The 72,089-nt window shown below is 45.1% G+C and overlaps 1 pseudogene; it reads right to left on the bottom strand.

Moving 5' to 3' along the window:
- Positions 1-15,447: 15,447 nt before the first annotated feature.
- LOC147965596 (meiotic drive suppressor JIEYAO-like) lies at positions 15,448-58,229 on the bottom strand (annotated as a pseudogene).
- Between the last annotated feature and the right edge of the window lie 13,860 nt (positions 58,230-72,089).

Here is a 72,089-nt window from a genome sequence, read left to right as displayed (position 1 = left end):
TCAAAATGCCCGGTCCACGCGGTGTCATTACAGTAAATGGAAACACAGAACTTTCCCTCCGTACAGAGGAGCATACCGCGGCCCTAGCAGCAGAAGTACAGAGTGGCCTTCTCAAGTGGCACCATAATCCGGCCGCCGAGCCCCTGGACATCGTTAAGAAGGTCCGGACTACACTACAACAGGGTAGCTCGGTTCGTCAAGAGCTGAATTAGTAAATTCGGCCTCTGTCCCAGCCCCGATGAGGAAATGGCATCCGTACCGCGCGTACATAACTACGCACTCAGAACCCCATGGGTACTGATGGAGGCATAACTCGCTCGCGATCCGCAGTGCGTCTTGACCGACCCTGGGATGCGCACGCCTTTATTTTCTCTTTTTATTACGGGTTTTTTCTCTTTTCGAGGTCTATGCGGACGACCCGTTTGCAGAACACACCAAGGAGGCAAGGAGCTCTGGTATACAAGGGAATCCCAAGGTGGTCTCTATTAAACGATTGCCATATTTGTTTTACATACCCGCACGCATCTCGCCCTTGGTTGAGGCATGCTAAATAGCTTTACTTGCTTATCGCATTACTTGCACAAAGTATGCCTCAACGTACTAATTACATCACAATGGTGAATAAATGGTGGCGTCAGCTTATTACTTAATTTTCCTGTTTCCTCACCTTTGTATATATTACTTATTGCACACGTACACCATGGTACGTATTACTGCGCCAGGGGCTTCATTACACCCCACATTACGGCAATAAAAGTCCAAACACTTTTCCAGTATAGTTCGGCATCCCGAACTTATAGCATTATATGCATCGGCTCCGAATCATGTCTTTGATCAATAGTTGGGTTGCCCGGCTCCTGTGATTAGTACCTTACGCTCCGCTATATCGGCTAGGGTAGTAAAGGGAGAACTACTGCGATTGTGTCCCGGTTCTTCCGGACAAGCACCTTAGTAGAGAAAGCCGAAAACTGACTGTCATGATGCGGCGAGAGCTGGTCAGCTGTTCGAGAGGTTCCAAATCGTTAGAGATTTTTTTCCGCTTCTTGCGAAGAATCGGTTCCTCCGATTAGGCGTGTACAATGCCCCTAGTTCGGCCTTCCGAATACTAGGGACTTCGCCAATTTTCTTAATTGTCAAACTCCTATGGCTAAGTGAGGGCGGTAAAGGCTGCATACTCCGATTGCCTTGTTCGTTGCGCTAAACACCTCCTTTAAGGACTAGAATGTGGAGTAAAGAGTGTTTAGATTTATCTGGAACACCCCCGTACTATCTACGTGGGGCCAGAAGCCGACGACTGGTCAACCCTCAGATTTCATAAATGGCCGCACAGGAGGTAAAATGTAAATCGCAAGCATTATAATACATAACATCATTGTTCCATATTGCAGGACAGGATAATACAAATGTTCTCATGGGAATATGACATCCTTCGAACATTGCTCCGCCACAAGGAGGGACCCCTCCAGGACGCCATCAAAATAGAGCTCGGGTCGACGATGCTCCTTGCCCTCCGGCGGCCCCTCGGTCATCAGCTTCTTGGCATCCAGCTTTGCCCAATGCGTCTTGACGTGGGCAAATGCCATACGCGCACCTTCAACACAGATCGACCGCTTCAGGGCTTCGAGCCGCGGACATGCACTTACAAGCCGCTTAACAAGCCCGAAGTAGCTGCTAGGTGTAGGCTCGGTAGGCCACAACCGAACTATCAGGTCCTTCATGGCTAGCTCTGCCAACCTGTGCAGCTCGACCAACTGCTTTAGCTGGTCGCTGAAGGGCAACGGATGTTCGGGTCCAAGATATTGGGACCAGAATAGCTTCTCCATAGACATCCGTTCTTTGGCTCTATAATACTCGACAGCATCTGATATACTGCGCGGCAGATCCGTAAACGCCCCTGGAAAACCCAAATTCAGATAAGTACAAGGAACGTTTCTTCTACATACTTGCTTTGCATGGTGAAAGAATTACCCGCCGCAATCTCCTTGGCCGCCTGAATATCCTGGAGGGTGTTCTGGGCTTCGGCTCATGCATCATGTGCGCTCTGGCGGGCCTTCGCCAGTTCGGACTCATGCGCCTTACAATCGCGCTCCAAGGACTCAAATCTCTCGATCGCGCCCTGGAGTTGTTGTTGCGCCTCACCAACCTGGGCCTCGTGCTTCTCGCACGCGGCGTGTTCCTTGGCCGCTTTGTCCTCGGCCTCGACTAACGCCTTCTTGAGGGCTGCCACCTCGATCGTGGCCCCTAATAAAGTTTATGACACCTCAGTCCGGACGGACAATTCATTTTTTCTTAAAACATACCCACAGGTTACTGCATACCTTGGCTATCCTCCAGCTGCTTCTTCACGAGGCCGAGCTCTTCCTTGGCCCGCTCTAGTTTCCGCTTCAGTCCGGAGACCTCCGCAGCATGAGCGGTGGCAGCCTGCAGCAATACCTGCTTATTCACACAGACAACTTATGTTAGACTCCTGCGATATTCCTTCTCGATCCTCTGTTCGGCTATTTCTTTCCGAACACCAAACAGAGCATCAGGGGCTACTGTCTATACTGTGATATTCTTCCTACAAACGCATTACTTACCTAAAAGCCCGATAGAAGGCTAGTGCAGGCTTCAGCCAGTCCGCTTTTTATGAACTGGACCTTCTCTATTACCGTGCCCATAAGGGCACGGTGTTCATCCACAATAGAGGCGCTTCGTAGCGCCTCCAGCAGATTATCCGGTGCCTCTTGTTGGATAGAGGTCACCGGCGGAACATGTACATTCCCTCCTCTTGGGGAATGCCGTTCGCTGGACTCTAGAGCCGCATAGATCTTCGGAATGGTATTCGGCTCAGGTACGAAGGGAACTAGGCCCCCATCACCAGTCCCCATAGGGGCTTTTTCCCCCATGTGTCCGGCGACTGAGGAATCGTCCTGGGGCGCCACCCCGACGATCTCCGGAAGCCCCCCGGTCGTGGAAGGTCTTTTGCGACACCACCTCGTCGTCACCCTTGGGAGAGACGGAATGAGCAGGTGGCGGAGACAGGCTAGCCATCTCCTTTGAGTCTAGCAACCCCTCTGTCGAGGATCGCGGGGAGCCATCGCGTGCTGGACTGCAATAACAAGGTTTAAGGTATATCAATATTACAAACCGGGAAGGCCAGACGTTTTCAGATTCTGGTACTTACGAGGCGGCCCGAGGCTTGGTCCGGCGAGGTCGCTCCGGACTGCTATCAACATCCCACATGGAGTTATCCGCAAGGGAGCCTCTAACCCTCTTAGGCGCTTTCGCCTTCGGATTTGTGGGGGCCGCTCTCTTCTTCCTCCCCACTTCAGGTGGGGAGTCGCTTTCTTCTTCCTCTCCGTCTTCATCGTCAGCGGACGAAGAGGAAGTCTCATCTTCGGACATCACTTCTGGAGCGCCTTTTTGGCGAGGGCCCTTCTTGGCCCCTTTGGCCGCTTTCTTGGCCGTCTTCTCTGGCACCTCATAAGGTGCTGGGAAAAGCATTTTAATCAGTAATGGGAATTCTTGGTCTTCGAGCAGCGGAGCCGGGCAGTTAATCCCCTTAGCTATCTTGATCCAGGCCTGAAAACACGGGTAGGAAAGCTTAGGCTTTTTCTCAAAATATGCTAGTAAAGGTACGGCTTGAAAACATTAAAAGAACTTACCGGGTTAGCCTGGAATTTTAAGCTAAGCCCGCGATATTCGGTCGTGGGCGGTGGCATCTCGCGGCCTAGAAGAGCACTTTCTAGATTTCTTCGTGCATCGTGCCGAAGAGCTCTAGTAGCGTCTGGTGCTTGGCTGGATTGTACTCCCACAGATAACAAGTCCGGCGTTGGCACGGAAGGACCCGACGAATGAGCATGACCTGGACCATGTTGACAAGCTTGATCTTCCTATCTATCATGTTCTGGATGCATGTCTGGAGCCCAGTCAGCTCGTCCGAGGGACCCCGGGTTAGGCCCCTCTCTTGCCAGGAGGTGAGCCGCATCGGGATTCCGGATCGGAATTCGGGGGCCGCCACCAAGTTGGCGTCACGCGGCTTGATGACCCACAAGTATAGGGGATCTATCGTAGTCCTTTCGATAAGTAAGAGTGTCGAACCCAACAAGGAGCAGAAGGAAATGATAAGAGGTTTTCAGCAAGGTATTCTCTGCAAGCACTGAAATTATAGGTGACAGATAGTTTTGTGATAAGATAATTTGTAACGAGCAACAAGTAACAAAAGTAAATAAAGTGCAGCAAGGTGGACCAATCCTTTTTGTAGCAAAGGACAAGCCTGGACAAATTCTTATATAGATAAAAGCGCTCCCGAGGACACATGAGAATTATCGTCATGCTAGTTTTCATCACGTTCATATGATTCGCGTTCGGTACTTTGATAATTTGGTATGTGGGTGGACCGGTGCTTGGGTACTGCCCTTACTTGGACAAGCATCCCACTTATGATTAACCTTTATTGCAAGCATCCGCAACTACAACAAAAGTATTAAGGTAAACCTAACCATAGCATGAAACATATGGATCCAAATTAGCCCCTTACGAAGCAATGCATAAACTAGGGTTTAAGCTTCTGTCACTCTAGCAACCCATCATCTACTTATTACTTCCCACTGCCTTCCTCTAGGCCCAAATAATGGTGAAGTGTCATGTAGTCGACGTTCACATAACACCACTAGAGGAGAGACAACATACATCTCATCAAAATATCGAACGAATACCAAATTCACATGACTACTAATAGCAAGACTTCTCCCATGTCCTCAAGAACAAACGTAACTACTCACAAAGCATATTCATGTTCATAATCAGAGGGGTATTAATGTGCATATAGGATCTGAACATATGATCTTCCACCAAATAAACCAACTAGCACCAACTACAAGGAGTAATTAACACAACTAGCAACCCACAGATACCAATCCCAGACTTGGAGACAAGAATTGGATACAAGAGATGAACTAGGGTTTTAGAGGAGATGGTGCTGGTGAAGATGTTGATGGAGAATGACCCCCTCCCGATGAGAGGATCATTGGTGATGACGATGGCGATGATTTCCCCCTCCCGGAGGGAAGTTTCCCCGGCAGAACAGCTCCGCCAGAGCCCTAGATTGGTTCCGCCAAGGTTCCGCCTCGTGGCGGCGGAGTCTCGTCCCGAAAGCTGGTTTATGATTTGTTTTTCCTCATCGAAAGACTCCATATAGCAGAAGATGGGCATCGAAGGGCCACCAGGGGACCCACGAGGCAGGGGGCGCGCCCAGGGGGTAGGGCGTGCCCCCACCCTCATGGGCAGGGTGTGGCCCCCCTCTAGAACCTCTTGCGCTCATTTTTTTATATATTCTGAAAATGACTTCCGTGAAGTTTCAGGACTTTTGGAGCTATGCAGAATAGGTCTCTAATATTTCCTCCTTTTCTAGCCCAGAATCCCAGCTACCGGCATTCTCCCTCTTTATGTAAACCTTCTAAAATAAGAAAGAATAGGCATAAGTATTGTGACATAATGTGTAATAACAGCCCATAATGCAATAAATATCGATATAAAAGCATGATGGAAAATGGAGGTATCACGGCTCGGTGATATAGAACCACCCCGATCGCCACCCTTTCATCGTCTCTGCCAATGAGCCTTCGGGCCAGGTAACGTTGGGCATCTTGCCCACCATGGCGCCTTGCTACCTCTTGAGCACTGCGTTGGATTCCCCGAAGAGGAGAGGATGATGCAGCAAAGTAGCGTAAGTATTTCCCTCAGTTTTTGAGAACCAAGGTATCAATCCAGTAGGAGGCTACGCGTGAGTCCCTCGTACCTACACAAAAACAATAGCTCAATGCAACCAACGCGCTTAGGGGTTGTCAATCCCTTCATGGTCACTTATGAAAGTGAGATCAGACAGAGATGATAAATAATATTTTTGGTATTTTTGGTATAGAGATGCAAAGTGAAAAGTAAAAGGCAAAGTAAAAAAGCAAAGTAATAATAAAGTGATGGAGATTGATATGATGAGAAAGAGACCCGGGGGCCATAAGTTTCACTAGTGGCTTCTCTCAAGAGCATAAGTATTCTATGGTGGGTGAACAAATTACTGTTGAGCAATTGACAGAATTGAGCATAGTTATGAGAATATCTAGGTATGATCATGTATATAGGCATCACGTCCGAGACAAGTAGACCGACTCCTGCCTGCATCTACTACTATTACTCCACTCATCGACCGCTATCCAGCATGCATCTAGAGTATTAAGTTAAAAACAGAGTAATGCCTTAAGCAAGATGACATGATGTAGAGGGATAGTTTCATGCAATATGATAAAAAACCCATCTTGTTATCCTCGATGGCAACAATACAATACGTGCCTTGCTGCCCCTTTTGTCACTGGGAAAGGACACCGCAAGATCGAACCCAAAGCTAAGCACTTCTCCCATGGCAAGAAAAACCAATCTAGTAGGCCAAACCAAACTGATAATTCGAAGAGACTTGCAAAGATAACCAATCATACATAAAATAATTCAGAGAAGATTCAAATATTATTCATAGATAGACTGGATCATAAACCCACAATTCATCGGTCTCAACAAACACACCGCAAAAGGATGATTACATCGAATAGATCTCCACGAGAGAGGGGGAGAACATTGTATTGAGATCCAAAAAGAGAGAAGAAGTCATCTAGCTACTAACTATGGACCCGTAGGTCTGAAGTAAACTACTCACACTTCATCGGAGGGGCTTGGATGATGATGTAGAAGCCCTCCGTGATCGATGCCCCCTCCGGTGGAGCTCTGGAACAGGCCCCAAGATGGGATCTCATGGATACAGAAAGTTGTGGCGGTGGAATTAGGTTTTTGGCTCCGTCCCCGATCGTTTGGGGGTACGTAGGTATATATAGGAGGAAGGAGTACGTCGGTGGAGCTTCGAGGGGCCCACGAGGCAGGGGCGCGCCCTAGGGGGGGACGCGCCCTCCACCCTCGTGACCGCCTCGTGGCTTTCTTGACGGAGGGTCCAAGTCTCCTGGGTCTTATCTGATGAGAAAATCATGTTCCCGAAGGTTTCATTCCGTTTGGACTCCGTTTGATATTTTGTTTCTCTGAAACACTGAAATAGGCAAAAAACAGCAATTCTGGGCTGGGCCTCCGGTTAATTGGTTAGTCCCAAAAATAATATAAAAGTGGAAAATAAAGCCCAATATGGTCCAAAACAGTAGATAATATAGCATGGAGCAATCAAAAATTATAGATACGTTGGAGACGTATCAAGCATCCCCAAGCTTAATTCCTGCTCGTCCTCGAGTAGGTAAATGATAAAAACAGAATTTTTTGATGTGGAGTGCTACTTGGCATAATTTTAATGTAATTCTTCTTAATTGTGGTATGAATATTCAGATCCGAAAGATTCAAGAAAAAAGTTCATATTGACATAAAAATGATAATATTTCAAGCATACTAACTAAGAAATTATGTCTTCTCAAAATAACATGGCCAAAGAAAGTTCATCCCTACAAGATCATATAGTTTAGTCATGCTTCATTTTCGTCACACAAGAATGCTCTCATCATGCACAACCCCGATGACAAGCCAAGCAATTGTTTCATACTTTAGTAATCTCAAACCTATAAACTTTCACGCAATATATGAGCGCGAGCCATGGACATAGCACTATAGGTGGAATAGAATATAATGAGGGGATTACGTGGAGAAGACAAAAAAGGAGGAAGTCTCACATCAACGAGCTAATCAATGGGCTATGGAGATGCCCACTGATTGATGTTAATGCAAGGAGTAGATTGTCATGCAACGGATGCACTAGAGCTATAAATGTATGAAAGCTCAAGAAAAGAAACTAGTGGGTGTGCATCCAACTTGCTTGCTCATGAAGACCTAGGGCACTTGAGGAGGCCCATTGTTGGAATATACAAGGAAAGTTCTATAATGAAAAATTCCCACTAGTATATGAAAGTGATAACATGAGAGACTCTCTACTATGAAGATCATGGTGCTACTTTGAAGCACAAGTGTGGTAAAAGTATAGTAACATTGTCCCTTCTCTCTTTTTCTCTCATTTTTTTGGGCCTTCTCTTTTTTATGGCCTTTCTCTTTTTTTGAGCCTTCTCTATTTTTTTATGGCCTTTCTCTTTTTTTATTCCTCACTTGGGACAATGCTCTAATAATGATGATCATCGCACTTCTATTTATTTACAACTCAATGATTACAACTCGATACTAGAACAAAGATGACTCTATATGAATGCCTCTGGTGGTGTACCGAGATATGCAATGAATCAAGAGTGACATGTATGAAAGAATTATGAACGGTGGCTTTGCCACAAATAGTATGTCAACTATATGATCATGCTAAGCAATATGACAATGATGAATGTGTCATGATGAACGGAATGATGGAAAGTTGCATGGCAATATATCTCGGAATGGCTATAGAAATGCCATAATAGGTAGGTATGGTGGCTGTTTTAAGGAAGATATAAGGAGGTTTATGTGTGAAAGAGCGTATCATATCACGGGGTTTGGATGCACCGGCGAAGTTTGCGCCAACTCTCAATGTGAGAAAGGGCAATGCACGGTACTGAAGAGGCTAGCAAGGATGGAAGGGTGAGAGTGTGTATAATCCATGGACTCAACATTAGTCATAAAGAACTCACATACTTATTGCAAAATCCACAAGTCATCAAAAACCTCGGTACTACGCGCATGCTCCTAGGGGGATAGATTGGTAGGAAAAGACCATCGCTCGTCCCCGACCGCCGCTCATAAGGAAGACAATCAAATAACACCTCATGTTTCAAATTTGTTGCATAACGTTTACCATACGTGAATGCTAAGGGACTTGCAAACTTCAAAACAAGTATTTCTCAATTTCACAACTACTCAACTAGCACGACTTTGATATTATTACCTCCATGTCTCAAAACAATCATCAAGCATCAAACTTCTCTTAGTATTCAACACACTCATAAGAAAGTTTTATTATTAATCTTGCATACCAAGACTATTAGGATTTTAAGCAAATTACCATGCTATTAAGACTCTCAAAATAATCTAAGTCAAGCATGAGAGATCAATAGTTTCTATAAAACAAATCCACCACCGTGCTCTAAAAGATATAAGTGAAGCACTAGAGCAAAACTATAAAGCTCAAAAGATATAAGTGAAGCACATAGAGTATTCTATCAAATTCCAAATTATGTATGGCTCTCTCAAAAGGTGTGTACAGCAAGGATGATTGTGGTTGACTAACAAGCAAAGACTCAAATCATAAAAGATGCTCCAAGCAAAACACATATCATGTGGTGAATAGAAATATAGCTCCAAGTAAAGTTACCGATAGAAGTAGACGAAAGAGGGGATGCCTTCCGGGGCATCCCCAAGATTTGGCTTTTAGGTGTCCTTAGATTATCTTGGGGGTGCCATGGGCATCCCCAAGCTTAGGCTCTTGCCACTCCTTGTTCCATAATCCATCAAATCTTTACCCAAAACTTGAAAACTTCACAACACAAAACTTAAAGTAGAAAATCTCGTGAGCTCCGTTAGCGAAAGAAAACAAAATACCACTTCAAGGTACTGTAATGAACTCATTCTTTATTTATATGGGTGCTATACCTACTGTATTCCAACTTCTCTATGGTTCATAAACTATTTTACTAGCCATAAATTCATCAAAATAAGCAAACAACACACGAAAAACAGAATCTGTCAAAAACAGAACAGTCTGTAGTAATCTGTAGCTAGCACAAGATCTGGAACCCCAAAAATTCTAAAATAAACTTATGGACGTGAGGAATTTATCTATTAATCATCTTCAAAAAGAACTAACTAAATATCACTTTCCAAATAAAAATGACAGCAGTTCTCGTGAGCGCTAAAGTTTCTGTTTTTTACAGCAAGTTCAACAAGACTTCCCCCAAGTCCTCCCAACGGTTCTACTTGGCACAAACACTAATTAAACACAAAAAACACAAAAAAAACAGAGGCTAAATAATTTATTTATTACTAATCAGGAACAAAAAGCAAGGAATAAAAATAAAATTGGGTTGCCTCTCAACAAGCGCTATCGTTTAACGCCCCTAGCTAGGCATAACAAGATCTAGGTATTGCCATTTTTGGTAGGCAATCCATAAGTGGCTCTCATGATAGATTCATATGGTAATTTTATTTTATTTATAGGGAAGTGTTCCATGCCCTTTTTAATGGAAATTGAAATCTAATATTCCCTTCATTCATATCAATAATTGCACCAACCGTTCTAAGGAAAGGTCTACCGAGAATAATAGGGCAAGAAGGATTGCAATCTATATCAAGAACGATAAAATCTACGGGCACATAATTCCTATTTGCAACAATAAGAACATCATTAATTCTTCCCATAGGTTTCTTAATAGTGGAATCCGCAAGATGCAAGTTTAGAGAGCAATCATCAAAATCACGGAAATCTAGCAAATCACACAAAGTTTTGGGAATAGTAGGGACACTAGCACCCAAATCACACAAAGCATAAAACTCATAATCTTTAATTTTAATTTTAGTAGTAGGTTCCCACTCATCATAAAGTTTTCTAGGGATAGAAATTTTCAACTCAAGTTTTTCTTCATAAGATTGCATCAAGGCATCAACGATATGTTCGGTAACGGCTTTATTTTGACTATAAGCATGAGGAGAATTTAGCACGTATTGCAACAAGGAAATACAATCAATCAAAGAGCAATTTTCATAATTAAATTCCTTCAAATCCAATATAGTGGGTTTAGCATCATCTAGGGTTTTATTTATTTTAATCCCACTTTTATCAATTTCACCATCAAGATCTAAATACTCTGAATTTTTAGAACGCCTTCTAGGTAAAAGTGGATCATATTCAGTCCCATCATTATCAAGATTAATATTGCAAAACAAAGATTTAATAGGGGACACATCAATAACTTTTAGATCTTCATCTTTATTTTCATAGGAATCCGGTTTAGCGGCCATCTTATTGACTAATGTAGATTGCATATCCGAAATTTCAGTAGTTAATTTTTCAAGACGAGCAATTTGGGATCTTATACCATCAAATTCTTTAGACATAACATCGAGCTCTTTATTCATATAACTCATAAAACCTTTTTGTTCCTTAAGCTCATTTCTAAAGAAATTATTATGCTCAAATTGCAAAATCATAAACTTCCTGACGTTGTTTTCGATCTCCTCTAACCTTTTAAGGTGAAGATCACCGATTCTAGGTAGAGCCATCACGACAAACAAGCAATCCAACACACGAGCAAACAAAAGGCAAATGGGCAAAAAGAGGCAAATAGAGAAAGAGTGGGAGGATAGAGAGAGAGAGGGCGAATAAAACGGCAACGGTGAAGTGGGGGAGAGAAAACGAGAGGCAAATGGCAAATAATGTAATGCGGGAGATAGGGATTGTGATGGGTACTTGGTATGTTGACTTTTGCGTAGACCTCCCCGGCAACGGCGCCAGAAATTCTTCTTGCTACCTCTTGAGCACTGCGTTGGATTTCCCCGAAGAGGAGAGGATGATGCAGCAAAGTAGCGTAAGTATTTCCCTAAGTTTTTGAGAACCAAGGTATCAATCCAGTAGGAGGCTACGCGTGAGTCCCTCGTACCTACACAAAAACAATAGCTCAACGCAACCAACGCGCTTAGGGGTTGTCAATCCCTTCACGGTCACTTATGAAAGTGAGATCTGATAGAGATGATAAATAATATTTTTGGTATTTTTTGTATAGAGATGCAAAGTGAAAAGTAAAAGGCAAAGTAAAAAAGGAAAGCAATAATAAAGTGATGGAGATTGATATGATGAGAAAGAGACCCGGGGCCATAGGTTTCACTAGTGGCTTCTCTCAAGAGCATAAGTATTCTACAGTGGGTGAACAAATTACTCTTGAGCAATTGACAGAATTGAGCATAGTTATGAGAATATCTAGGTATGATCATGTATATAGGCATCACGTCCGAGACAAGTAGACCGACTCCTGTCTGCATGTACTACTATTACTCCACTCATCGACCGCTATCCAGCATGCATCTAGAGTATTAAGTTAAAAACAGAGTAACGCCTTAAGCAAGATGACATGATGTAGAGGGATAGTTTCATGCAATATGATAAAAAAAACCATCTTGTTATCCTCGATGGCAACAATACAATACGTGCCTTGCTGCCCCTTCTGTCACTGGGAAAGGACACCGCAAGATCGAACCCAAAGCTAAGCACTTCTCCCATGGCAAGAAAAACCAATCTAGTAGGCCAAACCAAACTGATAATTCGAAGAGACTTGCAAAGATAACCAATCATACATAAAAGAATTCAGAGAAGATTCAAATATTATTCATAGATAGACTGGATCATAAACCCGCAATTCATCGGTCTCAACAAACACACCGCAAAAAGATGATTACATCGAATAGATCTCCACGAGAGATGGGGAGAACATTGTATTGAGATCCAAAAAGAGAGAAGAAGGCATCTAGCTACTAACTATGGACCCGTAGGTCTGAAGTAAACTACTCACACTTCATTGGAGGGGCTTGGATGATGATGTAGAAGCCCTCCGTGATCGATGCCCCCTCCGGCGGAGCTCCGAAATAGGCCCCAAGATGGGATCTCATGGATACAGAAAGTTGCGGTGGTGGAATTAGGTTTTTGGCTCCGTCCCCGATCGTTTGGAGGTACGTATGTATATATAGGAGGAAGGAGTACGTCGGTGGAGTTTCGAGGGACCCACGAGGTAGGGGGCGCGCCCTCCACCCTCATGACCGCCTCGTGGCTTTCTTGACGGAGGGTCCAAGTCTCCTGGGTCTTATCTGATGAGAAAATCACGTTTCCAAAGGTTTCATTCCGTTTGGACTCCGTTTGATATTCTGTTCTCCGAAACACTGAAATAGGCAAAAAAACATCAATTCTGGACTGGGCCTCCGGTTAATAGGTTAGTCCCAAAAATAATATAAAAGTGGAAAATAAAGCCCAATATGGTCCAAAACAGTAGATAATATAGCATGGAGCAATCAAAAATTATAGATACGTTGGAGACGTATCACGCCTCCGCACTCTGCTTGTTGGCCGCTCACCACCTTAGGCTTGACATTGAAGGTCTTCAGCCATATGCCGAAATGAGGCGGGATGCGGAGAAAGGCCTCGCACACGACAATGAATGTCGTGATGTTGAGGATGAAGTTGGGGGCTAGGCCATGGAAGTCAAGCCCATAGTAAAACATCAGTCCACGGACAAAGCGGTGAAGAGGGAAGCCCAGCCTGTGGACGAAATGTGTGAGAAACACAACCCTCTCGTGGGGCTCTGGAGTAGAGATGATCTGTCCCTTGGCTGGGAGTCAGTGAGCGATCTCCTTGGCCAGATATCCGGCCTCCCAGAGCTCCTTGATATCCTTCTTCATGATGGAGGAGGCCATCCACTTACCCCCAGCTCCGGATCCGGGCATCTTTGGAGTGCTTTCTTGGACGAGGGAAAAGCTAAAAGCTTGGGCGCTGGAGCTCAGGGACGGAAGGACTGAGGAGGAGCCGAGGCGTGGGTGAATAAAGGGAATCCTTATCCCCTTATAAAGGCCATGAATATCAAGCGTCTCCCCACTCGCCTTAAACTCGCCTATTCCCAAGGGCCGTGTAAACGGCACAGTTGGGTCACCCACGTCCGTATTGATGAGAATACCGTAATAAGGGGACACGATCTCTGCTTTGACAAGATGTGCCAATGGCAACCGCGTCTCGAAACATGGAGCGGCAGACGAAAAACAGTTCGAAATTATGACCGGACAGACGTGATGTCATATTGTAAAAAGTTGTCAGCAGATTAGACTCGTGTAAAAATATATTCTCTCTGCGGTTATGTATGGTGTGTGTGACAGGTCCGGATACTATCATCGCATCCGAAGACTATCTTGAAGTTCGGATAGAAGGGAACCCGCCTTGCAATGCCGAAGACAATCTGCGCGCGGGACTCCTCGTCATTGAAGCCAGGTTCATGGGCTACTGAGGGAATCCTGGACTAAGGGGTCCTCGGGCGTCCGGCCTGTTATCCGTGGTTCGGAGTGATGGGCTGTGAAGACATGAAGGCCGAAGAATGTACCTGTGTCCGGATTGGACTCTCCTTGGGGTGGAAGGCAAGCTTGGCGACCGACTATGAAGACTCCTTCTTATGTAACCGACTCTATGTAACCCTAGATCCCCCCAACCCCCGGTGTCCATATAAACCGGAGGGGCTATTCCGAAAAGGATATACTCATTACCATAGTCATACAGGCTAGGCTTCTAGGGTTTAGCCATCGCGATCTCATGGTAGATCAACTCTTGTAATACTCATATTCATCAAGATCAATCAAGCAGGAAGTAGGGTATTACCTCCATAGAGAGGGCCCGAACCTGGGTAAGCATCGTGTCCCCCGTCTCCTGTTACCATCGATTCTAGACGCACAGTTCAGGACCCCCTACCCAAAATCCGCCGGTTTTGACACCGACACTGCCTACTTAACTTATCTTTTCTACACGCCATTTCAAACACACAACAAATCTATGGCAATTGCGGCACGGTGGACATAGCTTTTGCATAAATGCACAATGTCACAGAGGCCACAGTACATGTTGGGATATAGAAGCTAGAGCACGACTGTTGCTTAAGCTTGTGTTTGACAGCATCTTATTCAGATATCGATGAAGTCATCGAGTTGTTCGATGGTGCTATTGCTGCCGAGAAACCTGAGGTGAAGAGGTATGTGGTTGATGTGTCATCGGGTACTAAGCTGGGTGTGACACTGAAGCTCAGTCCGACTGGTGGCTCTTCACGTCCCCTTGTTACTCGTCGATTTTGTGTCTTCGATGTTAGAAATCATGGAGGCAGGATCATCAGGGTAGAGTTTGGTTTCGCGACTGTAGATGTAAAGGTGATGTGATCAACTTTGGACATCAACGAGAGGCTTCTAAGACCAAATTGCTACAAGTCTAGGGCAGTCGCGGTCAATAGGATTAAGCGTAATTATTAGTTTTTGGATTTGTTGTATCTAATATCAGATTTTTCTTCTACGTCGGGCGCACATGCCTGAGTGTTTCGAAATGTACTCACGTGTATGTGGAATAACACTTGGTGTACTAGTAGTTGCATTCTCGGCTTGGTTTTCTATTGTGCAATGATCTATGTGATTCTGCCAGTGATGATTGATTCTCACTAAAAGAAAATATTTGTCATTACATTGCAGGCATGTTGAGGCTGCTGACGTAAATGCATACATTATGAAGAGCTCAAGGGATGCAGTTCTACCACACAAAACAATAGTAATTCGCCTCCCTGTAGATCTGAAAAACAGCAATTCCTGTCATTCACCAACAGAACAGTGAGCTTCCTCTGAATGCATGTTAGTGACCCCCTATCACTATGTAACCGAGAGACATATATCCATTTTGAGAACAAGCTTGCCCCGGAGCTACTAGTAGAGAGTCATTGCATACCTTTCTACTCATGCACTCTTCAACACTTTCAAGAGCGCCAACGCCGCTGTACCAAACAGCCTTCCGGGTATAGGATTATTAGCTGTTGGCTACGGAACTCTGCCCATCGGTGGACCAAAATTAGATCCTATATTGGTTGATATGCTCCAACCTCTGTCATGATTGGTCTCTTCATGAGTGTGCATCGCTCTCACGTAGAACACCTTCGGAAAAGGCTTGTATTCCAACACTGATCTTCCGCACAGCAAGAAACTTCTTGCGTACTTGAGCTCCCATCCTCCAGTGATTTTCTTTATTGGACCCTAGCACATAGGAAGGTCAATAAAGAACTGGATGTTAGAAACCCGAAACCTCCGATATTTCAGCTCACATGAGTTCAAAATGTTATTTGTACTATTATGGAAAATGTGATGTCACTGAAGCTAGAATAACATTCTGATGTGAAATACTTCAGTCTTTAGAATTCTAGACAGATAAGAATGATAGTTGATTTTGTGGGCGACCCGAAGCTCGCTGTAAAGCAAGTACAAAATAAGATTCGTCGATTCATAAAATCCTTCTATTCCTCATTATTAATTATTATGATGCAAAATTACTGACAAACATTACTATTATCATTGCTGGAAAAGTTGCATCCATATTTCAGCTAGCTATCAATAAGACATGACATACTTCGAGTATATGTAATCTGTCTTAGAGTTCTCTCTTCACTTTTGTTGCATGGCGTTCAAGCTTACTATTCTACCGCTCCAGTTTTTCACAGCTACACAGTATGATATGTTGTACAAAATGTCAGAACTCCATCAAAGGAGTAATTCTAGAACTTCAAATCAATTCATATTGGAAAATACAAATGACATGTACACTACTAAACAAAATCAGAACAATCCAATAAAACATCATATGCACAACCCAAATTATCGCATGATGTAAAAAATATGAAAAATAAAATGTAACCTAATTAGAGTTGACTATCTTTACCTTCTTTTCCTTTGCACCATGACAACCCACTTCTGTAGCTGATTTGGTTCCAACCATTTCCCCCGTTTTCCATCACGAAATAATTAGGGTTTATTTATTTTCTCAAAGTTTTAAGGAAATATTTCAATCGACAGACACACATACCAAATTCAGAAGCTAGCTCTTTATCTAACAACTCGTTTTCATACTGGCAGCTTCAAGAACAAGTAGAAGAAAAATTAAAGCAACATCGGATCGCTTATGTTTTGTATGCGAATTATAATAACTGATGAAACGGAAAAGGCATGCCAGAAAGTACAGGTTTCCAATGTCTATACGTTCTCCGGTAGGACAAAAACCATGTTCCTTCAGAATTAGTGAAACACGTTCAACGACTTCCAAGTGGGGCACCTGCATGACATAGGGCACCTGCATGCCAATTTCAATTATATATGTGAATTTCGTCTAAAATATCTGCTTGAGAGAGATAACTATTGCACATAACCAACTGAATAGAACCATTTCATGTATCAAGATTAATATACAATAATTTATCGCCCATTACATCTGCCAAGCATCAAGACAGTACATCAGGTGTAATGACATGAAAAATTGTTCTCAAAAAAAGGTGATGCTGAAATTGGTGAAATCATTGCGATACTTGGTAACCGCTTCTTTTCTATTTCATTGTGAATTACTGGTGTTGTTCCAGTTCTATTATTTTATCCTGTTTCACCCCATCTGCTTTCATCCTTCACAATATTTGGGTATAACACCCCCCTCAAAATAAAATAAGATTGGTTGTAACATTAGAACTGACCAAAAGTCTCTCAGATAATCAAATCAGAAGTTAAATGTTACTGTCAAGCCCACATGCTCAAGCTAAGATTCATCCTAGCATGTTAGAATGGCTATTGTAGTCCCAAAGAAATACTGGTTGTTTGATATTCCTCTTAATTTATGAAACAATTTTTTTTAAATCGATAGAAGGGGGCATGCGGCCCCCATTTCCATTACGAAAATGGAGTCTTTTTTTACAGGGGCAACTAAGAAACCATTACATCACTGATATATAACCACACCAGGATGCTCCAAATCTAACCAATTCTAACCAGCTAAGCAAAAGGAAGTACATCCAGCCAAACCAGCTATCAGGAGCAGCAACTACTCAACACCTACAAAGTATCAACAGTTCGACGGACATGACACCAAATATGGAACAACTTATAGATCTTGAGGGGAAAATATAGTTGAAATCATATAAAATGTAATTACCTTGCATACTTGAAACTGTCCAAGTTTTAGCACAAACTTTAGCACAATCAGATCTAACAATAATGGCCATTATCTTGATGGAAAATCAATTACTCCTATTCGGTGTACTAAATATGTCCGAACTCCTATTCGGTGTTTTAACCAAATATCCATAGCAACAGTTTTGTTGCTGACTTGGAACACGGATCATAGATGTGTGGATATCCGGCATTTTAGGCCGATCATCGTAATTAATGTGCTGGAGAGGATCTTTGCGAAGGTGTGCGCTACTCGCCTGGCCCCGGTGGCGGAGCGGATTGCCCATCACCTTCAAACTACATTCCTGAAGGGGCGGAGGATCCATGATGGAATACTGGCCCTTCATGAAATTGTTCACGAGGTGGAATCACGGGGCCATAAGGGTGTATTCCTCAAGCTGGACTTCCAAAAGGTATATGATCGCTTGGACTGGTCCTTCTTGCGGTTAGTGACGCAGAGACGCGGATTCAATGAGCGGTGGTGCTCATCGATCATGTAGCTGGTGAGGTCCGGAAACACCGCCATCAACATCAACGGCGAAATTGGACCTTACTTTAGATCTTCTAGAGGGGTGAAGCAAGGGGACCCGATCTCCCCTTTGCTCTTTAACCTTGCCGTCGATGCCCTTGCTGGCATCCTTGACAAGGCTAGGCTGGCGGGCCACCTAAAGGGGGTGGTTAGCCATTTGATCCCCGGATCAGGGGTCACCCACCTACAATACGCGGATGACACCATGACTATGGTGGAGGGATCGGATCTTGATATTGTTAATCTTAAGTTCCTTCTAGTTTTCTTCAAGGACATGTTGGGCTTAAGATTAACTTTGACAAGAGCGAGGTCGTTGTTCTAGGCTACTCTGCGGCCGAGCAACAGAGGATTGCAGATAACCTCAACTGCAAGCTTGCCTCATTCCTGATCTCTTACCTGGGTATGCGTATGTCGGATTCTAGAGTCTTGGTGGGCACCTACGATCCGCTAGTGGGACGAGTCATGGTGCAGACGGTTTACTTCCAAAGGAAGCAAAATTGACAGATAAGAATCTTAAGCCATCAAACATGGTCTTCCATGGTGTCGTGCCGGGTAAGTCAGCTTACCCAGTGGGGAAGATATCGTTAGAAGTTGCCTTTGGAGATGAGCATGATTCCAGGTCTGAGATGTTAACCTTCGAAGTGGTCAAGATCAAGAGCCCTTATCATGCTCTGTTTGGGCGGCCGGCTTATGCTAAGTTCATGGCAAGGCCTTGTTATGTTTACTTGCAGCTTAAAATGCCGGGTTATAAGGACACCATCACAGTACATGGGATTCGCAAGGTGGCCTTGGAATGTGAGGAAGGTGATGCGGCTTATGCTGAGTCAGTTTGTGCAATGGAGGAGCTGAAGTTTTACAAGGACAATGTTGACCCAGTAGACATGACGTCCTTGAAAAAGCCAACTACGGAGCATGATCCTTCGTTAAAGTTTAAATCGGCAGATGATACTAAATTGGTTGACTTCGTCCCTGGCGACTCATCTATGTAGTTCAGCATCAGCGTTAATCTGGATCCGAAATAGGAAAGTGCGCTCATAGAGTTCATCCGTGAGAACCGGGACATCTTTGCATGGAAGCCTTCAGACATGTCGGGTGTACCGAGGGAACTTGTTGAGCACACTCTTAATATTGATCCGAAATTTAAGCCGGTCAAGCAATTTCTTCGCAGATTTAATGAGGAGAGGCGAAAGGCCATCGGTGAGGAAGTGGCCCGGCTCTTGGCGGCCGAGTTTATCGTTAAAGTTTTTCAACCTGAGTGGTTGGCTAACCTGGTGCTAGTACTCGAGAAGAATGGCACTTGGCGAATGTGTGTGGATTACACGGACTTGAACAAGGCCTGTCCGGCTGATCCGTTTTCTCTCCCTCATATTGATTAGATCATTGATGCTACGGCGGGTTCTGAGCGTTTGAGTTTTTTGGATGCTTATTCTGGTTATCATCAGATCAAAATGGCAGTTAAGGGCCAGGAGAAGACATCTTTCCTTACTCCGTTTGGAGCCTTCTACTATGTGTCTATGCCTTTTGGGCTCAAGAGTGCCCAGGCGACTTATCAGCGGTATGTGCAAAATTGCCTTCACAATTAGATTGGGCACAATGTTCATGCTTATGTAGACGACATTGTGGTGAAATCAAGAGAGAAGGAGACCCTGATTGATGATTTGAGAGAGACGTTTGACAATCTCCGGCTCTACAAGATGATGCTCAACCCGGCTAAGTGTGTCTTTGGTGTGCCAGCAAGCAAGCTCTTGGGTTTCCTGGTTTCTAACAGAGGCATTGAAGCTAACCTGAAGAAGATGAAAGCCATTATTTCATTAGCTAAGCCGGCGTGTGTTAATGATGTTCAGCGTCTGTCGGGTTGTATTGCGGCTCTTAGCCAGTTCATAAGCCGGTTGGGTGAGAAGGCTATTCCTCTTTATCAGATGATGAAGAAGACAGATCACTTTGTTTGGAGTGATGCTGCTAATCAAGCGTTTGAGGATCTGGAGAAACAATTGGCTGAGCCGCCCGTGCTTGCTGCCCCTATTGATAAAGAGCCTTTGTTGTTATATGTGGCTGCTAGTAGCCGGGCTGTCAGTGTAGCTATCGTGGTGGAAAGAAAGGAGGCAGGCAAGGAGTACCCGGTCCAACGGCCGGTTTATTACATCAGTGAGGTGCTTATCGAGTCCAAACAGAGATACCCACACTCGCAGAAGCTTTTGTATGGGGTTTTCATGGCAAGCCGGAAGCTTAAGCAATATTTTCAGGGTCATCCTATCACTACGGTTAGTTCTGCTCCTTTAGGAGATATCATCCAAAACAGGGAAGCCACATGCCGAGTTGCTAAATGGGCTATTGATCTTGGTCCTCGCGGTTTAAAGTATGTACCACATACAACCATCAAGCCTCAAGCACTTGTGGATTTCATCAATGATTGGACAGAATTACTGGCACCTGAGGAAAAGTCGGATAACACATATTGGACTATTCATTTTGATGGGTCCAGACAGTTAGAGGGCTCGGGAGTTGGAGTTGTCTTGACTTCCCCGTGAGGTGATAAATTTTCTTATGTTCTCCGGCTGATGTTCCCTTGTACTAACAATGCGGCTGAGTATGAGGCCTTGCTCCATGGTCTTCAGATGGCTAAAGAGATGAATCTAAGCCGAGTGAGGTGTTTTGGTGATTCAGATCTGGTAGCTCAGCAAGTTTCTGGTACTTCGGATTCTAAGGATCCGCTCATGGAGGCTTATCGACGCGAGGTTGATGCCATTGCAGGTCACTTCAAGGGTTATCAAGTTGAGCATATTGACTGAAGGAAGAATGAGGCGGCTGACAACTTAAGCCGTCTAGGGTCACAGCGTAAGCGAGTGCCACATAACACGTTCTTGGATGTTTTACTCCACCCTTTGGTCAAATTGCCTACGGAGGAGGATCTCGCTGTTCCTGACCCGGATGCACAATTGGTGGTGGCTCTCCATGCTATTTGTGATTGGACGGTTCCGTATTTGGCTTACATGACCCGGGGTGAGTTGCCAGAGGATGAGGTCTTGGCTAGACAGATAACCCGGTGGTCTAAGTTAATGACGATTAGCAATAGGGAGTTGCACCATCGCAGTGTCACAGGGGCATTTCAACATTGCGTCTCTCCTGAAGAAGGTTGTGAGATTTTATGAGAGATCCACGAAGGAGATTGTGGTCATCATGTCGGATCTAAATCTCTTGTAACCAAGGCTTTCCGCCATGGGTTCTATTGGTTGACGGCTCACGCTCATGCTGAGGATTTGGTAAGCAGATGTGATGACTGTCAGAAATTTTCGCGACGAGCTCATGTGCCGGCTCAAGAATTGAGGATGATTCCAATTGCTTGGCCATTTGCAACATGGGGGCTTGATATGGTTGGGCCTTTTAAAAGGTCTGAGGATTATAAGACCCACCTCTTGGTGGTAGTTGATAAGTTTACTAAATGGGTTGAAGCAGAGCCGGTTAGTAAATGTGATGCCGCAACGGCGGTTCAATTCATGAAAAAGGTGGTCTTCGTTTTGGCTTTCCACACAGCATCATAACAGATAATGGCACTAATCTTTCTAAAGGCACGATGGAAGAATTTTGTCAACGGGAGCACATCCGGCTTGATGTCTCCTCTGTGGCTCACCCTCAATCCAATGGGCAGGCAGAACGAGCAAATCAGGAGATTCTGTGAGGTATAAAGCCCCGGCTTATGGTTCCTTTGGAGAGAACGCCGGGTTGTTGGGTGGAGGAGTTACCCTCAGTGCTATGGAGCATCAACACGACCCCAACAGATCTACGGATTACACACCTTTCTTCATGGTTTATGGGGCAGAAGCGGTTCTTCCTAGTGACATCCGTCACTACTCACCTCGGGTGGCGGCTTATGTTGAAGCTGACAATGAAAAGGTGCGTCAAGACGCACTTGACCTATTGGATGAAGAGTGTGATCTTGCGGCGGCTTGTTCGGCGATTTATCAGCAAGACCTACGGCGTTATCACAGCCGCCGGGTTAAAACCAGAACCTTTCAAGAAGGCGACTTAGTGCTCCGGCTAATCCAAGATCAGACAAATATGCATAAGTTATCACCACCCTGGGAAGGACCTTTTGTGGTTAGCAAGAATTTGCATAATGGGTCATACTACCTTATCGATGTTCGAGACAACAAGGACTCACGCACATCGGAGGAGGAGACCCATCGGTTGTGGAACATTGTTCATCTTCGGTCGTACTATACTTGAGCCTCCGGCTCTCATGATGTACATAGTTATCTGATGTATATATTATGAACAGTGTAATAAAGCCGGCATCCCTGACAATTCAGGGCCTCTATCGTTTCACTTCTTCGAAGCTGAGTCTTTATCATCATTTAAGAGGTTCAACGCCCACAACCTCAGGGACCAAAGAGAGTTGGATGCACAACACAGCTCAAACATAGGTCCCTGATGATCATTTGGGGGCTTCCTGCTCATTGAGCATAGCTATCGGTACCCTCTTGATCGGCGCAATGCCAAAACTTATATGATCATTTGGGGGCATCCTGCTCATCGAGCATAGCTGTCGGTACCCTCTTGATCGGCGCAAGGCCAAAAACTTATATGGTCACTTGGGGGCTTCCTGTTCAAACATAGGTGTATTCACCAAAGAGAACATAGCTATCGGTACCCTCTTGATCAGCTTGACGCCACACTTGTAAGTATGTCACTTGGGGGCTTCCTGTTCAAACATAGGCGTATTCGACCAAAGAGAACATAGCGTTACTACCCTCTTGACCAGGTTTGTTCAAACATAGGCGTATTCGACCAAAGAGAACAAACTCTAACCGGGTCATCCTACCTGTACACCAGCTGCTTCAACTCCATCAGGTCATCCTGATTGACCCGCCGAACTCTTAACGATCAGTCTTTACGGCGTATTCAACCAAGATTTGAGCTCGATTAAGGTTCAAACAGCGGCTTGTCATGCGAGAGCATGGTCTACAGATAGTCAGGATGCATCCAGGCTTCATAAGCCGCCTTCCTTGGAACTTGGATAAATCGGCCCGTGAGTATGCTATTACTCTGGCCCCACGTACTCCTGATAAGTCTTTGAGCAAGACCAGACTTTATCCAGGGTTCAAATGTCGATTGGGCACACTATGAGTCAGGCTCACGGCAGCACGAAAAATCCAGTGGCTCCGGCTAGTTTCATTGAAGAAGACACTTAGGCTTGGCGGCCTACAAAAGCCTCGAATCTCTTCTGATTTCTTATTTGTATTTGGTTCTATCATTGTCTTTTGGTTTTTTAAGTCGGGCCCCTTTGCCCCGTTTACAGCTCGTATTTGAAGCATACTTTGGGTTTATACAACCCGTCAGGAGGGCAGACTCTACGTCGCCAGAGCATAATGAATCCTATGGTCAGAGTTATAGCTCTAACACCTTTAAACTACACGAAGCTGATAAGCCGACAATTAAGTATATATCATAGGTATGTCATTTTACTTAGCAATTATTAGACCGGCTCTGGTTATGGACTATTCGTCCCCAGCGGCTTTAATTGGGTATCATGACCCGCCCGGCGGTAAGTCACCAGGGCACTTGTGTTTTCTTTGTGTGCAGGATAAAAATCATTCAAATATGCATAAATCAAAGACTATCATACCCATAATGGTGTTTAAACCGGTGGATCAGCAGTATTACGCAAAACAGAAACATGCACGATGGCACGACAAAGTTAAAGTTTTAACTACCCTATTACATGGCTCCATGAGCCAAAAAGAGATCAAGTGGTTTTTCAACGGTCAAGTTTCTAAATAGCCTGGCGGTTCAGTCTTCTTGACCTTGCTGATGGGAGGCCTCCGGTTCATCCCTTGCCGGTTCTTCCTCCTCCTCCGCCGTCTGGAAGTTTGGCTTTGACCAATCAAAGCCATGCAAGGCGAAGAATTCAGCTTCGTCGTCAATCAGATTGGATGGGTCAATTTCAGGAGCGAAAGTGTGCTTACGAATCGGCAGAATTAAGTCCATCACTTTGTACGCGGGCGTATGCATCTTTTGGTTCTCTTCATCATAAGCCGGCTGATATTTGCAAAGGTTGGTTTCTTTGGCAACGACTGCCGCATGGGGACGGATTGCTTTAACAGAAGCAGCGAAGTCATGTTGATCAAAAGAAGTACCATCCTCCTCCAGACTTGGATATCCACTGGCTGCATCAGCCGGATCTAACTCCGATACCCACGCCTTAGCACGGCTCAAGGCCGTCACATCATCGGCTCTCGCACACGACCGTTTTATCTCTTGAATCCTGGTGGGCAAGATTGATAATTTCTTCAGCACATCGCTTAACAGATTGGGTCCTTGATTAGCCGGGGAGATGGTAGCCAGTGTACGTTGAGCTCCAGTATACAATTGTTCAACAAGAGTATAGACCGCCTTAAGCTTCACAAGTATGTCCTGGTTTGAGTTGTTGCTGTCGGGGAACGTAGTAATTTCAAAAAAATTCCTACACACACGCAAGATCATGGTGATGTATAGCAACGAGAGGGGAGAGTGTTGTCTACGTACCCTCGTAGACCAGAAGCGGAAGTGTTAGCACAACGCGGTTGATGTAGTCGTACGTCTTCACGGCCCGACCGATCAAGCACCGAAACTACGGCACCTCCGAGTTCTAGCACACGTCAAATTCGGACTCAACATGGGAGGGGGCGCGCCACCTCCTGGGCTGCTGCCCTCTCTCTCCCCTCAGGCCCACTAAGGCCCAATACTTCCCCGGGGGGTTCCGGTAACCCTTTCGGCACTCCGGTTTTCTCCGAAATCACCCGAAACACTTCCGGTGTCCGAATATAGCCGTCCAATATATAGATCTTTATGTCTCGACCATTTCGAGACTCCTCGTCATGTCCGTGATCATATCCGAGACTCCGAACAACCTTCGGTACATCAAAATATATAAACTCATAATGAAACTATCATCGTAACGTTAAGCGTGCGGACCCTACGGGTTCGAGAACAATGTAGACATGACCGAGACACGTCTTCGGTCAATAACCAATAGCGGAACCTGGATGCTCATATTGGCTCCTACATATTCTACGAAGATCTTTATCGGTCAGACCGCATAACAACATACGTTGTTCCCTTTGTCATCAGTATGTTACTTGCCCGAGATTCGATCGTCGGTATCTCAATACCTAGTTCAATCTCGTTATCGGCAAGTCTCTTTACTCGTTCCGTAATACATCATCTCGCAACTAACTCATTAGTTGCATTGCTTGCAAGGCTTAAGTGATGTGCATTACCGAGAGGGCCCAGAGATACTTCTTCGACAATCGAAGTGACAAATCCTAATCTCGAAATACGCCAACCCAACATGTACCTTTGGAGACACCTGTAGAGCACCTTTATAATCACCCAGTTATGTTGTGACGTTTGGTAGCACACAAAGTGTTCCTCCGGCAAACGGGAGTTACATAATCTCATAGTCATAGGAACATGTATAAGTCATGAAGAAAGCAATAGCAACAAACTAAACGATCAAGTGCTATGCTAACGGAATGGGTCAAGTCAATCACATCATTCTCCTAATGATGTGATCCCATTAATCAGATGACAACTCATGTCTATGGCTACGAAACTTAACCATCTTTGATTCAACGAGCTAGTCAAGTAGAGGCATACTAGTGACATACTATTTGTCTATGTATTCACACATGTATTATGTTTTCGGTTAATACAATTCTAGCATGAATAATAAACATTTATCATGATATAAGGAAATAAATAATAGCTTTATTATTTCCTCTAGGGCATATTTCCTTCAGTTGCTCCGGGGACCTGAGTAAATCACAGATCGGTTAAATGGCGGTTTATATTACTGCGGTAAGTACTCATTTTGGATGAATAGTAAGGCGACTCACCGAAGATAGCAGAAACCATCTGATTTACATGGTGTTTTAAACCGGTGAGTTCAGTGGTAGCCTCTTGAAGAGCCGCCTCTGCCTTCTCAGCTTGATGTATCAAGGCAGTCTTTTCTTCATCCCAAGTCTTTTTATCCGCAGCAAAACTGGTCTTCAACTTTTCCGACTCAGCCACACTAAACTGGAATTTCGACTCAACTTTCCGGGTCTCATTTTCCTGAGCTGCCAGCCGGGTCTTTGCATTGTTCAATTGAGACTCCAGTTCAATAGTAGCAGCCTGTATGAAGTACAGAGTTACCAACACATTTATATCAGGATTACAACAATAAAAGTCCCAAGTCCTTTGCAAGCAACAACACTTGGGACTTGGGGGCTAATGTCTGTCAAAACAATTTTTCAAATAATCGGCTCTTATGAATAAAGTCCCAAGCACTTTGCAAGCAACACTACTTGGCACTTGGGGGCTAATGCATATTGCTTGTATCTTAGTAATGATGAGCCGGATGTGCTATAAATAGTCTCAGCAGACTCATGGGGGCTATGCAGTTAAGCTCTACTTTCTTACACAGTGATAAATGGGACCGGCTCATTCATGCTGATTAAACCGGCCCTAGGGGACTACGAATGCAAAACTATGCTATTTCAGCATCCGGTTTAGTTTTAAAACCGGACGTGGAGGGCGTCTAGGACAGAAGCTTATGATTCTTCTAAGTCTACAGATTATTCAATCTTATCATAATCATAAGACTTGGGGGCTGGCAGGATATATATAACTTATGTAAGCCGGATGTCGTACCTCATATTTCTGGTGCATCTGCTTCGCCATCACAATTTCCAAATCACGGCTGGAGTGTACTTGGTTGAGATAACCGGACAATATTTCACTACTGCTCAATTGAGCATAGTGGGAGACATCAAATCTCACTTTCCGTCTCTCCATCACTTCTTGCTTGGTAGAATATCTGGCTAAAACAGTTGGGTTCCCCGGTTCAGTAAAACCAGTACCAATGATTAGAATGTCATCAACATAAGTCTCTAACGGTTCAAATGAGCTTGACGGTTCAGTGTTTAAAGGGTCAATGTTGGTTTGATCCACAGAGAGGTCAGGCATCTTAGCTTGAGTGTGAGAAGCAGGTTCTTCTGGCTGTTGGGTGGAAGTTTCAGGTGCAGGGACTAGCCGCTCCGGTTCACCGGATTTAGGTGCCTCAGTTGGCTTGGTCACCTTCGCCTTCTTGTTAGGCTTTGCTTGACCACTGCACGGGTGATGACAAGTCAGTGTAAATATAAGAGTATAAAAGTACAGGAGAAAGGTAATTGTTCTTACCCAAGGGCAATCTTGAAAGCCGGTAGCTGGGTCTGAGATGAATCGCCAGAGGAAGAACGAGAAACCTCCTGGAAGTTTGAATCAAAGGAATTGAGTGGCTGGTGAAAGTGACCCGCCAGTAAATAAAAGAGTTAAGGTCAAAAGAACCTCATTTTGGCGTATTCGAGGAGCGGGAGATTTTGGTAAACCGGAGGATAATTATTCACCTCCGCTGGTCCGGGTCTGACGTCGACTCTCGTGTTGTTGTCGTTTCAAAAGAAAGTGAGGATCTAAATAAGCCAAGGGGTGTGAAAACCTTACTTTCCGGGTTACTCGCCGAAGTTTCTGCCTTGGCAAAGGTTCTGAGTCAGAGGAAATAATAGTTACCTCTTCTTCAACTGCTTGGCTGGCTCCCGTGTCATCCTGATAATAGTCAGTGTCAATAAGATGGTTGAAAAGCAAGCCAAGAGAGTCAAGGGCTACCTCCGACTCAGAGGTGTCATCCAGCTTAAGCAGATCAGAGGCGCTTGGTTTCTTCTTCTTCTTACTGGTCTTCTTGATGGTTTTCCTAGAGGCTTTCTTGGCAGCCCTGGCCTTCTTGGCAGCTTCATGATCATATGCCTTCTTCCAAAAATCAGACTTAGCCTTTACAAGTTATCAAAGGTTGAGTAAAATGCTTGAATAATGAGGTAAAGGCAAATAAGTTCAGAGACTCACATCCGATGGCAGGGTAAGCTTGCAGAAAGGGGCCAGACCCGTTTTTAGGCAATCTTCTGGATCTTCATTCAGAAGGGACTTAACCATTTCATTTACTGCCTCGTCAGCTAATGGTGCAGAGCTGTGGCGCAGTGGATCCTTTACATCACCAGTGTAAGTGCACATTAAACCGGAGCGGCGACTCAAGGGGATGATCCGCCAAGAAACCCAGCACCTGACCAGGTCAACACCAGTTAAGCCGTTTCCTAGCAAAGCTGTAACATTTGCAATGGTAGGAGCAATTTTTGCCCACTCAGTGGTGGTAAGCTTCTTAGGAAGATTACGCTTTGAGTCCGGGTACTCGACACGGTAACCCGGCAGTGGATTCTCGTCAGCCGGAGAGGTATCTTTGAAGTAAAACCACGTTTGATTCCAATCCTTCGGGTGACTCGGCAGGAGTGCATAAGGGAAAATGGTGTCTCTTCTGCGTTGAATTGATATTCTGCCAAGTTCCAAACTGGGTACGTTGGTGAACTCATTTTGGTGGTTCAAATAGAAATACTCTCTAAAGAGATCGATGCTGGGCTCATCTTGAAGATATACTTCGCAGAACACTTGAAAGTTACAAATGTTTGACACGGAATTGGGTCCTATGTCTTGAGGACGGAGTTGGAAGAAGTGCAGAACATCCCGGAAAAATTTAGAGCCGGGCGGTGAGAAGCCCCGGTTCATGTGATCCGTGAATACAATGACTTCGCCATCCTTTGGCTGAGGTCTTTCCTGGCCCGGTTCAGGGATGCGGTAATGCATAACACTCTTTGCGGGCAAGTACCCGACTTTGACAAAGTCTTTGAATGTGCCCTCAGTGATGATGGAGGGGACCCAATTGCATGTATAGACTGTCTTTGGCGGCATGGTGAAAGAAGGAAAACCTAAAAGGAGGAAGTAATTTGCCGGTTCAAACCAGTTAGTGAAAACAAAAGTTAACAGTTGCAGTATACGTTCAGAATGGCGGCTTAAGTGAGGACTAATGACATATGGTTGATTATAAGCCGGACATGTAAGCCGCCATGACATATACATGTATTCAAAATCCGACAAAGAACAAAATTCTACTAAGTGTTGGACAAACAGGGTTCACAGATTAAAGCTATAAGTTCGGATCTACAACTATTCAAAAAAAGGAAATAAATTCTAAACCTACAGAGGCGGTAGCAGAAAAGTGGAGGTGCCCTAGAGGAGATCTGTCGCGATGAGGATATGTTATAATATCAAAAAGGGTGCTAAAACTGCTACCGCACAGGACCTACGTTATTTTCAGATCAAAACTACGTGATCTAGCAAGGAGAAGGAGGGGCAGTGATGAACACCAAAACCCTAAGAACTGATCTGTTACGGGGAAAAGGAGGCTTACCGATGTTGATGAGATAGCGGAGGAGCGCCGCAGTGTTTTGGTCTGATTCAGGGTGATGTAGCGGCCGGAGTTGAGGCAGAAGACGAAGGTCGACGGCGGCGGAGCTCGTGTGGGCTGGTGTGTCGCGAGGAAGAAGACGAGAAGGAGAAGAGAGGAGAATGAGAAAGGGGCGGTTTGACCCTATTTATAAGGGAAAGAGTAGATAGGCGGGCGCGAAAAATGAGGAGGCGAAATGATGATTATCCAACTGATTGAACGCCTCGATTTTCGAAAGGTCATTAAAGATAAAGATTTGTTAAAGATACATTATGTCATGTGTGAAGTTAATGGCAGATGACGTCACGATGGGTTGCCAAAATTTCTGAAGATGACGTCATGGCCGGTTACAATGTTTTACAGCAGATGAAGAAGGATATGTCTAACTGTCGAAGATTGACATGAACAAGTTCAAATAAACCTCGGGCCTAATGTTGGGGATATGGCTATCAGATATGACCCGCCCAGGAGGGGCCGGGTCAACCATTATGGCGGTTCATCTATTATGAAGCCCAAGAGTATACTAAGATGGCGGTTCATAGATAGGCTTGTAAGAGGCCCATGTCCAGAGGCGGCTTAGGGCTCGTAAGTGTAAACCGCCATGTATGAGTAGACTTGCAATATAAGTCATGTAAGATACGTCATCGAGGCGGACACGTTATATGAGCCGGCCGGGACTCGGTAGGCCGCAGGGCGTCAACCCATGTATATAAGGGGACGACCCGGCAGCGGCTTAGGGCAAGAAACATCAAATGGAAAGCCAGGCAAAGCGTGTTTGCTCGCTGGTAATCAAAACCCTAGCAATACCACCTCAACTGGAGTAGGCCTTTACCTTCATCGCAAGGGGCCGAACAAGTATAAACTCTCTGTGTCCTTTGTCCTGTTTAACCCCTTTAAGCTAACCCCGTCGCAATGGCTCCACAACTAAGTCCTTCCATGAGGACATCTGCCGTGACACTTCCACGACAAAAACCATCATTATTGGATCGAACCTTGCCAGCCTCCCCATCACTGGTACGCGTCAGTCCTATACAAACGGTTTTTAACCTGTTTCCGTGACGGCATTTGGAACCGTTGCCTAGTGAGTGTGGGCGATAGGGGGTCCTTCCCACACGGTCCATTTACTAATCTAATTGACATTCATATTAAGCACATAGTATATTCCATTTCCATATTAAGGAAGCGGGATTTCATAATTGAAATACATCGGAGTACAACATGATATAGCTTCAGCACTCAGCTACCCCATTACACAACTAGAACAGCAGCAAGTTTCACATGCAACATCTAGAACCTTTCGAAATTAGCATCATAGACGGCACGTAGAGAGATGCATCTCATCTGGAAAACTGCTGAAGCGGAAGGCGAATATTGAGCCTTCATTCATGTTGAAGGTCTTTGCAACTTTAGGCCAGTGCCTGTGGATGATTGACCGTCCATCCTTCGACCTCTTCAGGAACACTTCAATATTTAACCGTGGGTGTTGTATGAAAACTCTCCTCGCCTCCTGACCACAGAGGTGGTTTGAGAGGTAATCATTAGTGAACCCTGAAAACAAGGATGTGCATAAATATCTTCTTTATATTGGACATGGGGCAAAGGAATAAAAAAGGCAAGGTCTAATAGTTAGTACCATCTTGTAAACCTCAGTGCTTCCCATTGTTTCCCTGCAACACATATAAGGTAGTTAGTCATCAGGTTAATAAGGGTTTGCATGCTATTAGTAAAATATGTTGATGATAAATAAGCACATTGCAGATTCATCAGATTAATTCAAGCCACATGGAAAACCCATTTATCCAAACCAAGCATGATTAAGAACTAGGAAATATAGCACTTGTATATGTTTCTCATGTATTAAGTGCAGCCAAATTCGATTTATTCCTCACATGGTATACAATAACAGAATGTAGCCACAACAATTGAACATCGCATTGCAGAATTGAACCAAGCAGTTAACTAAACACCACAATAAATGAACCAAACGTTAACTGAGCACCACATTGCACAATATAACATACTCCTAATAGAAGATCAAATAGTTAACCAAACCAAGCATGCTTAAGAGCATCTCCAGCCGCGCCCCCAACAGGCCCTCCCCAGGCGTTTTTGCCGCGCCGGCGCCAAAAAAACGCCCAGTCACGCCCCCAGAAACCCGTTTTTTGCCGGCTCGGGCCAAAACTGGTGCCAGCGGACCCAGGCCGAACCCGGCGCCCTGGGGGCGCTTGGGGAGCCGGCACAAGCGAAAAAGGCGCGTGGGTCCGCCCTGGCGGCGACCCGAGGGCCTTTTCCCGCCGTTTCTTGACGCTTTTCCCTCGCATCCCTCCCGCTCGCTCGCCTTCCTCCCGTCATTCCCTCCCTTTCTCCCGCCAAACCCCTCCCGCTCGCCTTCCAGTCGCCGCCATGCCGCCGAAGAAGTACGCCATGCCACGCGCGGCGGCAACCACGACTGGCACCGTGGCCTAGCCGAAGCAGAGGAAGCCGAGGGCGCCGCCATTGAAGCCACCGGGCATGTCGAACGCCGAGTGGAGGGTGGAAGTTCAGCGACGCGACGCAGTCACCGCCAACCGGCGGAACAGGGCCATCGCCAAGAAGGCCCGCGACAATGCGGCGCGCGCGGTGGCATCCTCCTCATCGGTCGACCACGCGGGGATGATGAATCCACCCGTTGTCAGCCACGCCCAGTACGCGCCCTGGGGACAGCAAGGCATCGGATCTCCATGGGGATCGTCGTCGCCCGGCTACGCCGACGGCGACGCGCATGGTGGGTTCAACCCAAACGTGACCTTCCCCCATGGCCACCCCGCGACGCGCACACCCTCGCCCGCCTTCGTCGGCGTGCAGTACCCTCCATACAACTACTCGCCGCCCACCTACGCGTCCACACCGACGCCCCATCTCCGCCGTGGACCGCTGCCCTTCTCGCACCTCGGCGACACCGACGACACAGGAGCCGACATGGACGACATCATCGCGACAGGATCGACCGCGGCCGCCGCGTCTCCCGGGTTCTCCACCCAGGACGAGGTAGTGGATCTCAGCGGCGACATGGAGGCCGAGCTCGGCTACGTCTACGACGAGGACGCGCACGAAGCGCAGGAACCCGAGGAGGAGGAGGAGGACGAGGAGGAGGAGGAGGAGGAGCCGGCTCCTGATCCGACGAAGGGGTGCCAGAAGAAGAAGCGGGCGGCTAGGCCAGGCGAACCGCGCATCAAGTGGACGTCCAAGGAGGAGGAATGCCTCGCCGAAGCATGGAAAGTCGTCTGCCTCGAACCAACCACCGGCACGAACCAGAGCTTCGAGACGTACTGGGACCGCATCAAGGCCGAGTTCGACGAGCGGAAGCTCGTCGACCCCTACTTCAAAGGCGTCTACATGCAGCGTGGCTCCAAGGCGATGGTGAACCATTGGGGGCGTATCCAGGGGCGTGCAACAAATGGCATGGAATCGTCAAGGAGGTCGCGGCTCGCCCGGAGAGCGGCGCCAGCGTTGAGGATCAGGTACGCACGCCGTTCGCCCGCATCTCTTCGTCGTCTACGTCCGCCGCCCGCCAACTGTTTGTTCCTCCGCACAGTTGCTGCGCATGTTCACCATGCATCGGCACGACAACCTCGACGCCGACTTCAAGTACCTCCACGTCTACAAGCGCATTTACAAGTGTGAGAAGTGGGCGGAAGTCCGACGTACCCTCGACAAGGCCAAGGAGACATACAAGCAGGAGTCCATCGAGCATTGCCTCGCCGACGCCCAGGCCTGGGCCGTCCTACGTGAAGAGAAGACCGAGGCGCAGTGGTCGTCGCTGATGACGAACAGCGCCATCAAGCTCGACCTGCTCCGGACCAACGTCGACCTGCTCCGGACGAACGTCGCCGCGAAGAAGAGGAACACCGACATGGCTTTTCTGATGGGCAGGGCGGACATGCTCCAGAGCAACGACGAGCAGCTCAGGGCGTGGTACATGGCGGAGCGCGGCCTCATCCTGAACCAGATGTAGACGGCAACGCCGACGACGCCGACGACGCCAGCTCCCGCGCCCATGGCCACACGGACGCCAAGCCCGAACGACGCCTCTACATCGCCGCCTAGCAGTACCGAAGCCGCGCCGACACAGCCCAGCACCGAAGCAGCTCCGACACCGCCGAGCCCATGCACGCCGACTCCGCCAACGCCTGGAGCCGACCCCGCCGAGTGATTCGTTGCGCACGTGAACTTGCGGCGTGTGGCGCTTTATTTTTTGTAACGCCAGACTATGTCCGATCGCCAGATTTGTGGCGTCTTTTGTGAGCGGGAATGACCTATTTCAAATTTCCCGCATCCTGGGGCCGGCGCTTGGGGGCGTGACTGGGAGCTAGGTCGCCCCCAGGGGCCGAACTAGCGCCGACACGCCCCCAGGCCGCTCTATTTAGGCGCCCTGGGGGGCCGAACGGCTGGAGATGCCCTAACAACTTGGAAATATAGCAACTATATTTGTTTCTCATGTATTTAGTACAACCAAATTCGATTTATTTCTCATATGGTATACAATAACAGAATGTAGCCACAACAATTGAACATCGCATTGCAAAATTGAACCAAGCAATTAACTAAACAACCCAACAAATGAACCAAACATTAATTGAGCACCAGATTGCACAATATAACATACTCGTAATAGAAGATCAGACAGTTAACCAAACCAAGCATGTTTAACAACTTGGAAATATTGCACCCTGAAGGATTGAACATCACATTTGTAGAATTAAACCAAGCAGTTAACTGAACACCACATTGCACGACATATAGAACATATACACTATAGAAGAAGATTACATGGTAAAAGTAGATAGCACAATTCACTAGAATTTGTTAAGGAAAGGCAGTAGCTAGCAAACTGAACATGGGTCCTTATAGTGAGCAAATAAGACAAGCTACTCCTCATTGTCGGAGATATCAATGACGATTGGATCCTTGGACACGGAAGAGGGCGAGGCCTCCGCATCATGGGTGCCCTCGTTGTAGTGGTGAGTTGCCTGAGCTGCTCCGGGCACCAACCTGCTGCTCTCGAGATGTGGTAAGCACATGCACGCTGAGAAAACACCTCGTAGTCTTCGTCGAAGGCACCGATGGTGGCCTCGAGAAAACACCACGAACTGTCGTTTAAAGCAGCCAACCGCATTGCGGGGGTGACGCGAGCGCTCCTCCAAGATCTGGGGGTCGGCACGAATGGCAACCATCGCGACCTCATCCACGCGTGCGGCCGCGATTTGCTTCTCCGCTGCCAAATGCTCCTCGAGATCCTGGCTATACTGTGTGTACCATGGCTTAGGCCGGCGCTTATTTGGGTGGAAGGTGTTGCGCTCGCGCCGGCGGTCGGGGCATGTGGGATGTGGAAGGAGGAGGAGGATGGGGGTCGGGTGTGGATTACCTGCCTGGATAGGCAAGGCCGAGCAGCATGAAGGAGGGTCACCGGCAAGGAGGTGGCACTGCAAGCAAGGAGTGAATGTTTCAACTTGGAAAGGAAGGCGAAAACAGGGGAAATGTAGATTTTGGCAAGGGGGAGGGGGCAGGGAGGTAGATATTTCTGCGGAAGCCGAAAATTTGGAATCGGTTCAGCGAAAAAACTGGTGTGCAAAGTGTCATCAGACATGGTCCCTTATTCAGAGCGGGCTATGGACTGTAGCCGTCGCACCTTCTCAAGTAAGCTGTATGTGTACTATACTCCGACGGTGCTCCAAGATATTTTGTGCTACATCTCACACGGTTGGTTATAATAAATTGTGTGGGATCTACTTGATTTTTCGTCTTGATTTGAATTATATAATGGGGTCACAACGGCCATGGACGGTATTTGAATTGCTAACCCTTTTATCTGAGGGTGAACATGCAACTATATGTGTGTTATAAAAGAATTGGAATTATTTAGGGTTCGTTTGGACATTTTTATGCATTAAGTGAGTTTTCAATGCATTTATGTGCTTATTTCAAATTTGAACTACATGCACATGCCCCAGTGCATATAAATTGGTTGAAAAATCAAATCTTTGTCCTTGGGTGCATGCTTAGGTCACATGCAAGAAATGGAAATAAATGTCAAACACCCTGCCACCGTCACTCGGCCGCAAACATTGTGATACCTGGTTTTTAAATTCTAGTAAATCCAATACTCGTCTGAAATTCATGAAACTTGGCATGCTATCATAGAGCGGCATCAACATGTCATGGTAAATTTTTTGTCCCATTTGGGGCAGGTTTGGGTATATGCTTCTCACAAACAGAGTTTCTCACAACAAGCATGATGGTTTCGCGAGGGAACGTCCCACCTTTGGGGACGAAACGATATCCATTGCCTCTTATTGCTTTCAAATTTTTTCTCGTGTCAACATAGAACAACAGGAGTGTTGTGTCAATTTTTGTGATTTTTCGGGGTTCGTTTGGATATTTTTATGCATTAAGTGAGTTCTCAATGCATTTATGTGCATAATTCCAATTTGAACTACATGCACATGCTCTAGTGCATATAAATTGGTTGAAGAATCAAATCTTTGTCCTTGGGTGCATGCTTAGGTCCAATGCAAGAAATAGGAATGAATTTCAAACACCATGGCACCGTTGATTGCCGGTAAAACATTGAGATACTTTGTTTTTAAATTCTAGTAAATCCAAAACTCGTCTAAAATTCATGAAACTTGGCATGCTATCATGCAATGGCACCCAACATGTTGTGGTATTTTTCATGTCGATTTTGAGAGAAGGCGCACTCAAAAAACAACCAACAAAGGCATTTTTAAAAAATTGCTGCCACTTTAATATCTCAAACATTTTATAATTCAAACCGTGTGTGTTCTGTTAACCATTCACGTGACGCCACGTGTCTTGGTTTTAATGGTTATAGGTTTTAATGGCTCTTGATTGCAAATGTTTTAGACAGAACACCCGTATGCAAAGTGAGAGCAGGATTTGTGCATCTCTTGAACACAAATGGTTCTTTTGGATGACCCGTGTGAACCACTTACAAACAATTTGTTAAGATTTGCATCTGTCATATTGGGTATGTTGCCATTGTCAAACTAGAAAGATTGTCATTTGTTGATCTAGCAACATTGCCATTTGCCAACCTTGTAACACTGCGATTTGTCAAAATATGAAGCTAAAAATCACTAGCAATATCTAATTTTTGCAACTAAAATTAAGTAATTAAGCATAGATGGAGGCGAGGAGGCATGTTCAGCCGGGCGTGCAGCGGGCGGCGCAGTACTATTCGATTTGACAGCGGGCGGCGTAGTTCCCAATACGGCTTTAATGCAGATGAGGGAGAGGGTAGCGATTCTCGAAATGTTGAATGGCCAGTTGAGGCGACCGCTATATGCATACACACACACACACACATAAACACTATTCTGATCACGGGATCAGAATAATATTCTGATCACAACATGAACTTCCCGAGTAACGCATCTGACCTTCCCCGAGTACTAGGTTGAACTTCAGCTAAAATGTGTCCAAATGGGGCTTGCGATATACCGTTGGAAAGCTATGGACATCAGTATCATGACCCAAGTTAAATTTTTGGCAAAATGTAAGCGATTTAAGAGCAGTTTTGAAAACTGTTTTTTCTTCATACAAAAAACGTGAATTGTATTTTCAATTGCATTTTAAAATCGTTTATCGGAATGAGGCAAATAATATGGCGTTGGAAAGCTGCTGAAAAACCGCTCCTTCCACATGTTGAAAGTTTTCTCTAATTCCCTATGGTTAAAGAGTAATTTGAAAAATCGTACAATTTCACAAATGGAACACCCGAGTTTGTATATTCGATGCCATTTCTAAACGGCTAATCCAATTGAGGCAAATAATATGGCGTTGGAAAGCTTATGAAAATGCGCTACTTTTTCATGTTAAACGTTTTTTCTAATTTTGAACGGTTTAAAAGTAATTTATAAAACGGTACAAGTTCCACCGAGTTCGTATTTTTGAGCTAATTTTTTAACCATATGTCCAAATGTAGCAAATGATATGGCGTTGAAAAGCTTGAAGAAATACGAAACTTTTTTGTATATATTGTTTCTCCTAATTCATTACGGTTTTATGTCAGTTTTGAAAATGGCTAAAAACGTATTTTTGCCGTAATTTCTACAAACTTTATCGGAATGGGGCAAATAATATACCGCTGAAAAGCTACGGAAAATTTGAAACTTTTTCATGTTGATGGTTTTCTGTGATTCCTTACCGTTTTCAAGTAATTTCGAAAATGGCAAGATCGTTTGTTCTACCTTTATCGCGAAACAGATTCTTCGAAAATACACCACGTGAAGAACCTAAACTTCTTGGCATGTCTACTTGAACTTCACTCTGTTTTTCACGTGCTTTTTTTGCCGGTGGCTCTCCATCCACTGCTCGTAGCTCTCCTTCCACTCACCGTAATTGAGCAAGTGATATACCGATGGAAAGCTGCTGTAAACACGCAACTTTCCCGTGTTGATCTTTTTTCATACTCGTGATAATTTTAAAAGTTTTTCATCTAAAATTCATTCACTATAGTAATCGAACTTCGTGTTGTTTTCACGTTGAACTTCTGTGACGTATTTTTGTTTTTAATTTTCCCATCCATTTCGTCAGTGTTACACAAATGATATTCTCTTTGTACAAACCTCTCTCACAATATATTTTTTAACTTTCTCCGACCGAGGACTTGAATTTACACAAATGATATTCCTGTTATTTTGAAGTAATTAGAGAAATGACGAGATCATGATTTATGCCTTCATTGCGAATGGAAACGCACTGCGTGAAGTAGTTGAAGTTCTCGGGCATGTTTGTTTGACCCTCACTCTGTTTTTGACATGTTGTTTTTTGCACTGCGTGAAGTAGTTGAACTTCTGGGGCATGTCTATTTGAACTTCACTCTGTTTCACTTTATTGTATTTTTCTTATATGAAATACACATCATGTAGTACATGAACTTCCGGTTGTTATCACTTTGAACTTCTCTCTGGTTTGAGAGAATTATTTTAAACCACAAAAAACAACATATTTTTTATGTATTTTGGACATCTAAATACACGGTGAACCTCTCTCGCAAGATTTTTTGAACTTTTACTCGTCGAGCACTTGAACTTCTAGCAACCATTTTTTCGTTTATGAGTTGTTTTTAAAAGTGCAAAAAATGGCATTGTGTTTTTTATTTTTTGAACAAGTAAATCCTATGTTTTAATAAACTCTGAACTTTTGTGTTATTTCAATTTGAACTTCACCTTTTTATATTTTTGAGTAAAGAATTGTATTGGACTTTTATATGGAAAAAAATTGAACATAGAAATACAAGGTGAACCTCTCTCGCAAGAATTTTTGAACTTCTCCGGACAGAGCACTTGAACTTCTTTCAACAAACTTGAACTTCTCGTTGTTTCACTATGAACTTATATCACATTTTTTATACGTCGAATTACACGCAATTGGAGGTCCGTCGTCCTGCAATATAAATTTCGAACCATGCACGGAGATGCACGTGAACTTCTTGCAATAAATCTGAGTTTTTTTATATACTTCGAACTTCTGTGTTATTTCAATTTCAACTTCTTAATCACATTCTTAGAAACGAAATATGTTTTTAAATAAGCATCAAACATTTTTTTTGTAAATTGCACTTCACCATTTTATTTTTCTTAGAGACGGTAATAATTTGAGTTTCCCGTATACATCGAACTACTCCACTATTTTAATTTGAACTTTGTCATTTTTATTCTTTACTAACAAGGAAAATCTGAGTTTCTTTATAAATATCAAACTTCTCTATTTTGTAATTTGGACTTCTTGGTTTATTTCTTTTACCATCAAAATATCCTAGTTTTGTCATAATTATTGGACCCCCTCTACATTTTTTTTATATTTTGATTTATTTGTTAAAACTTAGACACAAACGGGAGAGGGAATTATGTGTAAATAAAGTGGGTAGCAATTTCCAACTTCCCCTCCTCGAGCACTTGAACTTCTAGCAAGAAATGTTTTTCATTTTTATGAGTTGGTTTTAAAAATGCCAAAATGGCATTGGTTTTGTTTTTTTGTTTTTTGAACATGTAAATCTTAGGTTTTAATAAACTCCAAGCTTCCATGTTATTTTAATTTGAACCTCACGTTGGTTTTATTTTCTATTAGTGGTTAGAATCTGAGTTTTTAATAAACATTGAACCGCTCCATTACTTTAATTTGAACTTCTAGGTTTCTTTTAGAAACGGGATATCCATTTTTTATTTTTATTTTGTTATTTTAATTTGAGCTTCCGTTGTGGAAACTTGTTGAACATGAGAAACTTTTTGAACTTTCTCGGTCTGTGCACTTGAACTTCTAACAACAAAATTTTTGGGCTTCGCCTTTTTACTCTTATTTTCTCATACGAAACACACACCATTCAATACATGAACTTCCGTCTGTTGTCAATTTGAATTTCTCTCTAATTCACTTTAGTAACAAAAAAAATCTATACAAACATCTGGGTGTATCTTTTTTTGCTTTTTATATTATTCTTGAACCATGGGGTTTATTGAATTTGAAGTTCTAGAGTTAATATTTTTATGGATGACCCTTTGATAGCAATTCTTTTAAAAACCATCTTTTTATTGGATTTGAACTTCAGTCAACTTTTTCTATAAACGACAGGGAATTAGGGAAAATCTATTTTCTATATACTTTTTCAAACTCTTGGTTTTTTTGACCTATTTGTGAAAACGAGAAAGTTATGTTTTTGTTGTAAACATGGAACTTCTTTTTTTATTTAAAGATCTTCGCCTTTTTGAACTGCTTTGTTTTCTAAATCTAAACTTCTTAGAAAAGCCCCCTTTTTTAAGAAACAACTAAAGTTAATAAACAAAATTAAGAATTGTCTACTTTCTAAGAACTTAATATGTTGTATCTTTTGTGAATTATTTTATTTTTTGTGTGACACTTTTTATGCATTTTTTTTGTTCTCAGTGAGAGGGCCTAGGCAGCTCTTTCTTTGGATGAAATTCTTCTGTATGTTATACCTCCAAACTTAGAATTTTCTGAAACGTGAACTTCACATGCTTTTGAAAAACAAAAAAGTACACATGAGAATAGACACACGCTGTACAAGACGAATTCGTAGTACACACAACACTATGCGCTAGTACACGCATGCACACATTACGCTGGTGGAGGCACTTGGACGTAGTGCGATGGAGTTGTGGGTGCGAGTCGCGTCACATCGGCGTTAAGAGGTTCATTAATTTTTATACATGAACTTCTATACTATTTTCTTCACAAATTCTACTATTTGTGTTCTGAATGTCAAAATACATACATGGTAGTAATATATGAACTTTTGGGGCAATAATAAATGACTTCTACAATACATTTTTTTGTCTTTCTACTACCGGTGCATCAGTGAATAATGGAAATTACAATGTGTCCTGAGGTCCCAAAATATAGGATACAAAATACTGAGAGCAAGTGAATTGCTCAATATAAGAGGAAGGGCTCCCTTTAGATTCTGTGAGCAAAGGATCCACTGCCACTTAGACAGGCCGACACATTTTTTGTTGTCTCATAGAAGTTAAGTTTGTATTGCATGCTAATATTTAGTAGATGGATCTCTAAACTTTCTATCTCTATTTTTACTGAATTTCAGTCGCATTAGTAGTAGTATGGTAGCAGCAGCTCGCCCTGTTTTAGCCATAGACCTTGTGTATCGTCAGAAGATGAGGCGGGGCATGAGGGCAGGTAGGATCCTCCCGAACCAGTGTACAGCAGAGGCCGCAGCAAGCCCACACGGTGGTGGATGAAAGCCGCAGGTCAGGGAGGCCATTGCTCTGTGATGCGGTGGCTAGCATCCCCGCGGGCGGAGGAGTAAGCTCTCGACCTACCACTTTTTCACAGCTCAAACTTCAACATATTAGTGTTCACGCGTCCACCACCTCCTCCCACATCCTTTAAGCTAGTTTTAGGGAAGCGGAGGGTGCGGTTGTCAGGTGGGATCTCCGTTGCGCACAACAACGACGAGATGCAGGCAGTGGTGCGCGATAGTTGGGCCACAACTCACATCGGACAGCAGGGGGCGGCGCTTGGGGGACGAGTTTCCAGATTCCGGCGTCCCTCGGTCTACTCAGGTAAAGCGGCGAGATCTCGGCGGCCGGCCTCCCTCGGTCTACTCAGGTAAAGCGGCGAGATCTCGGCGGCCGGCGTCCCTCGGTCTACTCAGGTAAAGCGGTGAGATCTCGGCGGCCAGCGGCGCGTGGGAACGAACCAACGGGGTCCTAGGTGTCGTCCACGGTAGGTAGGGTGGGATGGACGTGGAGATGTCCGTGGTGGCCCGGAAGAAGCCGGGCCGGGGTTGGGGATGAGGCACAGGGATCTCCGGCTGGAGGAGTTGGAGGTGGCGGAAGAAGTCAGACCGGAGTTGGGGGAGGAGGGCCGCCGGGGGGATCCAGGGAGAGGTCACGGTGGCGGGAGGATTCGGGTAGTGGGCGCGGCAGCGGGGGTGTCTGGGGAGGCACGTTGCGGCGGTTGCGGGACAGAGTGCGGCAGACGCGCGGAGCAGGGAGGTTTGGGAGGAACTCATCGCACCTATATAGGGCGCCTCGTGATCCAAATAATTATTCTAATCCTTAGATTAGAATAGTACTACTATATATCATAGTTGAGGCGACCATGGAGCGCTCTGCTCGCATCCCTCCACGCGCGCTCTGCCAGCGGTTGGGCGTGCGCATGATCACGTTGGGGTCCCATATGCATGCAGTTGCGCCGCGCGCGTTGCCACACGATGCAGTTACGTGCGTCACGATGGAGTTATGCGCTGAAAATTAGAACTGCCATAGGGGCCTGCCGATATTCAGGCCGTCCGGCTTCCCCTTTAATTCCCGTGGCTATTATCACCTTAGTCTCTTCAACCTTTCGATCGCGCCCCACAACACAACAAGCACACCCATGATGACACATAGAGAGGGGATGTCCAGTGGCACTCCAATGGAGTTCAGCGAGCATAGAGTGGAGACCCACGCGAGCGAGATGGATCTCTCGGTGGTGTACACCATTGACCCGACCGTGGTGGACGACTACATCAACAACGCTGAGCAGTTGCTTGCTCGAGACAAGTACAAGGTGGTTGGCATCGACCTCCAGTACACCGCCGGTCGTCCCGGCAGAGATCAGAAGGTTGTCGTCGCCCAGTTGTGCGTGCGTCATCATGTCCTCATCTAGCACTACTGCATGGCCACAAAGCCTTGCGACCATTTCAACAGGTTTTTCAACAGCACCGACTACAAGTTCGCCACGGTGGAAACCACCGACGATGTAAAAGTGCTCAGTGTTACGGGCTTGGCCTGCAAGAACCTTGTCGAAATCCATGACCACAGGGTCTGGGGAAGCACGAAGAAGGACTCCCTGGTTGAACTCGCCTCGGCCATCATCGACCCCTACTACGAAAAGATGAAGCAGGATGCCTAGAGAACAAGTCTCGTATCCTGGCACAGGGCTTGGATGCGGCAACTGGATGAACCTCACCTTAGGTTCGCGACCAAGAGCGTGTACACATGCTATGAGATGCACAGGCGGATCGTTGATATGAGAAAGTGCCTCGTTACCCAAATCGACGAGTCCGAATCGAGCCACAAGCAGAGCAAGCGTCACAAGAAGTAGATGATGATCAGATGATCGTTTATGCTAGTTAATCGTCCATGTAATATATAATTTACTTTATTGGTGTATGGAAATGTCATGTGTGTAGTAGCCACATATGTAATTATGCATGTAATAGTTTATTTTGGTGTGTGCAAATGCCATGGTTGTAGTACCCACCTATGTAAATGGATGTTTAATTTGGTTATGCAACCATGTTCTTATAAGTGTGTGTGTGTCTATATATATAGGACACCAATTTGGGACACCTAGGTGCCTGGGCACCTAGCTTAAAAACCGTTGGATGACACTAAGATCTGTGCGCGTGTAATTAGTATTAGCATTGATGGATAAATCTTATTATGAAAGAATTATTATTTGATATGGACACTTAATACCTGCCCAGATTAGATAGGATAGAGAAAATCAGTAATAAATGGCCCATGTTTTAAGTCCATGCATGTCTCATCGTACGTGCATCATTTTGCATATAATAAAGGTCATACGTTGAATAAATCACTAGGTATATACGTACATAACCCAAAATATCTTAGGTATATATGTTTTGTACTCGAAATATTTTGGTTATATATTAGATACCTATATGTCACGTAGCCGGATATATACGTAGCCATGTTTTACTTTAGATATATGTCATGTAGACCGGGTATGTACAATATTTTCCAAGATTTTTTTACACAACCGGGTATATAAGTGTGTCGATACATTGGGTATTTCCACTTGATGTATATACGTCGACCGGGTATTACAATATTTTCTTCAGTAGGTATTGGATAGTTAGGAAAAAAATAAAATACAATTAGTTAAATAACAAATTCTTGGGTATATACATACCCGCGTTTGTACATACTTTTGTTAGTAAGTATAAGATACCCATTTTAGATAATTGGGAAACAAATAAATGTAATAGTTTTTAAAAAATAAATTATTGAATATATACATACCTACGTATGTCCATAATTTCATTGGTAGGTATTAGATACCTGTATTAGATAGTTAGGAAAAAAACACACGTATTAGATACCTATATCAATTCTAAAAAATCAATATTATAACGTTTTATTGTATGGCAAGTCTTGCATGCCTAATAATTAGAAAAAACAAATAAAACGTAAGCAGGGAAAGTCTTGCATGAGGAATAGTTAGGAAACAAATTAAATATAACATGGTTTCCAAAACAATTAAGGTGCCCAGGCACCTAGGTGCCCCAAACAATTTACCTATATATATATATAGGACTCCTCTTCTGTACTCTTGGGAGTATGTACTCTCATCCTCAATATACTTCATATACGCATTAATTATATCTCTTTATTATTGTCAATATACTTCATTAAATATTTTAAGATACCCCAATATGAGTTTAGTTGAAAAAATATCATTTGTGACATACTTTTTGTAATATACCTTTTTACATACAAATACATCAGTATATACGTAACTATTTAAAAATACATAGACTCACATGAATTTTTTCATGAAACTCATTTTAGGGTATCTAATAATTATTAATGAAGTATATTAAAAATAATAAAAAGGTATAAAAGATACATCTATGTGGTATATGAGGAGCGGGAGTACGTACTCCCAGGAGTACACAACCATTTTCCTATATATATATATACACACACACACACATACACATATATATGTTGTTGTTCTGTATGCAATCTCATCGCACAACACACATGTCTTATTAGCAGCAACCGTTTGTGTTATTATCGGTCTTCGCGCACATTTCTGATTACACACCTGTTTGCCGTGTATCGCACACATCTTGTTATATTGAACCATTTATGTTCTCTTGTCTGAACACAAACAATTCATCCGAGCGAACCGCATGCCGTATATCGCACACACCTTCATCTGGATGACCGCTTCTTTTGTGTTGCCTAATCACAAACTGTTTATCTGAGTGAACCGTATGATGTGTATCGCACACACCTCCATCTGGCTGCCCGTTTTTTTGTTCCTCGTCATCGCAAATAGTTAATTAAACTGAACCGTATGCCCTGCATCGCACACGCAACTAAAATCTGAACCATGTTTGATGCATCCTCCATTGCAAAAGTTTTGCATCTTTTTTGACGGTTCTTTTACACCACCATTTGCGATTATTGCATCGCACACAGTTTCGTCGAAGGGCCTCTAATCGTACACTACTACAGGATGCTACTAACACGACACTACGATCAGAGACCCTTTCACGAAACTGTGTGCGATGCATTAATCACAAACGGGGATGTAAAAAACCATCAAAAGAGGTGCAAAACCTTTGCAATGGAGGATGCATCAAACACGGTTCAGATTTTAGTTGCGTGTGCGATCCAGGGCATGCGGTTCAGTCCAATGAACTATTTGCGATGAGGTAAAAAAAGAAACGGGCAGCCTGATGAAGGCGTGTGCGATATAGAGCATATGGTTCACTCGGATGAACTGTTTGTGATTAGGCAACACAAAAGAAACTGGCAGCCAGATGAAGGTGTGTGCGATATATAGCATACGGTTCACTCGGATGAACTGTTTGTGATTAGGCAACACAAAAGAAATGGTCAGCCAGATCAAGGTGTGTGTGATTGAGTGCATATGCTTCAGAAATATTAACTTTTTGCAATTAGGCAACAGAACAGAAACGGGTAAGCCAGATCAAAGTGTATGTGATTAATGGCATACACTTCACATGGATGAATTGTTTGCGATTAGTCACAACAAACTAAAACAGTTAGATAGATCAACGTGTGTGCGCTAGACGGGCACACACATTCTAATTAAAAGAAGCGTGCGCGATGGTAATAACGAGCGCGCACGGTTGTTGGAACAAGACATGTGCTGACATTGCCTATTGCGGTGCACCCTATGGTGCAAACGCCACGTACGCAGCCGAGAAGGTGTACGTGCCCACGTTACGCCTTCCGGAAATAGTGCCGCACTTATAACCGTCAGTAAATTTTGAGTATGCGTCCCATCACATTCCAAATTGCAAACCTGTTCATACCGATCAAAACCTAAACGGTTCCCACTTAGGAGCGTATTACTACGTGGTTATAAATACTACAACTCCAAGATGACTGCACATTCCTCTCAACTCCTCATCCACAAAAAGTCCAAAACAAACAAGTCATTCATCATCGTTTCCTTACGTCCGCCATGGCCAGCGTGAGTTCTAGGTCGAGAGATTGCCACTAGGGAGAGGCGAACCTGGAAGCGGGAGCACGAGAGATGTCCCGCTGCACCGTGAAAGCAGCCAACATGTCCTGCCGCACGGCCGTAGCAGTAGAGAGGTCTCGACGCGCCGCCGAAGCAGCACGGAGGACCTGCCGTGCCGTCGAAGCAGTAGACTGGTCCGGACGTGCCGCGGAAGCAGAAGAGATGTCCCGCCGCGCCGCGAATACGGCAGGGATGTCCTCCCACGCCGCGGTGGCCTGGGAAAATGCCTCGTGGGCAGGCGAGTACTCTTACAGGCGCATGCGTGCCTCATCCTTGGGCAGATGGATCAGATCTCCAGGTGGGCGAGGTTGCGGGATGACCTGCAAGCCTCGTTTGAACAGTCCACCGACGTCATCCGGCAACTAAATGAGAGCAATGCGAAGCTCCCGGACGAGCGCGGCCTGCTGAGGGCGAATATCGTCGGAAGTGCGGAGCAGCAGGAGCAGACCACTGCCTCGTTGAAGAGGACCAGCGTCATCGTCAAGAAACTTATGGATGAGAATGCCATGTTGCGCATCGAGCGTAGAAGGCTGGTGGAGGAATCCATGGATGCTCTTAACCTGCATCTTGAGGATAAGAAAGAGCTCATCGCCGCCCGCCGCGGAGACTAGTTGTCTTCCTTCTTCTTTTCCCCTTGTGTATATCGGGCATTGCCGCATGTGGCTTTTTTAATTATGTTTATAAATATGTAGGACAATTATTATCCAATGTCATCGTCCTTATATTCATCATGCTTGCTATAAGTCGCAGTCGATGCTATATAGGTCTGTCGGATCTTACATCAAGATCCGTGCAAAACTTTCTTTTCAGATTTTCATTTTTCTCTCTTAAATCTCAGTCTAGTGAGACATATAGTCACGACGTAGAACATGTGCTTGGGCGCCATTAATAGAGACGTTGGGAGGGAGGTGCGCGGAGGGTAGCGGTCAAAAGGGCTCTCCTTCCGGTGAGCACGCGCAGGGGTCTGATCGCACGCCGCCCGTACTCAAATAGCTATCCCGCACGGCACCTCCTAGCCAATAAAAAATGGGGAAGCGTGGCCGCACGTAATTGGTAAGTCGAACGCCCACGGTTTCAATAATACTTGTGTTTTTGATTTGTAACGTGACAGCACTTGTTCCAAAATGACTTTGTTGATTGTTAATGTGTGCGCCTTCGCAAATCGGACAGAAAAATTACCACGGCATGTTGGTGCCATGTCATGAGACCATGCCAAGTTTCACGATTTTCAGGCGTGTTTTGGAATTACAGGAATTAAAAAAAATCAAGTTTCTCAATCTTTCCGGCCGGGCAACGACGCCCAGATGTTTGAATTTCACTCTCATCTCTTGCATGGGATCTAGAAGTTCAACCAAGGACACACATGTGATTTTTCAAACAAATTTGGTGCACTGGAGCATGTGCTTGTAGTTCAAATTTGAATTATGCACATTAAATGCCCAGAAACTCAATTAATATATAAAAAGTCCAAACAAATCTGAAATAATTCCAAAATCTAGCACGGTACTTCTATTTGGTCTAATCTGGCTGCGTAAAAAAATTAAGGCGGGAGAAGGCAGTGTACGTATGTCGTTTCGCACACGGAGGTGACACGTTCCATCTCGGAACCACGAGCCTTCTTGAGGAAAGTTCCGGTTTGCAAGAAGCTTACACCAAAGCTTCTCCCAATTCGGCCAAAAAATTTACCGCAGCATGTTGGTGCCATGTCATGACACCATGCCAAGTTTCATGATTTTCAGGCGTGTTTTAGAATTAAAAAACCAAGTTTCTCAATCTTTCCGGCCAAGCAACGACGCTTAGATATTTGGATTTCACTCACATCTCTTGCATGGGACCTATAAATTCACCCAAGGAGACACATGTGATTTTTCAAACAACTTTGGTGCACTGGAGCCTGTGCTTGTAGTTCAAATTTGAATTATGCACATTAAATGCCCAGAAACTCAATTAATGTATAAAAAAGGCGAAATGAGCCCAAAATAATTCCAAAATTTAGTACGGTACTTATATTTGGTCTAATCTGGCTATGTAAAAAAATTAAGGCGGGAGAAGGCAGTGTACGTATGTCGTTTCCCACACAGAGGTGACACGTTCTCTCTCGGAACCACGAGCCTTCTTGAGGGAAGCTCCGGTTTGCAAGAAGCTTACACCAAAGCTTGTCCCAATTCGGCCAAAAAAATTACCGCAGCATGTTGGTGCCATGTCATTAGACCATGCCAAGTTTCATGATTTTCAGACGTGTTTTGAATTACAGGAATTAAAAAACCAAGTTTCTCAATCTTTCCGGCCGAGCCACGACGCCCGGATGTTTGAATTTCACTCCCATCTCTTGCATGGGATCTAGAAATTAACCCAAGGATACACATGTGATTTTTCAAACAATTTTGATGCACTGGAGCCTGTGCTTGCAGTTCAAATTTGAATTATGCACATTAAATGCCCAAAAACTCAATTAATGTATAAAAAGGTGAAACGAGCCCGGAACAATTCCAAAATTTAGCATGGTACTTTTATTTGGTCTAATCTGGTTGTGTAAAAAAATTAAGGCGGGAGAAAGCAGTGTACGTATGTCGTTTCGCATATGAAGGTGACACGTTCCCTCTCGGAACCACGAGCCTTCTTGAGGGAAGCTCCGGTTTGCAAGAAGCCTACACCAAAGCTTGTCCCAATTCGGCCAAAAAAATTACCGCAGCATGTTGGTGCCATGTCATGACACCATGCCAAGTTTCACGATTTTCGGGCGTGTTTTGGTATTACAAGAAATAAAAAACCAAGTTTCTCAATCTTTCCAGCTGAGCCACGACGCCTAGAAGTTTGAATTTCACTCCCATCTCTAGCATGGGACCTAGAAATTCACCCAAGGACACACATGTGATTTTTCAAACAAGTTTGGTGCACTGGAGCCTATGCTTGCAGTTCAAATTTGAATTATGCACATTAAATGCCCAGAAACTCAATTAATATATTAAAAAGGCGAATCGAGCCCGGAATACTTCCAAAATTAAGCACGGTTCTTCTATTTTTTCTAATTTGGTTGTGTAAAAAAATTAAGACGGGAGAAGGCAGTGTACGTATGTCGTTTTGCACACGGAGGTGACACGTTCCCTCTAGGAACCACGAGCGTTCTTGAGGGAAGCTTCGGTTTGCATGAAGCCTACACCAAAGCTTGTCCCAATTCGGCCAAAAAAATTACCGTAGCATGTTGGTGCCATGTCATGATACCATGCCAAATTTCATGATTTCCACGCGTGTGTTGGAATTACAGGAATTAAAAAACCAAGTTTCTCAATCTTTCCGACCGAGCCACGATGCCCAGATGTTTGAATTTTCACTCCCATCTCTTGCATGGGACCTAGAAATTTCACTCCCATCTCTTGCATGGGACCTAGAAATTCACCTATGCTTGCAGTTCAAATTTGAATTATGCACATTAAATGACCAGAAACTCAATTAATATATAAAAAGGCCAAACAAACACGGAATAATTCCAAAATTTGGCACGATACTTCTATTTGGTCTAATCTGCCAGTGTAAAAAAATTAAGGCAGGAGAAGGCAGTGTACGTATGTCGTTTCGCACATGGAGGTGACACGTTCCCTCTCGGAACCAGGAGCCTTCTTGAGGGAAGCTCCGGTTTGCAAGAAGCTTACACCAAAGCTTGTCCCAATTTGGCCAAAAAAATTACTGCAGCATGTTGGTGCCATGTCATGACACCATGCCAAGTTTCATGATTTTCAGCCGTGTTTTGGATTTACAAAAATTTAAAAACCAAGTTTTTCAATTATTCCGGTCGAGCCATGACACCCAGATGTTTGAATTTTATTCTCATTTCTTGCATGGGACCTATAAATTCACCCAAAGACATATATGTGATTTTTCAGCAAACTTTGGTGCATTGGAGCATGTGCTTGTATTTCAAATTTGAATTATGCACATTAAATGCCCAGAAACTCAATTAATGCATAAAAATGCCAAACGAACCCGGAATAATTCCAAATTTAAACACGACACTCATGTACTAGTTGCATGTTCACTGTACATAAATGTTCTAGCAATTCAAACACCATCCTTTCCTCCATAACACCATTTTGTCTTTCAAAACATAATGAAAAAATCAGGTATACCACAAACAGTTTACTAGAAAGAATCGTGTGGGATATGATATAAAATATCTTGGCGCAACGTCTTGTCTAGCTTATGCAGGAAGCTTCGTCATCTACAGTCCACCGCCCCCGCTTGAACCAAACTTGCGCACCAGTTTCTCGCGGCACCGGGTGAATTTTTTTGCCACCACAGAAATATCTATCTCCTCGCCCCTCTCTCCTGCCAAAAGCGACATTTCCACTATTCCTCCTTGCTTTCCCAGTTCAAACCTTCACTGCTGCTTACTGGCAGCTTAGCCTCCTCGCCAGCGACCCTTCTTTTTGCAGCGCCGCCTCCTCGTCGGCTACCCTTCTTCTTGCAGTGCCGCCTCCTCACCGGCGACCCTTCTTCTTGCAGCGACGCTTCCTCGCTGGCGACCCTTCTTCTTGCTGCGCGGCCTCCTCGCTGCCGACCCTTCTTCTTGCTGCGTGGCCTCATCGATATGGTCAAGTAATCCACACCCACCCACACCATCCTTCTCCTTTCCTGTCCCACATGCATGCCCCGACTGACAGAGCGACACCTTCCACCGAAATCACTGCCCCCTCCTCCAATTAAGCGCCGCCCATAGCCATTTTACACGCAGTATAACATGGAGCTGAGTAGCATGCGGCCACACGCGCGAACGAGGTCGCTATGGCTGACATGCGTGTCGACCGCCAGATCTTGGAGGAGCACCTCGTCTTCGAGGCCACCATCGACACCGCCGCGCGGTTGTCTACTTTAAAATATAGTTCATGATGTTTTCTCGAGGCCACCACTAGTGCCTTCTAGTGATTTGTCCTCTGTAATGTTAATATGCAATCTGATGTTTAGTTAACAGTTTGGTCCTCTGAAATGTAATGTTCAGTTAACACTTTGGTCCAACAATTGCTACATTTCATAGTACTGTTCTCAAGCATCTTTGTTTTGTTAACTGTCTTATCTTCTAGTACATGTTTCTATTCTGCAATGTTGTGCTCAGTTAACTATTTTGGTTCATTTGGTCTGCTGTCCATTTAACTGTTTGGTTCAGTTCTGCAATTTGATTTTCATTTGCTGTGGGTACAGTTTTGTATTGTTATGCATGTGACACCAATCGAATTTGGTTGTACTCTATACATATTCTACTGATAGTATGGAAACTCTCAGTTAACCTGATCAAGATCTTCCTTATGTGTGTTGCAGGGAAACAATGGGAGACACCGCGGTTTACCATCGAGGTTTGTTCAAGCAGGGTCCTTTGGCTAATAGCACATTATTGTGCGGTTGCAGGAATCATTCTAATATTTAGGTTTCTTACAATTTGGTCTTGCACATGTAGGTCCTGCTGTCAGAGGTGACCCACTGTTCGACCCATTTTGCATATGGGGAAATGAGATGTCCATGAATATCAGTCAAGTCAAGAAACTCAGAAAGATTGTTAGAATGAAGAAACTTGCGACGAATAATAGCAAGATCTTTGTTTGCACAATGAAAAAGACATCGGTCAACTATAGGATGGTACCAACTCTTTTACCTTGTTTTTACCCCTTGCACCATTTCAAAATTTACAATAGCGATTTTATGCATAGCTTTGTTTTCAGTACTTTTCATAGCAGTTCACCGATGATTACCTATCAAACCACCTGCATGGTCAAGAGGCAAGGAAGGTATTCATTCAACAACCACGGTACAATATTGAAGTATTGCTGAAGAGGACAAAGGTTGGGCGGGCAATTATACATAGCCACTGGCCTAAAGTTGCAAGGACATTCAACATCACTGAAGGCTCAATATTTGCCTTCCGCTTCTGCAGTTTCCTAGATGAGATTCATCTGTCTATTTACCGTGTATGATGCTACTTTCCAAAGGTTTTTGATGCTGTGTGTGAAACTTGGTGCTCTTGTGTAATGGCATAACTGAGTGCTGAAGCTATCTGATGTAATTCCATTATGAAATCTTGGTTGCTTTTATACGGATATGAAATATCTAATGTGTCTTATAAGAAATATCAGTTTGATTAGTACATGGATTATCAATAATAGGCTAATTACCTTGCTTATTGGGGTTTTCTATTGCAAACGGTTACTCAGACATCATCGTGGGTGATGAACTCAAACAACCCGCACGGTTTCTAGAAAGTAGGCGTGTTCGATCAACTAACAATCACACACGGCTTCCGGCAGCGAACTATTTGCGTTAGGCCACCTTGCACAAACATTTCCACACAAAGAACTATGTGGGATGTACATACCTATGGAAATGATTTTCTGGGATTCACCGTGTGGGATGTACATACCTACGGAAATGATTTCTGGGATTCACCGTGTGGGATGTACATACCTACAGAAATGATTTCTGGGATTCACCGTGTGGGATGTACATACCTACGGAAATGATTTCTGGGATTCACCGTGTGGGATGTACATACCTACGGAAATGATTTCTGGGATTCACCGTGTGGGATGTACATACCTATGGAAATGATTGGGTTTTGATGCCTCGCTCGATCGCACACGGCTCCAGCCTGGGTCCCAAGAGGGCCTATCCCTGACGATTTCTCGGTCATGTGGGAAGGACACCCTATCGCACACACTCACTTGGTGACGGTTCCAAATGCCATCGCGGAAAGGGGTTTTAAACCGTTTGTTTAGGACGTCACTGTACCAGTGGTAGTGTCGCCTTAGCAGCATCCTGCAGTAGTGCATGTACATGATGGGGATGTATACCCTATCGGAAAGTGTCCATGGGGACTTTGATCGGGTTCTAGCAAGGTTCTTTTGGCAGGATGCGAATGGCCGCCCAAAATACCACATGGTCAAGTGGGCGGATATCTACATGCCCAAGGACAGGGGCGGTCTAGGCATTATTGCCTCTCACCACATGAATGTCGCACTCATGCTGCGTTGGGTGTGTCGGATCCTACATGGTGAGGGTGGTCTTTAGCTTCAGCTGACCTAGACTCTCCTGGCTTGCTCTCGACGCGCTGGATCCCAATTCTGGAAGTCTATCCAAAAGATTGGAGGAAATTCGTCTGGGTGTCACCTTCTCAGTTGGCAATGGGAGGGCCACCCAGTTCTGGCTCGACCCGTGGTTAGAGGGGGAGAGGCTGCGCTTGGGCTTCCCTATGCTTTTTGCTATTTGCGTTGACCCGGCTATTCTAGTCTCCGAGGCGTGCCTGGATGGACAATGGAACATCTAGTTCTGTTGGTCATTTGGGCAGGATGAGGTTCACGCATGGGATAGGTTGAGGGCAGAAGTCCCTCTGGAGTTGTCACAATCGTCGGACAACATTTCCTGGAGCCTATCCCCATCTAGAGAGTTCTCTGTTAGATCAGCCTATCAGGCGCTTTGCCGTGCACCGACCATACAGTGGTTATCCACATTGTGGAAGGCGTCGGTGCCCCTTAAAATCAAGATCTACCTTTGGCAGCTTCTTCGTGATCACTTGCCCTCGGGGACCGAGGTTCTGAAGTGGCACGACCCGAGCAATGGTTTGTGTCCCCTTTGCCATGTCACGGAGACAGGAACCCACATCATGTTATCATGTCTAACGGTGCAGTCTCTCTGGAGCTTCGTTCGCAAGGCATTAGGATTTGAGTGGGAGGCAGGGGACCTTGCAGAATTCCTACGGGCCAAAGCAACGCAGGTGGGCCGCAATCGCCGCCTACTCTGGCTTGTCTTTGTGGCAATGACTTGGACCCTTTGGACAATGCGTAATAAGATGGTGATTGAGCAAATCTTCCCACGATGAGCCTCTGACTCTTCCTTAAAATTTCTTGCCTTCTTGCAGCTATGGCACCCGCTTGCTAGGCAGCGGGATCGTGACCGCATGGGGGTGATGTTGGACCAGCTTATGACTGCCGCATGCCGCCTGTCCGCCTCCTAGGAGCCTTCTGGATCTTGCCACTAGGTGGCCTTTTCTTTTTTATGTTTCTTCTTCCTTTCTTGGGCATGACTGTGTTGTGGCCCTAGCCGTCGCTTTTATTTTCTTGGATGATACTTCGTTGTACGGATGTTCGCTTTATATATAAAGCGGGGCGAAAGCCTATTTCGAGTCTAGGCTTCCTAGAGAAGTCGATTTCCGATGAAGTGCGTGGAAAGATCCTAAACATCTTACAATTAAACTAAAGGTGGGTTGAACTTCAATGGAAGCTAGAGAAGTAGAGAGTTCCTTTCAGTACATCTTAATATTCTTCTTTATCTAAGAGGAATCTGAAACTTCTCGCACAACGGAGCATAAAAAGAGGGCAACCCACTGCACATAGCTCCCGCTTGTGCAGGGTCCGACTAGCGAGGGTCCGACTAGCATACATAGATCAATTTATGCAAGTTAATCAATCCCATACAAACAAGATAGCTCTTATACCCTACTCAACCTATAGTGAGTATTAGATAGGTTTAAGTTTTTCTCTCTCAGTTGACATGACTACTTCTAGCTTTTTCATTTGGTCAGATTAATGTAGGAATTTCTTAAAAGCTAATAATGCTTAGTAAATTGATATGAAAATATTTAGTAAAAAGAAGAAAACAGAAGCAGTGCCATAGTTTGATACCTTTGGGTGTGCTCGAATGTATGAACTAAGAGCTTCACCAGCTCGGGAAATTATTTTACAAGTTACAATGTCACAAGATTGAAATTAATCTTCCTATGATCAATTATGTTTTGACATGCCTCCAATTGTAAAGCAACAATGTTGTCCACAATACGATCAGAGATAATAGCAAACCCATCCAGCTTACGTATGGCGGTTCTTTTGTGGGAAGTTCACAGGCGGATCTTCTCTTGAGCTGCCAGCAGCAAAATAGCTGTGTGGGCAAGTTTTCCATCTTTTATGTAATTCCAGAGTTCATCAAGTAAATTATTTGTGTGTTTTGCAAGCAGTCTGGTTGAATCCATGAACATCTTCTGCAAAAAAAAAATTCCAAAATAGAACAAAAATTGAGTGATGTTAGCATTTATAGGCAATGAGGTAGTGTTGGTCAACTTAAAACTGTGTCATCACCTAGAATCAAAAGAAATTTGTTTTTTTTCACATTTGACATGAGAAACAAGAAAAATATTCTCCCTTAATTAAAAACTAACGACATGTTGTGAAAAATTAACACATAAAAACGTAACACACGGAACTATTCCGTCTTCAGCAAGTGAAGAATACTGTAAGGTACTTAAGGATTGCTATGTTAGGGTTTTGGGATATATGACATTTCTTCTCGTTATGCTGCAAAAGGAGTAACTTTTTAAGGGGTGGATGTTAGAAAAACCAGTTCGGGTAGGCACAGAAGATAGATGAGCTTCCAGAAATAGTTCATATCTGCCAGACTGCAATCCTGATACTTTTGGTCACGAAATAGACCGTCCTTCAGATACTTATGTAGGCAAGTGTTCTCAACTGCAACATGGAGAGGGAGTAGTCCCTCAATACATGGTTGGTTGTGCGTACATTGGCCGATGCACCATTGCATAGGAGCAACTCTATGATCTCAATGGAGAACATTTCAGAAGCTCGGTGGAGGGGGAAGTACCCATATTGGGTCACATAGTTGGGATTGGCACGGTACTCGTCGAGCTCAGGTGCCTGGCCCTTCAAGGCAACTTTGGCACATCGCAGGGAATTTAGCACAATAATCTGATCGAAAGTTTCCAGGGTGATGACGTAGCCCCATCCCATGCCCCACCCATCTTGATCGAACAATCTGAGGAAGCGTCGGTAGCTATCCTTTTGCAGGATGGGTCTCAAACGGGGTTATATAGCATAGAGGCCAGCAAAAGGGTGAAAGGATATCAATTATTCGATTAACAAAGAGTGATGAAACAAATAAAGTATTGTTGCAATGCATCATAGGGCAAAAAAACAGAAATGTTGCAATACCAAAGTTATATGCTATGACATATTGGAGTACAGAAGTGAACTAAATGGTTTGTCAATCACAAGAACCTAATGAGTATGGTCAGGGGTGATTAATTTGGTTGCTCTGGAGGTAGCAAACTATAGACCGTGTGTAATGTGTCACCATGAAGAGGTATGATGGAAATGAGACAGAACTACGAGAGAAATATCAGAAAGGTGGTTAGTTATTGCACCTCCATGACTAACTCTATGTGCACCATCAGGTCATCAACAGGAGGAGCAGGAGCATATGGAGGATATGGAGGATTCCATGGAATCCCTTCGTCCGTGGTTGATCCATCTCTAACCTTATCGTCATGAGGGGCAGTTTTCATGGTTGCTTCTTTGTGCAGTGTCTTCATTGGTGCGGAATTGGGCTGGAATTACAGTTCCAGTATCAGAAACATGAAAGTTTAATAAGGAGTTCCACTCCCAAGTCAATACCACAATCTTGTTTGATTCTAAATGTAGTAGAAAATTTGTGCTAAGCAATTTGCTGTAATTCTAGATTTTCCAGACAAAAAAAGCAACTCAAAACTTCATATAAGTGTGGATGTGCCATTTAAAATATAAAAGAATTAAATGCATGATGGTATTAATATATTTTATATGATGCTCACTTCATTTCAAAAGACCGCTTTAACTTTATAATGCCTTTTCCCCTAAAGATGATATAAATTGATTCAATCTAAAATACTTATTATTTTCTTCAAGCAACCGAGCATGATAAAGTTGTTGCATATGACATGAACATAACAAATAAGTAGATTTCTGCACCTGCAAATTTGTCAGCACATAGTATATAACTTGGTCTTCATTGAAGGGTACACAGGCATAAACCCTAAACCTTAGCTCTACCTCTCTCTCTCTCTCTCTCTCTCGTTGCACCTCGCTCACTCCCTGCGCTCAATCGACAGAAGAAAGAGGAAGAAGAAGATCGGAGCAGGCAGTGGACACAAGAGTTTTTCCGACGCACGAACGCCCTTTTCTTTCCCTCGGGCACGAACTCGGACTGTCCACGAGCTACACAGAGGTGAGGGGGATTTATACCCGCGAGCACTGACATGTCAGGCCTCGCCCACACGCACTCGCTTCCCCCACTCGCCACGCCCTGCGCGCTTCGGCTCGCTCCTGCGCATCGCGCACGCACACGATCGCCGCGGCCTCCTTGTGTGCCCGACGCGGTTGCCTCCCATGGACCCTTGCTAACAAACCCGTGTGGCGCCGCACACACGCGCGCTAGCTCACGCACACACACACCTATGCACGGTCACGCACACACGCACCCGAGCCTTGTCATGGGCCGAACTCGATGTGACCACCACGCGCACGCACATGCACACCGTCTCCCGGGCTCGCCGTGGCTTATTGCCCTACGTTTCTCCCCCTAAGCCACGGCCTAGAGGAGGCCGTCGTCTTCGACGCCGACGTCCGCCATCATCGCGCGCTCCGCCGCCGACTCCCTCCGCAGCCGAGGGAAGCAGCGCCCGTGTTAGTTGCCGCTGTTGCCCAATGCCATGCTCCGCCCGTCGTCGTCGTCGTCGCACGCTCCTACCTGCTGCCGCTCTTACACCCGCCACTGTCCCATGGTCAGCAGCAGCTGATCGCCGCCACGCTCACCGCTGTCTTGTCCACGGCGCCGAACCTGCTCATCGAACGCGCGCAGACGCCCGAGCGCCACGTCGAGGTTGCAGAATTGCTCTATGCCGGCGACGACAGGGAACAGCCGATCGGGCACGGTGTGCAGGAGCTTTTTCACTAGCACCGCGTCACCGAGCGTCTCCCTGAGGTTCACGAACCGCGCCGTAATCCCCGCCAGCCTTCCGGCGTACGCATCCAGTGCCTCGCCGTCCGCCATCTTTAGGCGATCGAGCTTCCCACGCTGTGTTGCCCGCCTCGCCACGCGCACTCGATCGACGCTGACGAACCTCACCTTTAGGGAGTCCATACATCCCTGGCGGTGAGCTTCGTCGCCACATGCAGCATCACATCCTCTGGCAGCCCACCGAGGATCATCGCGTGTGCCGTCTTGCACTTCTTCCCGTTCACCGCCGCGTCGTCCGACGACACCGCCTCCCACAGAGTGTCGGCGTCGAGGATCACCTGCTCCTTGATCACCCACACTGTGTAGTTGTCCGGCGTGAGCATCAACATCAACACCGATCCGCCCGCGCCACCACCGTGTGGCACGATCGCCATTGCCGCCGGCGAGCTCCCAAACCGAAAGCTCTGATACCAATTGTTGTTGCTGCTCCAGCTAAACCCTAAACCCTAGCTCCACCTCTCTCTCTCTCTCGTTGCACCTTGCTCACTCCCTACGCTCAAATGATAGAAGAAAGAGGAAGAAGAAGATCGGAGCAGGTAGTGGACACATGAGTTTTTCCGGCGCACGAACGCCCTTTTCTTTCCCTCGAGCACGAACTCGACCTGTCCACGAGCTACACAGAGGTGAGGGGGATTTATACCCGCGAGCACTGACATGCCAGGCCTTGCCCACATGCACTCGCTCCCCCACTCGCCACGCCCCGCGCGCTCCGGCTCGCGCCCGCGCATCACGCACGCACACGATCGCCGCGGCCTCCTCGCGTGCCTGACGCGGTCGCCTCGCCTAGACCCTCGCTAACAAACCCGCGTGACCCCGCACACACACGCGCTAGCTCACGCTCGCGCGCGCACACACACACACCTATGCTCGATCACGCACGCACGCTCCCGAGCCTTGTCACGGGCCGAACCCGACGCGACCACCACGCGCACGCACACGCACACCGCGTCCCGGGTTCGCCGTGGCTTATTGCCCTACATTGCCGCACTCGTTCCTCTCCTCTACCCTCCATGACCCACGGGATCCGAGATCTCTGGCGATGGTGGGCATGGTGGCGGCCGCGGATCTAGATCCCACCCAAATTCATCATCAACTCTTCATGTGGATGGTGGGCGACACGATGAGGGCTCCGATGAGGGGATGGAGGATCTTCGTCGGAGAAGCGGTGGCGGCATGTCTTCATGGCGAAGCTCTGCGCCGCTCCAGCCAGCCACGAGATAGGGACGACGCTGTTTCCGGTGAAAACCGTGCCTGACTGCGGTCTTGGTGGACGAGGCGTCTCTGACGTCGTTTCCTTCTCGAGGCATCATTGTTGCAGGTCACGTCAACTCGATCTGGATGTTCTGGGGGAAACCCTAGATCTGGGTCTACCGGATCGTACGATGATGGCGCCTTTGGTGTCCTTCTCCCACATGGGGGCATCATTTTGGAGTAAGTGCTGACTGGAGGGGACAAGAGGAGGAGCAGTGTTACATCCACCGCAAGGCCGGCGGCGGATCTCGACGGCACGGTGCTGCGGAGTTTCGGCGACGGGCGCGTGTGGATGGATACACGTCGGACGATGGCGTTGTCTGGCACTGTGGTGGCGTCGACGGCAGGCCTGGCAAGATTGGTGCGTCAGTACCTGCTCTGGAGATGGATCGATGAAAGATGGCGACGACGCCTCTGAGAGTGCGCCGAACCGGTACGTGACCCAGTCCCGACATTGTGGCTTGGCTGGGGCATCTGGCTTTAGATGCTAGGCTTTGGTGCGATGTCTGTTTGGTATTCGGCACCCCTTCATTAAGGGGATAGAAGTAGTGACAATTGTTGTCAAGATGGTGGCTTCAGGCTTACTGATGTATTACTTCCTAAAGTCTTTATGAATAATTAATAAAAATAACTGCATGCATCGCAAAGATGCAAAGGCCATTTCTAAAAAAGAAAGTCATTGAGGGCAAAACTAATAATTCTCAAAATGCACAAGCTTAGATATTCCGTTTTCCATCCACTTTTTTAGGCACCGTTTGCTCTTCAGTTGAGTGTATGGCCTTTCCTCAGACGGCTTGTAGCCATGCCCACTAGAGGAACCGGGTGGCGTGACGCACAACATGGTCGTCGTCGACCGACCCAACCATTGTGTCGCAGCTATGTGCGTCACTATGCTACCTTCTCCGATTTTCAGTGGTTTTTTCTATTTTGGATTTCTTGTCGAGACTATTTTCTTTCTCATGTTTTTAAAATGCTCATGTAATCATTTTTTAAATGCATATGTAACTAAATAATTTATGTATGTATTTTTAAAAGGTGTTCTAGTAATCCTTTTTCACATATTTAGAAATAATGCTCGTAAATTTTAAAGATTTATTAAACAGTTTACAAATGTGTTAGTGTAATTTCAAAATTTGTTCGTGTATTTATAAAAATAGTTTGCGAAATTATTTTTCTAAGTATATTATATATTTTCATGCTATTTTAATAATGTAATTTTAAAACTATGCACGTATTTTTAGAAAAAAATCATAATTATAAAAGTTGTAAATGTATTAGAGAAAAAAATAATAATAAATCAAACAATATCAGAGAATAAAATGTAAATGAAAAAAAATCTGGGGTACATGAAAACCAGCCAAAAGGAAGACAAATAAAATCACCTCATAACGGAAGAAACGAAGAAATTAGAAAACACTGGTTTTATTTTGAGACAACTTAGAAAACACTGGTGGGACATGATCGTGAGAGCTATGTCTCGCTTATAAAGAGACGGTAGTTTCTCTCGCCTGAGGGTTCTCTCTGTTGGGTAAGTATTGGCCTGGCCCATTTCTTCTCCTCTCTCACTCACTCGGGATCGATCGATCTCTCGCTCGCGCTCGCTATTTGTACTCATTCCTTCTTCTTTTTTTCGTTTTGTTTTGTTTTTTCTTTGTTTTCCCATCAGTTTTTCTTATTTTTTCACGGTTTTTACCATTTTCTTTGTTTCTTCACTGTTTTTCTTTGATTTATTTTACTTTTCTTTGTTTTTTCATCGGGTTTCTTTATTTATTTCGCAGTTTACAGCTTTTCTCTTTAGTTGTTTTTGCTTCGTTCTCGGTTTTTCTTCTTCTTTGTTTTCCTTTCTTTTTCTGCACCGTTTTCTCCTGTTTTCTTTTCTATTTTTTTGTTTTTTTGTTTCCTCATGGATTTACACTGTTTTCTTTGAGTTTTCCGTTTTTTTGTTTCTGAGGTGTTTTTTTCTTTCGTTTTATTTAGTTTTCACTATTTTTTTATTTTTTCTTTCTCTTCAACACATGTCTAGATTTTTCCATATACATTTGTATATTTTACATATATATCAGGAATATTTTTTATACATGATTAACATTTTTCAAATAAATGATTAACTTAAAAAAAGATGTTCTATGACTATTTTCTTCATACACATTGTAGATTTTTAGTTTATATCTTGAACATTTTTAATACACATTTAATATTTTTTACATATATGATTGATATTTTTAATACACGATCAAATTTCAAAAATATGTTTTCATTTCAAAAAATTTAAGAAACGTTCTACGTTTTTTAAATATTTTTAATAGATGAATAACATTTTTTCAAGTATTTATGTTTGATGACTATCTTTTTCATAGTCATTCTACATTCTTAGTATATATCAGGAGCATTTTTTTATGCACGAATAGCATTTTGAAAATATATGATTAAAATTTCTTTGATACACGATCAATATTTTTAAAAATTGATATTTTATGTTCAATTTATAATACATGTTTAACATTTTCTTCTATACATCAGGAACCTTTTTGTTATATATGTTTAACATTTTTTTAAATGCTTGATTAACATTTTTGAAATACAAGATTAACTTTTCCATACACATGGTATATTTATTGTAGACATTTGTGTGTATATATTGGCAATATTTTTCTATACACGTTTTATATCTTAAAAATGCTAGATTACCATTTTTCAAATATTTTACGTAGAGTATTTTTGCTAGTATTTGAAAGTGTAAATGAAAGTAAAAAAGGGAAAGAAAAAATGTTTAAAACAGAAGAAAACAATGAGGCTATGGACCCCGCGAGCAGGGCTGACCTAGTCTCCGGCTCCCTCATGCGAGGCTACCCTTCTCTTCATTTTGTTGATGTAGTGAGACATAACCGCCGCCCAACACCCACACTAGCAAGCCTTTTTTTAGACATACCACACCTGAAAGCCCAAAATCACTAGTTAAGGGGTACCTCTTGCAAAGGTTACTTCCACCTCCTCTGTTGGTGAAAAGTGACGTACCACATGTGTGACACTTCTGAGAAACTGGCAATTCTTGTGGGATTTCTTACCATGCACGGAATGCATGGGGTAGGTTTGTGCTTCTTTTTGGAAATTCGTTTGTTCAGAATGTTTAATCTATTTAATCGTGCGATCAAATTATGACTATTTTCACCGTTCAGTTTTTCGTGTCCTTCAAAACTAGATCCCATGTTGCTAGGTTTTGACAAAAAAATTCGTATAAAATATATACTCCAAAACAATACCAACTCATGCTTTAAATTGTGCTAACCCGTCCATCAATAACTGTACTAATTATACTTCATTTTTGTGAAAGCATAGTTGTACTTTTCATTCGAGAAACACAACTATGCTCAATGGTGAACCACACATGCACTTCCTTTCTTGGGATGCATAATTGAGCTTCACCTGGAAGCACAATCGTGCTTCACGCGGAAGCACACCTGTGCTTCACTTTTGAGGACAGAAGCACAAGTGCACTTCACTTCTGGGAAGGCATAGAATCACAACTGCACTTCACTTCTGAGAAAGCAAGAAGCACAACCGCGCTTCACCGTGAAGCACAATATGCTTCACGCGAAAGTACACGCTTCCACCAGACATAAACCAAAAAACTCGAGGAATCCAATAAATCAAGGAGATAAAGAAAACATAGAATAACCCAAGCAAAATCTGAAAACGCAAAAAGCCAGAAAAACCAAAAATGCGGAAAAACAAAAAATGTGTCACGGGGGTGCGCGCCCATGCATGACATGTGGCGATGAATGAGTGCACAATTTTGACGCGCTCACATGTTGTCCCGGCCCACTGAACCGCCCTTTGCTGCGGAAGCCTTCCAAGGCACTCCTCGATTAGTTGCTCTCTCGACCCTCCCCCCTCCCCGAGCGAAGGGACTACCCCAAGAGTGAACCTTTGGAGCAAGCCCATGTAACTGGTTAAATAAATGAGAGAACAATATATGCATTGAACATACAATTCCTCCTCCCACCTCATGCTTGCTCTTCACCGACTCAATTCTTTTCTCTGTATATGGTTTTAGCAACTGGAGTATTTCAATAAGGGCATCCTCAACGTCGTGCATCAAACCGACTTTAAAAATAAGGAACATGTGGTCCAGACACATTTGCCCTCCAATGTCATGAATCAAACATCCATGGACCAGTTCGAATGTCCGAAATCCCACAAGCCGAAAGCAAATCGGTAGGGGGTCGACACCCAGGTTCCCACAAAATCCTCTCTCTCTCTCTCTCTCTCTCGATCCGCTCCAAACGACACTTTGCGCTCCACCTCGCATTCATGCTTGTCCAAAAGCCAACATAATCGGTCATTCCGCATGTTGGCCGAATGACGCGGCATTCACATCAATGCGGTGGTCGAGAAACCTACTCTAGCTCGACGCTCACGTTGTGTGCGCTCGCTCTCCGCCCCTTGTTAATGCCGATTCAACGGATGTGACATGGCGGGAAGATGGGACGATTTCCTATAGCACTCAAGCGGTCTGACTGTCCTTTTGCCCGCCTGACATTCGTGCCAGTGCGAGAACACGAAACCAACCCTGGTGAACGCATCCAAGCTTTCGCTCTGCCCACTCTTGCGCCCGCTACTATTTAAAGATAGCCGCCCACGACAAAAATCGCACCACCTCCAAGCCTCATCTTCCTCCGTCCAAGCCGTCAACACTCCCTCCTTCCTTCTCCGACCGCCATGAGCAACGGCGGCCCCACTGTGAGTGGTGGAGGACCATCACACTGTGATGTCATCATGAAATTCTGGCCAAGGTGGGCGCATGATGGGCCCAATGTGTGGCCCTCGTTATGGTGGGGGAGGCTCTGAGCTCTTCGGAGGAGGAGAGCTCGGACGGGGAGGACGCGACTATGGATGGGTGATGGTGTCTTAGACTAGGGGGTACACACCACATCGTCTCCCGATCAGTTGGATTGGGCCGAGTACCCCATGGCCGTTTACTCATGGGCCAGTTCGGACAGCCGATGCATACACGAGGAAGATTCCCCCTAGACTTGGTGATCAAGACAAGGACTCCTCTCCACCGACGTATTCGACTAGGACTGTTGTTATCCTTGGCCTCTGGTACATTATATAAGCCGAGGCCAGGCTAGTCGATAGGGATATGCTAGATCATTATGACATTATTCATCATACCCTCAGGTTTTATACCACAACATATGATCTCGCGGTAGATCAACTATGTACTTGATACTCCATCAATATAAACAAGGGCAGGACGTAGGGTTTTACCTCCATCAAGAGGGCCCGAACCTGGGTAAAACATCGTCTCTTCCGTTCATGTTACCATTGATCCGAGAATCCACAGCTCGGGACCCCCTACCCCGAGATCTGTCGGTTTTGACACCGACAATGGTGCTTTCATTGAGAGTTCCGCTGTGATATCAACAAAGGATCAATGGCTCGCCTGCAGATCAACTGCGACGTTGGCATCTTCGTCGCCGGCTCGACTGGTCACCTTGGCTTGACCGAGGACTGTGCCCTGCCTCCGATCATCATCTTCGGATGAGGCCTTCATCAAACATCAACTCCGATCTCTATCATGATCATGGAGGAATCATCCTTGGAGCTCGGGGGCTCAACGTCAACATTGCCCTCGGGTGACCATGCCGTTCTTCCGGACAGCAAACTTGTATCCTCTGCCACCACCTCCTCGAGCATCGCTTTGACGATTCCTTCGGTGGAATTGTGCGGAATTGAGTCTACAACAACCCTGTAAATTTTGTCGTGTTCCGATGAAGCAATCTCTGCCGATCTCTGATATACCGGAGCCCTGTCGAGTCTGGACGGGAATCAGGATGAGTTTAGGGCGTGGTCTCCATAGCCCAGCTCGGAGGTTATTTGGAAGATACAACCGTTCATCTGCTGCGGATTTCCATATCTACCACCTCTCAAAATTTTAGCTGGATCCGACCGTTCAATCTCCGGGAACCTTCCGATTAGTGCATCACTTTTCGGATCTATTTTCTGCGCGAATACGAATCCGACCTAAGTTCATCTCTTTTCATGAACGAGATATTGGACAACCTTTTTGGAGGAATCTCTTTCTAGGGTATTGCGTTTTGTTTCCGAACACATGCTCACAAATTTTTCTCCTTTTCGGAGGTAATCTTCACCATCACGCTGGTGTCAAACCAGTCCGGCAATATTGCTTCACGGCTGCCGACCTGCACTAGACACATCGTTGCTTTGTTGAGCCGAGCTCAACTTCTTCGGATCATCATCTCGGCGAAACGAACCAGAGTTCGAAATCGCAAAGGATAAATCATCACCAACATCAAGCCGGCATTGACCGCGTCACAAGTTACGACCTGCGTCAGCATGGCCGCACTGTTGCTTCTTCAAGCCGATGTCCATCATGCCGAACTGTTTCAATACCTTGGCTGACACGGCAGCTGCAACGTCTCCTTACTGGCCTGCTCCGTCACCTCGGCTGTACCGGGGGCTTCACCATATATTTATCAAAAATACTCTAGTGACTTCGGCATCACCAGCCGACATGCTTCGACTGATCGGCTGACATGGAGGCTTCGACACCTCGGCTGGACCGGGGACTTTGCTATTTCTTCATCAACATACCCCGGTGACTTTAGTGTCATTAGCCGACTAGCTCCGTCATGTTAGCTGGACCGGGGGCTTTGCCTCGGCGAGCCAACCTTTTCCAGCATCGCCATGCCATCGCTTTATCGCCCATCAGGCAATTGGTGTGCGGATCGAGTCCCAATTTGGGGAGTCACCTTTCTTCGGATTGCTACAACAAATAAATCAGGTGCTATTAATCCTAGTAATTTTTGCTTGTTTGGGTTTATTTTTCCCGAGGAATTATTACTCTAGTTTGTTCCATCATCTATACACAGGTCTATCAAATGGTGGCCGCATTAACGACGGTCGCGTGGTAGTTCGGTCAGTTTCTGTACACAGTTCGGTGAACACCGCATTCGAAACTCGGGCTGACCTATGAATTCAGGCTTTGCCACGCCTTTACCGCATCACGCCGACGCCCTGCATCGACATTGACTTGCGCCAGGCCACATATCTTTAAATAAATTATTTTGCATAAATTAATTACGCGAGGATTTTTATATATTTATATTATTAGTGTTGGACTGCACTATTTTACATGTGTAGGTAATCGACTTCGACTGCGTCATGCGGTCACTTCGGCAAGCCGACGACGTCGTCCCAATCGGCCTAAATTGGCTCACGTGATCACCTTGTTGGTCGAATTGCCATACCGACATGTTCGGTTGCCTCGAGACTTCGACATCGCTGAGGGAGCTCTACCTCATCGAGTGTAAATGATCTGGGTCGGGCAGTGTTGTCACCTCGGCGTACAGACATACCACGTCACCTCGGCTGGACTGGGGCCTACGTCCTCACTTCATTAAACCACGCCAGGGACTTCGGCGTCACTCTGCCGGCCTGCATTGGCCGTGCTATGTCACCACTCCAGAGTACCGAGCTCTTCGCTTCGCCATCTTGGGGCCCGCTTGGGGGATGAAACCTTGTACCGCATCAAGCTCGGACCGCATCATCAGTGCCGAACACATTAACCAGCTAAGTCGCTTTCATGCTCAAAGTCTTAAATTTTTAACTTGTATTTGGTTCGACCTTGCTCACATACGTTGTTCGTTAAAAGAAACTCCCTTTACCCATGTTAACTAGGGGCTCTTAAAATTTACATGAGTCATTTTATAGTAAATGTGTTTTCTTCTTGGTCGTTGCAAAGTCTTTTTCTACCGCTCCTTTTTCGACTCGAGTGTATGGTCAATAGCCGGATAGCCTAGCTTCTCTCTAAAGTCGCTCGAGTTTAGTTTGCTAAACTGGCCTCGGAGAAACACTCCGCCTTCGGGATAAGGAGCTTGAAGCCGTAGGCTGACCCGCTTGAAGTCTTGAGATCAGATGTGTCATGTTAAAGCACGACAGAAGCACATTTTTTAAAGAATAATTTTCGAATTGGCACCAAATGACTCGATTTAGTTCGGGTATAAAGTTTTTACTGAAGTTTTTAGGTTTTCCAAGCCTATGGCACTTTTAAACTATTTGTGTGTTTCCAGCATAAGTCTCGCAGTGCAACGCCGAACACCTTTAGAGATTCGGCAGAAACATTCTCGGATATTGCTATATATGCATCAGTTTAGAATTGTGTCTTCGGTCAATAGTTGGGTTGCCCGGCTCCTGTGCTTGACTCCTACGTTCCGCTTTGTTCGGCTAGGTGTGCAAAGGGAGAACCACTGCGATTGTGCTTCCAGCTCGCTTGGCTAAGCGCCTCAATGGAGAAAGTCGAAAACTGACTGTCACAATAAGCGTAAACTGGTCAGCGATCCGATGACTATATTAACCTATAAGATCGATAGAGGTCACCCCGTGTTAAATGACGGACCGATCATAATATTGGCTGAAGTGTTTACGGCTTGACCTCGGCTGTCACCGAACACTAACCGGGGGCTCGTAACTAGCCTCCCCAATTTAAAGTTCCTATGACTACGTCAAAGTTATAAAGCTAGCATATCTGATTGCCTCGTTTCCTCTAACACAACCGCCTTCGGACACCGAGACGTCGGCTAAGGGTTGTTTTGTTGTTGCGAAAACACCCTGCGTAGCATCTACAAGGGGGTGGAAGCCGACGATGGGCCACTTTCAATTGATAAACGGTCGCAACGGAGTCAAAATAAACATATCATCGACGTTTGTAGTTCATATACAAGGGCTGCCTTATGCAATCATCATTATAAAGCCATAAATATGCATCAATTTGACTTAAGATTTTGGCCAAGCTGGGTTGCCTGGCTCCTGTGCTTACCCCTACGTTCCCGATTGTTCGGCTAGGCGGTAAAGGGAGCACCTCTGTAATTGTTACTACCGGGTCATCCAAGTTAGTATCTCAGACTGGGTGAAGCCGAAAGCTAGCGATCTTAAAGGATATAATTGGTCGACAACGACGTAATTGAAAATTTTGGTTCATTAATACTATAGAGTTCGGGAACTTTCCCCGAACTAAATCCTCAATATTTTCCTCCCACATTGATCGGAGGAGAGGTTTTATGATCATGATCAGCATGACAACCCAAAGAAAGGAACCGATAGCGGGACTATTTTCTTCGGAAGATATTTCTTACGTTAAAACATAATATAACATATCTCTCTGTGTACCTTTGTTTATAAAACCGTATGGCCGGATTGCCTTGTTTTTTGTAAATCTTTGCCCCCATAAAGGCTTTATAAAGTGGGACAAACACTCCCTGGCTACTGGCCGAGGAGGTTGAAGCCGATGGTCGGTCAACAAAGTTTTGTACAATGCGGATCCGAGCATTAATGATGTAAAGTACTTGGATACATAGAATCATTACATATAAATTGTGAGCAAAAATCAATTTTTTCACAGCCAATCTTTTAAAGAGTCAATGGCACAGTCTCTTTGAGACAATCGAGCAGCTGACAAAACGCTCTCATAGTTCCTTATTGGCATTGATTTCCTATCTATTAAGTCCCTTGAGGCCGATCTTGGCGAGCTCAGCTTTCGTTAGGTCTAACTCCTTTATGAGATCTTTATTCTCTTTCCGAGAAGTTTGTGTTAAACACAACAATTTTTTTTTCTGTCAAACGTATATCGATCCTTAATTCGGCCACCCGTGCCCACATTAAGGCTCGGGGGCTACTGGGCTTTGCGCTCATTATTTATAAATATCAAAAGGGCACATCGATCCCTTGATTTGGTGTTGCCACCCGACCAGTGGCTCGAGGGCTATTGCATTGCCTATTCAATGCAGAAAATTCAAAGTGCTCAGTGTTCGGCATAACCGAACTATGGACAAGCACGTCTTCGGAAGACAATAAGTACCATATGGGACTTATCCGGCATCAAGATGATATATCACGGCGACTTCTCACGACCCTCTCTCGGGGGCCCATCCGCCGATCACTATTACCTCTAATATATTACACTATGTTTCTATTCTTACGTATGTTGCCGAGCTAGGAGTTGATCCTCAGGCCGATTTCGTGAATCGACTTGAGTCTCAGGGACTACTAGGATCATCGGTTTCAGGTTTTCCTTCAGGTGCATCTCGGGTTTTAGACCGACACACACCTTGAGGGCTACTGGTTATACATATTGACAGCAAATAAATTTACACGCATTGGAAATAAAATCCGCAAACAATTAGCCCATGACCGAGGTGCTGAACCACCTCGAAAGTATTTCGAGATATAGCTCGGATGCAAGTGGCTGGCTCCATAGAGGGCATTTCTGGCATTAAACTCAGCTAAACTCCTTCAACTTTTTCGAACCAAGGTGATCTATGACACCTTGGATACAATCCGGCGTTGGAGCTCGGAAGCGGTCCAGCGTTGGTGGTCGGCTGCAAAAAGATACCTCGAATGCAATCCGGCGTTGGAGCTCGGATGCAAGAGGACACTGCCGCACGAAAAATACTTCAAACCCTAGGTGTGGCATAAAAATAACAAGCCATTGATAAAGGCCGAAGAATTAAAGGGCTCCTCGGATACCCGACGTGCGAGATCTTCAGATTTAGCTCGGCAATCCTCAAGATAGAAGATGGGAAGATTTGTTGAACCAGTTTTCAAGACCAACGACCGAAGACGAAGAACAGTTCGAAAGAACTGAGGAGCGTCCCCAATTTGAAGACCGGTTCAGGGGGCTACTGATGGTGTCCTAAATTAGGGGGTACTCACCACATCGTCTCCCGATCAGTTGGATTGGGCCGAGGACCCCATAGTCGTTTACTCATGGGCCAGTTCGGACAGTCGATGCATACACGAGGAAGATTCCCCAAGACTTGGTGATCAAGACAAGGATTCCTCTCCACCGATGTATTCGACTAGGACTCTTGTTATCCTAGGCCTCTGGTACATTATATAAGCCGAGACCGGGCTAGTCGATAGGGATATGCTAGATCATTATGACATTATTTATCATACCCTCAGGTTTTAGACCACAACATATGATCTCGCGGTAGATCAACTTTGTACCCGATACTCCATCAATATAAACAAGAGCAGGACGTAGGGTTTTACCTCCATCAAGAGGGCCCGAACCTGGGTAAAACATCGTCTCCTTCGTTCCTGTTACCATTGATCCGAGAATCCACAACTCGAGACCCCCTACCCCGAGATCTGCTGGTTTTGACACCGACAATGAGGTGTTGGAGGAGGCGTTGGCTGGCAAGTTCACCCTTCAGCAGGCGGAGGAACACTACAACATTGTCATTGCAGAGGCACAACCGAATGAGTAGTCGCCGCCAGTCTTCATGTTCCGGATGATGCATATGGAGCAGCGGCAGAACCTGCAACTCCTCGATAAGAAAGGCTCGCACAGTGTCAGATCGCCAGTGAGCAGGCGTCACGACCATGCTTGCCGAGAATTCGGCCATCATGGATGAGCAGTCGGCGTTGTACGAGAGCATATGCAGCTTCAGCGCCATCCATCGTGAGTGGTGCCGACCACATCAACGAGGCGGAGCGCAACCACCTATTCGAGGAGATCACAGCAGAGGCGGACACTGAAGTGGGTAGGCGATCATGGACGGGAATGCTGCCCACACCGACAGCTTCGCGTCATTCGGGCTGGGCCACACTGACCACAAGGCCAGACCATCCACATTGACATCATCCATACCTCCACCGATGACATCCATGGCCAAGCACATGACTCCGTCGAGGAGTAAGACACGGAACATAAACATGTCCATATCCAACAAAGAATAGACTAGGGTCGGTTAACTTTCGCTATGTAAATAAAGACCTAAAAATAAATAATAATGTGGTGTTTAGTTTTATTTGGTGCATTCAGTTTTTTGAATAATGTGGTGTTTACTTTTATTTGGTGCATTCAATTTTTTGAGGGGATTTGGTGCATTCAATTGGATGGTTGGGTTCTCAAAATCTATCCGCCATGTCCAGACATGCCCGCTCACATTTGAGGTGTTTGATTTTGAGGTATAGAACGATCTGAGATGCTCTACGAGCATTTATGGCCGGGCCCTCAAACTCGCCACAAACGTTCGGGCAAGCAGATCGATCACTGGCTAGTCAAAAAAACCGACCCAATCGGACGTCTCAACCCGCTCTCAAACACCCGGGCTGATAGGCACCCCTCATATCCAGCTCAAATCTAGGGCGGATATGAGGCGGCTCGGGCGCTCCGCCACGTTCGCCTGACCCACCTCTGGCTTGCCTGACCCCACAAAAACCCCCACCATATTATTCAATCTGTCACTAGCAGCCACTCTGACGGCAACTTCGGAGATGAGGACGAGCTGGCGCTTCGTATCGTGCTAGAGCGCTCGCGGGTGGATACGGGCGGCAACTCCAGTTCAGGTGCAACGCCTCCTGTCGCCAGGCGCCGATGCCGGCCTTTCCCATCCCGCGCGCGGATCTGCGAGGGCAGCTTAATCGACGCCACCCATCCGACGACCTCCTCCACCTCCGTCAGTTGCTCCGTGTGGGACAGCAGTGGGTTCTAGTGCCCGCTCCACCGGTGCCACGGATGCGGACTCTGGAATCGGAGGCGCGCGCCGCCCGCCACGAGAGGTAGAGGGCAAGGGAGATGAGGGCCGCGTTGGACGCGGCTATGCATTCCTC

This window comes from Triticum urartu, chromosome 6A (genome assembly GCF_056163025.1).
Source record: "Triticum urartu cultivar PI428250 chromosome 6A, HENAU_Tu73, whole genome shotgun sequence".
NCBI classification, from domain to species: Eukaryota; Viridiplantae; Streptophyta; class Magnoliopsida; order Poales; family Poaceae; genus Triticum; species Triticum urartu.
This window is presented reverse-complemented; position numbering and strand designations above follow the sequence as displayed.